This window comes from Papaver somniferum, chromosome 9 (genome assembly GCF_003573695.1).
Source record: "Papaver somniferum cultivar HN1 chromosome 9, ASM357369v1, whole genome shotgun sequence".
Lineage (NCBI taxonomy): Eukaryota > Viridiplantae > Streptophyta > Magnoliopsida > Ranunculales > Papaveraceae > Papaver > Papaver somniferum.
This window is the reverse complement of record NC_039366.1, coordinates 116,911,464-116,983,552: the sequence shown is the minus strand read 5'-3', so window position 1 is coordinate 116,983,552 and position 72,089 is coordinate 116,911,464.

The following is a 72,089-nucleotide window of genomic DNA, read 5'->3' as shown; positions in this document are numbered from 1 at the left end:
TTTTTGATGGAGTTGTAATGCTCCCATGTGTAGATGTCGATGTCAAAAACCAGCAGTGCCAGTGTTCACCTAGAGGCCTTTTTGATTTCGCATTAGCACTGTGTGGGTCAGTATTCAAAGGAATGAGCAGCTTTTGGGTTTTTTCAGGCATGCCTCTTATAAACTGATCAATTTCTTCTGTTCTCTTCAGTTCATTGTGTCGTGCAAAAATTGTCTGAAAAACAAAAAGAGAAATGAATTAGATAAGCAGTTCATTCTATGCATGCTATATTATACAGTTCATTATACAGTTCAAATAGATAAAAATCAAATAACCTTCATAGGCATGCATTTTTCTCTAAATCAGACAAACTGCAAGCAAACAGTTTATAAGAGGACATTTTATAACCTTATAATGAAGTCTAGAAATGAAGCCCAACAAACTGCAAGCAAACAGTTTGCAAGCAAATAACCTTCTTTCTAGAAATGAAGTCCAGCAAACTCATTGAAAAAGCGTGGGTCTAACAACACCACCCAATATTTTGCTTAGCAATCTGTATGGACTAACTCCGAAATACTTTGCTAGAGAATCAACTAGACAGTCAGACTCAATCTATATAAAAGTATCTCAAGGAATTAATATCTCTCTCTTGATTTGATTTTTACTCAAGCTAAAATCAATAGCGAGTCTTTATCAAATACAAGGAATAACTTGGACGGTACCAAAGACCAATGTCCAAGGATCAATCAATATCAATCAACAACCAAAGGTTGGATTTCCAACTGATGATCACGAACGCACAACCTGTATTATTTCAATTATATAAAATATAATGCGGAAAAGAAATAACACAGACACCAGAAATTTTGTTAACGAGGAAACCGCAAATGCAGAAAAAAAACCCGGGACCTAGTCCAGATTGAATACACACTGTATTAAGCCGCTACATACACTAGCCTACTCCAAGCTAACTTCGGATTGGACTATAGTTGAACCTAAATCAGTCTCCCGCCGATCCAAGGTACAGTTGTACTCCTACGCCTCTGATCCCAGCAGGATACTGGGCACTTGATTCCCTTAGCTGATCTCACCCACAACCAAGAGTTGCTGCAACCCAAAATCGCAGACTTGATAATAAACAAATTTGTCTCACACAGAAAAGTCTATCAAAAGATAAATCTGTCTCCCACAGATAAACCCTAGGTTTTGTTCCGTCTTAAGATATGAAATCAAGGTGAACATGAACCAATTGATAATCCGGTATTATATTCCCGAAGAACAGCCTAGAGTAATCAATCACCTCTCTACAATCCTTCATGACTACACAGACGGTTTGTCGAGGAATCACAAACAGTGAGACGAAGATGTTTTTGACTTCTTTATCTTGCCTATCGGAGAACTCTCACGATCTCAAGCCAATCAAAGATTGTACTCGTACGATAGAAGATGCAAGATCAGATCACACAACTACGATAAAAGTAGTATCGGTCTGGCTTCACAATCCCAATGAAAGATTTAAGTCGTTAACCTGGTGTTTATGGGTGAAAACTATTTCTGCTGGTTTTGGTAATTTGGGGTGTGTGGATGAGAAATGAATCTAAACCCTAAACAAATGCACTGCACGGGAGTGCTTTTGATTCGAGAGATCAATCTGTACAATTCTGGCCTAAACCAAGAAATGGTCGTTCCAGACTTGCTTCGGTCACAAAGTGAAGGAGATGGGGTTGATCTTAGGGAGGGCAGCGAAGAAGATGTTGAGATCGTGAAGGTGTTGGTTGTTTATGGATTGTATCAGAATACCGAACTGGCTTGCAATAATTTAAGCAAAGCTCTGTGTGTTTGAATACGTTGTATCAACACTTGGTTTTTGTCTTGTCTTTCTTTGTGGAAATAGGGAGGAGAACCTATTTATACAAGTCATAAAGCACAACCCTGATCTCGTAGGAAGTGGAGGAAGTGGAGTGATGGAGTAGTGGGGTCGTGCTGGTGATTGTCACACGATCAGGTCTAAGCCCACTTCTCCCATCATTACTAATCGTCCATGTCTTCCTGACACGTTCTTGTGATGGCGCATTGCACGCTGCACGTTGTAAACCGCCAGACCAATACCCCAGTATGTATTCCCCAGTTTGTGACATGCTTGATTCTCGATTGTGTGGATCGTGGGACCCACAGAAGGTAGCATACGATGCTAGATTAAATAACTAAGTTATTTTGGAAATCGATATTTATGAAATATCGTGTGTATTCTATGCATGTAATGCATGGAATACGTTCAGCATGTATGAAGCATCGCTATTTTAAGGCTTAACGAAGTAAGTCACGATCAAGTGTCTTAAAATAGCATCACGTCCAACCATCTTTAAGTGATCGTTTGGAGACTGCATGGGACGAGCCTTGCTTTGGACGATTACTCTATGTGGAAGAGTGGCGGACGGTGATCATGGGGATGCTTCTTTGGTCGTTTAACTCCTAGCCAGGGCTGCCTAACCAAGTTGGTAGAGTTGGACGAACGAGATGATATATCACGCTCATCTGCGACCACTGATGAAGTTTTAGGGTTTTAAAGAGGTGCGCAAGCATCAATCTTCAGCTTGGTCGAATCCAAGCATGGGTGACGTTTTTGGCAGGACCGGCCGGGCATGCGTGTAGACGGCTTGCCGGTGTACACGTCCGTACCTCACTGTCCCATGAAGATGTGATCTAAGCCACTCAATTTGTCCGGCAAAGTTGAGTGGTTGAGATCGGTTTGCGGCAGAAATCCGTTTCCGCAAAGGAGTTGGAAGTCGCGCGACATGCCTACTTCAGGCGCGCGTTTCGAGACGTTCAGCCATGATTGGCCTTGGTCGATTGGTCATGCGTGTATATGGGGCCCATGGTGATCATGTTGACATGCTCAAGACCTTTTAAGTCTACATCTACACCCTCTTTCCAAGCTTGCGAAGATGGACGCTCGTGATCGATTAGCGACACATGTAACATGCCGCAAACCCTAATTAGGGTTTTGGATCGGTTGTGTTTACACGACTTCAACCTAACGGTTTGGCAAGCTATGCTCCTCCTTTGGGGAGGCCGACCATGTGGGACCCACATTGAGCCGGTGGTGAGCATGTGTGTAGTTATCCCACGGTCATAGGCCTGATCTAAGCCATCCAAACATGCCGGTGAAGTTGGATGGTTGTGATCAATTTAAGACACTAGTGGACTTTCTTGTGACCATTAAAGCATCACGCCAGCCGAACTTCGAGCAAGCGTTTGCTCCTCCCTTGCGAGGTCGTGAGAAGGTCGGTCAAGTAAGTAGAAAGGGGGCCCGCCGGTGTGCAGGACAACACTTGTCCAACCGGTCATGGGACTATCTATGCCGTCTAACCATGCGGGCGAAGTTGGACGACCACGATCTGTTTTGAGACCGACATTGGCAGTCTTGTGCGTACAAGCTTTTCTAAGCTGCTCCACACCATCCCAACCATCCTACTTTAGGCTGGCGTTCGGTGGTTGTTTGGGAGGCGTGGTATGTATTCGACCGACCAGGGAAAAAACGGGCCCGCTGGTGGTCATCAAGGTGGTTGCCTGCTCCTGCTGAGGACCGTCTAGGTTGTTTAAATCATGCGGCCAACTTGCATGGTCGTGATTGTTTCTGAGACTGACATGGATAACCCAGATGCTCAATCGGGCTAGTATAACACACTGAGAGTTTTGGCCTATACGGGTATTTCGTGCATGCCTCATTATTGACACTTGGAGATTCGTGTTACTCTGTTGAGAGCAACACTCAGTCGTCATGTCGCACCAATAATAAGAGTTCTGCGGGAACAACACAGGAAATACAAGGCTAATTCGCGCATTAATTAATAATGTTATAAATTCACAGGGTATATGGGATTGTTGCTACATGCTCCAACCTGGATGAATTTTGTGTATTTAATTCACAAAATACTGGGATTGTTGCCACATGCTCCATTCTAGGTGAATTAGTAAAGTGAAGAAGTATTCATCACTTATCAGTAACTTTATCATTTGCAGGATGTCAGCGCATAAATTTGGTTTTACAATTTTAGCCCTGAACTAAAATCCACCATCAACATTAAGTCCCCTGCCTAGCACATAATGGTTGCACTATTGTGGGGTAGGCATTAGATGGTGACATACACATGTGAGAAAAACAAGATAAAGGAGGCTTACCCGGAAGAACTTTGACCGACCGCTAGCAATTGTCCATGTAAACGCGCCGGTGCAAGCATGGAAATTTTAGGTGGGACCGGTTTCCCTTCTTGGGCGTTCGAATCAAAATAGGAATCCTTTTTCTATTGGGATTCTCCAATTATTTGTTTATAAAAGGGAACGAACCTGTTTCTTTTCTCACATATTATTTTTTTTCCAGCTCCCGTCCGCGACATCCACTGCCGCTGATCACGCCGCTGCCAACACCGCCGGAGCTTTCCGTCGCCGTCGCCGTCCGTCTATCCGCAGCAAGGTAAGCATCCTGTTTTTTTTTTATTGTAGAATGAACAAAAAGGCTCCTGTTTTGATGTCTTCTGGGGATAATGCTGATGCCAAGTCAGGGAGTGTTTATAGTTTCAAAGATATGCCAAACATAGATTATGAGTTGTTCACCGTGCCTTTTCCGAACATTAGAAAACATCCTTCTCACAAGATAGTCCTGCTCTCAGGTTCGGAAAATATGGAAGCTGATCCATCCTCTTCTTCAGCACTTGTGATGAGATTCTGTTTTCGGAGAAATGAATATCCACCTTCACCTATTCACTTCAAGATTTGTCATACTCCGCTGGGTCCTTATGAAGGGTGGATGGGACACATGCTGAATAATAAGAGTATTAAAACTAATTTGATCAAAGCGCAAATCCTTGATGCGGTCATGGCATTCGCCACTCTTCAAATTAAGAAAGATGCCGCAGGCTTGATCACTTTCATTTCTCGGTGGCATCCTTCTACTCATACATCCATATGTAGATGGGGAGAGATGACCATTACTCTGGAAAGTGTAGCTGCGTTGATGAACCTGCATGTTGCCGGAAGCTTCTTTTACAAACTTTCTGATGCAGAACGTCGTGATTATGACGCTATACTTCGAAAGTCGGAAGAATTCGATGACATGGAGAAGAAAGATACAAAATGCTTTTATACTTGGTGGGTGTCGGAGTGGTCTCCTGCAAATCCGAAACCAGGTCAGGAGTTGGAAGACGAGCTCAGTGTGATTGCATTCATGTCTTTGTGGCTATCTAGGGACATATTTGATGACGACTCTGGAAGGAAGACCATAAGAGGTGATCTCATTATGTTTGCTATAAGGCTGGAAAAAGGTGAGGTCCTTCCTCTAGGTGCCTTGTTTCTTGGATCACTGTATTCTCATCTGGACGCCTTAGCAACGGACATGCATGCTTCCAACGGGTATAAGAAGGTGGAGTCGCATATCCACATCGCTTTTCTTCAGGCGTGTTTGTGGGAGCATTTCAAAAGCTATGCTCCTGCCCCTGCAACTTCACTCAAAAATTTGTATGGTGGTTCGAGGATACTCCATTGGCAGAAGAGATACCCCAAGACCGGTGTGAAGCTCGTGGATGTCTTCGACAATGTGCACTCCATAGATTTCTGTCCATGGGGACCGATCCATCCTTCCATTGTTCAACCAAAGACTTTTGTTATTGCTCCTGATGTTGTGCTGCATACTGATGCTGAAACCGCGAGTCTTGGAGAACTCATTTACTTGTGAAGCTGCATTCTGGGATCCCATCTTTATTCGATGAAGCATTTACCGTGACTCCCTACAACATTGACAGGGCTGCTCGACAAACGGGATTTGATCAGGGTGTTCCATTTCTTCGTCTGCTGATTCCTTCAAAAGAACTTTTCCCGGACATCCTTAATGATGACACGTTTACGTCAGTGCAGAGCCTTCCTTTCTTGCATATCGGAAGAAATCCAGTGGAAATTGACAGGTATAAGGAATTTTGGAGAGAACAACTGTTAATTTTTCAGAAATTCTCAGAGGAGGTTGTAACAGTTTCCCGCGGCGAACCATCTTCTGAAACTTTGAAGAAGCATTTCCGGTTGAAGGCACTCCCAGGTAAACGAACCAGAGCTGATGACTGCAGTCCCCAGGCAAGAGTGAGGTCTAAGAAGCAGGCATGTGGTTCTGTAGCTTTCAATTCTTCAAATATGCAGGTACTTTTAAATCCCTTTTTTGTCGACTCCTTTACTTTTCCAGAGTAATCTCTTCTAAAGGTGATTCTTGTTTGAAATCAGGGGATCCCGAAAGAAAACGTTTTTCATAAGATTGGCACGTATTTATAATGAGAAGCCTAGCAACGCTGATCTTCGTAATGAGGAATCTGGCAATACTGATCCTCTTGGCGATGATGAAAAGGATGATGCAGGCTCAGTGGTTGATGCAAGAAGCGTTTCCCAGGACGGAAATGTGTCAGAGTGTTTCGTTGAACTTGTAGATGAAGTTGTGGCGGATATCAGGCTTCAGAGTGAAACGACCCACGTGGGGAATGACGGAGAGACTACACCCGTGACTGTTGAGGCGGTTTTTCCTCCTGCGATCTAACAAGCTCCTCCAAATGATAAGATAGCCACGGTGACTCCTCCCTCTGAAAAATCCCAACAAGATACTGTGACTGATGGGGCAACTCCTTCTGAAGAATCCTCCGCAGCTGGCAAGGCTTCTGTGACTGACGAAGCCTTGGTAGTGCAACCTGTTGTCCCTAAGGCCATCTTCGATCCTAAAAGGTGTCTAAAACACCTAATTTTATATCTAGTATTTATACTTTCTTTGCTATTTTTCTTGTGAATTATGTATCTTATGTTTGCTTTTGAGTTATTAGGTACTCTGGAGTCATACGGAGAAAAAGAAGAAGAAATCACCCAATTGGAGTAAAAGGGAAAAAGCGTCAGTTCATATGCAATTACTAGGCGAGTTGTATTTGGAGCAGGCTAAGGTTGCGCAGCAATGGAGCGTAGAAGGGCAGAAATGTCATTTCAGGGCGAACACTATCTGAAGCCCAGTCAAGGTTAAGGGGAAACTCTATTTGGAGGAGTTCTAAATACAGTCAAGATAAGGTTAAGGGGTTGCCAGATAGGGTGACCCTTATCTCAAGTGTTGGGGTGGCTATATCCAGCCCCATTCCTACACCCTAAATCAGAAGATATCTTCTCAATCATTTTCAGCACTCTTAAATTGAAAGAAAGAGGAAGAACAACAGCCATGAATTCAGGGGCTGAGAACAGATCGAGAAGATTGAGATGGTGAATTGCTGGTGATGAAACGGAAATGGAAGGAATGATTATGCTGTAGAGATTCAGAGTGATGCTGTTGAATTTGGTTCGAAGTTATGGCAAAGAAAGGTTCGTTATGGATATGAGATGGAGACGATGGTATGGGTAGCAGGAGAGATGAAATTGATGAAGCTTAGAAGGAAGAATTAGTGTTGGGTTCGTCTTTCTCGTCGGTAATGAAGAAGAAGGTTGTTGTTCGATTCTGTTGATTGATAAGATATAAAAACTAGGGTTTCTGGTTTGTTTGAAATAGAATATGGGGTTTCTGAAATGAGGGTTTGCTGTTGAGTCAGAGAAGAACAAAGAAGAACAGAGTTTGATGATGCTGTCTTGGGTCTGCTACAATTTGTGGTCGAGTTATTCATCCAAGAAAGAAGAATGGATCATATGACTGAATGTTTCCATGAACAAGGTGGTTATGAATCTGCAAATGCTTGAGATTAAATGGGATTCGTCTTGATTTTTGGGTGATTGATGAGGCTTGAAACCAACACACTGTTGCAATTGATTGATTTCCATAGATGTATGCTTAGGACTCTTAACAGGAGAAGACCACAAAGACATGTTGCAGCTACAATGAGCAATGAAATGGAACTGGTGCTTTGGTGTTTGCTAGGCAGTGCAGGTGCAGATATGAATTTGTGGCGTTGCTGTTGATTTGATATGAGATTCATGGGGTATGATTGGATTAATTAATGCAAGAAATAATACAGTGGTGTTGTTGAGTTGGAACAGGTACTGGCAATGCAGTTGCTGAGCTGCAATGAATTGTAATGAGATGCAGATGGAGCTGAAGTAATGCTTGTGTGCATTGAAGTATGACATGAGCATAAGAGGGTCTGGTGCTGTTGAGAAATGGGTTACAGAAAGTGTTGGCCTGACAGGGGACTGGTGCAGCTGAATTGGAATGAATTGAGGTAAGCATGGAAGCTGAGAAGGGATAGCAGTGATGGCTGTGTAGAATGAGCCTTGCAGCTGAATTGCAAGTAAATGAGCAAGGCATGCTAGACTTAGAAGCTGATGGTGGTGCTGTGAAGAGATGAGAATTGAGTTAATGGGTTTGTGAGGAGCTGTGTAGCAGATGGTTGAGTACAGTTTGATTGTGAAGTTGCAGTGGCAGTGGTGCAGGTGCAAGGTCCAAAGGTTGAAGTTGAGTTGTGTTTTGAAGTTATGATGCAGGCATGAATTTGAGCTGCAGAGTAATTGGTTGAGATGAATTGCAGGGAAATGGAAGTGGTGTTTGAGTTAAAGATTATGGAATCTGTGATTAGTTACCAGTTCATTGCTTGGATTGCAAATGGGTGATGCATAGGTGCAGTTCAGCTGGTGTTGGTTAATGAGAAGAATGGTTGTGGTTTGAGTTTGGCTTGAACGAGAGAGTCTGCAGCTGAGAAATAACATGGAAGAGCATGATTGAGAACTGGTGAAGGCGAGAAAGAGGATTTAATGAAGTAAAGCTGCAGATATTGTTGTGAACTGAAGCTGGTGATGGAGAGTGCTTCTGTTGATTGCATAAGGCTGAGCTGTAATGGCAGATAGAGCATAGGTGGAGTTTGGCAGTTCTACGAGTTGTTGAAGAAGATGCAAAGAAATAGAGTTGGAGCTTATGGCAGAATTTGCAACAGAGTTGTGTTATATTGGAATAGCCATCAGGGTTGAGTGAGCCGCACCATGATGATGCAACAGTGGTTAGCCTGGCAAGATGGCTTGCAATGGCCTTGGCCAAAACCTACTCATCCCAGTTAGACCCTGACTCAGCTGACACATACATCTGACTCATATGACCTGGTTTGACTCGGTGGTTTGACCGAGTCGAATCATTGACCCGACTGAGTTGGACCGTTGACCGTTGACCGGGCGGACTTTGCCGGTCACCTGAGCTGTTTTCCGGTGACCCTCCGGCCAACTTTCGCGACTTTATGGCAGAGTTTCTACACGGTTTTTATGACTTTTGGGCCAAGCGGATTTTCATCTAATGGACTTTGGAGACTAGACCTAATTTTGGAAAGCAAGGACTATAAAAGGAAGACTCCTACAACTTTTGGGATAACACGTATTATTCTTGGAGATTTGGAGATAGCTACAACTAGGGTTTGCTTTCGTTTTATTTTTCATCTTCTTCAATTATTTTATGATTATGATGAACTCCATTATTATTAACTAAACTCAATTATTGGTTATGGGATAAAAGTTGATTTCTCAAGCATGTTATTTAAATCAATCAATTAGTTTTGTCTCAAAACTTTATTGTTTATGATTCATGGTTGATATTGTTTTATGATTTGAATGCTAGTTTGGTTGAGTCCGGAATCAATTAGATTAGTCTTCATCTCTATTGCTAGATTAGGGTTTTCAATACGGAATAGTTGTTTATCCCTGATTCTAAGTAGCATAGTGCCATTATTACTTGTAGTGATACATCTTTTTAATTGTATATGAATCATAACTTTTGTTAAAACGAACTAGTGCTTTTACACGTTTGTTTGCATTGATTGGTCTTATTTCATAGAACTTATTGCTCTTAAGGAGTTAAACTTAATTGTGCTTTTACACTTTAGGTTGCTTTCTAGGTAGATTTCACAATAGCATCTTTTAATGTTGTTTCTGATAAAATCGGGAAATAAACGGGATACTCTTGTGATCAAGATATCCTAGGACTTTTAGTAAATGAGAGATTAAAATTCCAATTCTAGTCATTGATGAAAATACATGTTTGTGAATGATACTATCCCGTGACCAATATCTTCTCCTTATTGATTATTCAAATTATTTTATTGCTTTTGATTACTTTTATTGCTTTGTTTATTTAGATAAAACAAAATCCCCCCCCCCCTTTGGTTACTTAAGAATCTGAAAATTTGATAACAACAAAAGCCTCTCTGTGGGAACGAACTCTTTCTTATCACGTACTATATTTATATCTAGTTGAGTGAGAAAGTGAATTATTTTTGACGCATACGACTGCGACCAAATTTTGGCGCCGCTGCCGGGGAGGCATACGGCTTGTTATTAAGTTTTTAGTTTCTTATCATCATTTCTGCTTTCATATTTTCTTTTTGTTTTCTTGTCTTGTTTCTCACTTGTTTGCGAGAATTGTTTTCAGGTACCTAATCCCTGGCTTCTAAAGATTGGAACTACCCAATGTGCAGGATAGCTACTCGAAGAGGCACAATACTCCAACCAAGTCAAGACACGGCGAAAGAACAAGAGTTAGAAGTGGAAGAAGAATTACAACTAGAAGAAGAACAAGAGGTTTCATTTGTAGAAGAACCACTAGTTGAAGAAGAAGAAGAAGAAGCAACGGGTGATACAACGGTGGTGTATTGAGACAAACTCAACCTTCGAGATCAATCCGGGGTTGACTAGAGAGTTACCGAAGTTTCATGGCATGGCGAATGAAGATCCAAACAAGCATCTCATGGATTTCCACAACGTTATCATGGCTATGCTTCTACCGGAGACTAATGCGGATGGAGCAATGTTGAAAGCTTTTTATTCTCTTTGGCAGACAATGTTAAGGAATGGTTGTATTATTTACCATCCGGAAGTGTCACTACATGGAATGGGTTGAAGAAACTCTTTATAGGGAGGTATTTTTCCGCGTCAAAGGCTACTCAAATTCGCAAAGACATTTGTGGGATAAAGCAACACGTAGGAGAATCTTTGTATGAATGTTGGGAGCGATACAAGAGATTGGTGGCAAGCTGTCCACACCACAAATTTAGTGACGTGATGATAATACAATACTTCTACGAAGGTATCCAATCAAGTGATAGATATCTTTTTGATGCAGCGGGTTTTGGTGCACTAGTGAACAAGACGGTGGCCCAAGCTACCGAGTTGATTCAAAGCATGGCTGCAAACTCGCAACAATTCTACACAAGAGGTGAACCAATGGTTAGGCGAGTGAATGAAGTTACGGAGTCATCATCACACCGTGATCAAAGGATGGATAACATGGAGCAAATGATGCAAAAGATGGCTGCGGTTATTTTACCTTCATATGGTGAAGAGTTGGAGCAAGCTAGTGCGGTATTTCCAAATCAACAAAGACGGTATGATCCCTACTCCAACACTTACAATCCGGGATAGAGAGATCACCCCAACTTTAGCTATGCAAACAAGCAAGGCGCGGTTCAACAACCTACATTCAACCGTTCAGGTGGATTTCAACCACCACAACAACAATTCCAGCCGCAGCAACAACAATTTCAGCAACCACAACAATCGATGCAAAATCAAGGTTCTGATATCGATGCAAAGCTTCAAAATTTTATGCAAGGCATTTCTACCATGTTTAAGGAAAGTCAACAAGAAACTAAGAGTGCTATCAAGGAGTTGCATACTCAAATGGGCTCCATGGCGGTTGATATAAACAAATTGAAGGCACAAAATAGTGGGAAACTCCCTTCTCAACCTATTAACCCAAAAGAGGGTGTCAATGCTATTACGTTGAGAAGTGGTACACAACTTGTGCAACCCGAAGTTACTGATTCGGGCAAGGTGGAAACACCAAAGGAACCTGTTTTGGAGGAGAAGAGTGATGATTCTCCCCAAACTTCTGAGGTACCTATTCCTAACTCTAAAACTCCGGTTTCTACTTATGTTCCTCCTTTACCTTTCCCTCGCAGATTTGCAAGTTCCAAGAAGGCGGAACTAGAAAAGGAGATTTTAGACGTTTTAAAGAAGATTCATGTGAACATACCACTCATTGATGCGATCAAGCAAGTTCCCAAGTATGCAAAGTGTTGAAGGACTTGTGTACCAATAAGCGAAGGCTCAAAGATAATGAAGTGCTAAGTGTGGGGGAGAATGCTTCGGCAATCTTACAACACAAACTCCCACTGAAATGTAAGGATCCCGGTAGCTTTGACATTCCAGTCACAATTGGTAACACCACATTTAACAAAGCTATGTTGGATTTAGGTGCATCCGTTAATGTTATGCCTGCATCTATGTACAATTCACTTGAGTTAGGTCCTCTTAAAAAGGCTGGAATTGTATTGCAATTAGCCGATCGCTCTAATGTTTACCCAATGGGTATTGTTGAGGATGTTCTTGTGCAGGTTAATCAACTTGTATTTCCAGCTGACTTTTGCGTGTTAGAGATGAATGAAGGGTCACCGGACTCGTCTCTTCCATTGCTACTTGGGCGTCCCTTCATGAAAACGGCGAAAACCATTATTGATGTGGACAAGGGAACGCTAACTATGGAGTTTGATGGAGAAACAATACGTTTCAACATTTTCGAGACGATGAGATATCCTAGTGATGTCCACTCTTGTTTCTCCATTGATGTTATGGATACATTGGCACAACAAGTGTTTGAATTGAATGGTGATGATGCTTTGGAAACCGTTTTGACTACATCCATGGATAATGGTGTAGAGTGTGGTAATGAAGTCAAGGAAGCCCTTGGTGATCTTAATTCACTACAAGGATGCCCGGAAACTCATAATATCTCTTTTATTTCTTTACCATGCAGTGATGAAAAGCTTGTACCTTCATTGTTAAATCTCCAAAGTTAGAATTGAAACCTCTTCCCGATCACCTAAAGTACTTGTACTTGGGTGACAAGGAAGATTTACCTGTGATTGTTTCTAACAAGCTTAGTGAATTACAGGAGCAAAAACTTCTAAGGGTGCTAAGGAAGTACAAGACGGCCATAGGATGGACAATTGCCGATATCAAGGGTATAAGCCCTGCCGTATGTATGCACAAAATTCGTTTGGAGGACGATGCAAAGCCTACAAGGGATGCGCAACGTCGTTTGAACCCTCCCATGATGGAAGTTGTGAAAAAGGAGATACTAAAGCTTTTGGACGTGGGTGTTATCTACCCATATCCGATAGCAAGTGGGTGAGCCCGGTACAAGTAGTACCAAAGAAATCAGGTGTGACGGTGGTGGAGAATGATAAGAATGAACTTGTCCCAACTCGTGTGCAAACCGGTTGGAGGGTTTGTATTGATTACAGAAATTGAATGCCACTACTAGAAGGATCATTTCCTTTACCTTTTATTGATCAAATGCTTGAACGTTTAGCTGGACACTCTTATTATTGCTTCCTTGATGGCTATTCAGGTTACAATCAGATTATGATAGCGCCGGAGGATCAAGAGAAAACCACTTTCACTTGTCCTTTCGGTACTTTTGCTTATAGAAGGATGCCTTTTGGCTTGTGCAATGCTCCAGCTACCTTTCAAAGGTGTATGGTAAGTATCTTCTCAGAATATGTTGAAAACATAATCGAAGTGTTTATGGATGACTTTAGTGTCTTTGGTGATTCATTTGACCTTTGCTTGCACAACTTGTCATTAATCCTTGAACGATGTGTTGAAACAAACTTGTGCTAAATTGGGAGAAGTGCCATTTCATGGTAACTCATGGCATAGTTTTAGGCCATATAATATCTTCTAAAGGCTTGGAAGTCGATAAATCTAAATAGACCTTATTCGTGCTTAACCCCTCCCACTAGGGAGATACGCTCTTTTCTTGGTCATGCAGGTTTTTCGTAGATTTATCAAGGATTTTTCCAAGATAGCATCACCACTTTGCAATTATTGCAAAAATATGTGGTTTTTAACTTTGATGAAAAGTGTATGGCGGCATTCAATCGTTTGAAAGAACTTTTGATTTCAGCCCCTATCATTAAACCACCGGATTGGAGCAAGCCTTTTGAGCTCATGTGTGATGCAAGTGACTATGCGGTTGGTGCGGTGCTTGGGAACGTGTGGGGAAGATACCTCATGCTATTTATTATGCTTCTAGAACGTTAAATGAGGCCCAACAAAACTACACAACCACTGAAAAAGAGTTATTAGCTATTGTTTTTGCTTTGGAAAAGTTTCGCTCTTATCTAATTGGTACAAAAGTTGTTGTCTTTTCTGATCATGCAGCACTTAGGTACTTGCTAATGAAGAAAGAAGCGAAACCGAGGCTCATACGATGGATTTTGCTCTTGCAAGAGTTTGATATTGAAATCAAAGACAAGAAAGGAATTGAGAACACCGTTGCGGATCATTGAGCCGTCTTGTGGACAAGGAAGCTCCCCATTGCGTGAAAGTTTCCCGGATGAGCAACTATTCTCAATTGCCTTGGAGAACCATGGTATGCGATATTGTTAATTACTTGTTTAAACAAATCCCAAAGAACTTGTCTCGTGCTGAGAGGGACAAACTTAAAGGTTAGGGAACCAATACATATGGGATGATCCATTATTTGGAAACAAGGTAGTGACCAAGTATTACGAGGTGCGTTCCCGAATCTGAATTTAACTATATTGTCTTTTTGTCACTCTATGCTTGCGGGACATTTTGGGTGTAAGAGAACCGCTCACAAGGTGCTTGAAAGCGGTTTCTATTGGCCAACCTTGTTTAAGGATGCACATAATTTTGCGTAACTTGTAAGGTGCCAAAGAACAGGAATCTAGGTGCTCGAAATCAAATGCCACAAACTTTTATTCAATTTATTGAAGTCTTTGATGCATGGGGTATTGATTTTATGGGTCCTTTTGTAAACTCTCATGGAAATTTTTACATCTTACTTGTTGTTGATTATGTGTCGAAATGGGTGGAAGCTAAGGCCACCCCAACTAATGATTCTAAAGTGGTTTCATATTTTTTGCAAGCAAATATTTTGCAAGGTTTGGAATTCCAAGGGCCATAATTAGCGGTGGAGGTTCACACTTCAAAAACAGGTTCTTGCAAGGCTTGTTAAGGAAGTACAATGTGTCGCATAAGATTGCAACACCTTATCATCCACAAACGAATGGACAAGCCGAGGTTTCCAACCGAGAGGTGAAGTCCATACTTGAAAAGACAGTTACCAATCAGGAAGGATTGGAGCATGCGACTTAATGATGCTTTGTGGGCTTATAGAACCGCATACAAGACACCTATTGGGATGTCTCCTTTTAGGCTTGTGTATGGTAAACCTTGTCACTTACCCGTGGAGATTGAGCATAAGGCGTTTTGGGCTATCAAGCAATGAAATATGGAGATGGATGGGGATGGAAAGCAAAGGAAGTTACAACTCCAAAAGCTAGAGGAGCTTCGCAATGATGCATTTTAAAGTTCACGCATTTACAAGGAGAAAACTAAGGCATTTCATGATACTATGATTTCTAGAAAACAATTTTGTGTTGGACAGAAAGTACTTTTGTTTAATTCTCGCTTGCAATTATTTCCGGGTAAATTAAGGTCACGTTGGATTGGACCTTTTATTGTTACTAATGTGTTTTCTCATGGTGCAGTCGAAATCCGTAGTATTGCTATAGGCAAGGAGTTTAAAGTTAATGGGCACCGGTTGAAACCATACTATGAGAACTTCTCTTCCGAAGTGGTGGAATGAGTTAATTTTGTGGATGCACTCCCTCTGGAGGAGTCATAGAAAGCAAGGAGATAGTCGGGCTGACGACTTTAAACCAAGCGCTAAGTGATGAGTGCTAAAAAGTGCATATTTCTATATATTTTTGTTGGCATTTAACTCATCTTTTGTGCATTAATTCTACATTTTATCCCATATTCTGTATTTTCATTGTTTTCAAGAATAAATATTTTTATTAATTAATTTTGCATTTTTAGGTTGTAAATAAAGTTTGGATGAATTGCGGAACGAAAAGAGCAGAAAAGTAGTGAAAAGCCGGGAGGAATTACACAAGGAAGCCGCGAAGAATGTTGTGCACAAGACCAAAAGGATAGAAGTGGGCTCGAAGAGGAAGAATTGTTCTTAAAAAGATATGGGCTTGGCATACCCAAGGCCCAAAACCCTCACCCAAATCCATTTCATATATCCATACCCGTTTCCCTTTCTAGCCGTCAGATTGGATCATCTCAGCATCCTACGGTCGCAGTATCGCCAGTACATCAAAGTCTGAAGCTCCTGTCTAACACTACAGCACCTAACTCCATCTTGAGCCGTCAGTTTCGTTGTATCAGAAATCCGACGGTCGATACCAGTCTCTTCACTTGTAGCCGTTAGATCAATCTATCATTTCCGCATCCCACGGCTCATCTTTGCGAATCATCGAGACTTGATGAAACCGCTCAACACTAGTACCCTATACCTATAACCTAACCAAACGCCCCCTCCTTCTCCATCGACTTCTTCTCTTCCCCCCTCTCTGCAACAGAACCACCTTCTCCATCATCACCACTACCCACTCCACTGCCACCGCCACCAACTCCTCTACCACCACCACACCTCCACCATCATCACCCCTACCTTCCTACAGCTATTACCCATCTTTATACCCCCCTAATTCGTCAATTTCTCCCCTGCCGAAACCCTAGGTGAGTGGTTGACGAATTAGTGAAGCTAGAAAAGCAATTGAAGGCATGGGAATGGAGCTGGTGAACGATGAGAGGAATGGGTTGAAGAGGGAAGCGTCAAATCGCGGGTTTGGTAAGAAAAATCCCTAACCCTAATTTTTCTGTCCATTTAGGGTTTGTTTGAGAAAACCCTAATTACTGATAGGGAGAGCATGAGGAAGAACAGTGGCAACATGGGTATGATTAAATTAGTCGAATTAGGTGAGAAACCCTAATTTTGTCAATGTTCAATTTGGGGATTTGGGGGAATTTTTTTTGTAAACCCTAATTTGGGTGTCTGGGTATAAAAAGGGGACTGTGGTGTGTGTAATGGATATGCCTGGATTAACCAGAGCATCAGTAGAATAGTTTAGTTTTGTTATGAACTGTAGCTTTGAGGGTTTCAATCTTTTCAATTCCATGATTCTCAATTCAAATGCATTGTTAATTTTAGCTTTTCTGAACTCCACCATGTATTTAATTTGAGTGTGTGATTGTTACATTTTATATCAAGCTCCTGTTCATGTTTATCTAGATGCTGGAATAGCCAGTGTCATTTGGTCTGATTTTGGGAGAGCTGGATTAGCCCGTCTCTCCAATCTTTGTGCTGTTCATATTTTGCTCTTGTTTTATCCACTGTTAACTGTTACTGTGAGGTTATTGTTGTTGTTTTCTTTTAATTTCAGTTTTACCATGTTTTAGTTTGTCACCTTGCTGAGGAAAAAGATGTAGCTTCATGTGAATGCTAGTTAACTGATATGTAGAGAAGAGTTTTGTGGTCTGAAATTGTGCAGGATAATCATAATTTAAGCACTTAGTTAGGCTAGCCTTGTGACTAATGGTGCTGCAGCTCATGCACAGTTGTTGCTAAGCCCTTTGACTAGTTGTACTTTAATCAGACAATTAGTACTTTGGTAAGTATTTTAGCTGTAATTAGGATATCCCATAGGAAGAACAAGAGGCAGAAATTTGAGTCACATTGAAGATTGATTAGCATAAGTTTGAGGTGAAATCAAAAACCTCAGTGCCACTGCCCTATTACCATTTTGTCTCACTGTTTCTACTTCACTATTAACTTAATTTCTCATCTCCACTGCCCTTGGCTTAGGCCTTGGTTTATCTCTTTGTCATTCTTTGTGTCATTGTCACTTTTCCAGTCACTGTCATCACCTAGTAGTTTCTTTGCTGTTTTAGTTTACTTGTTCATTGTTTCACATTTTATCACTTTCACTGTCACCTTCTCACTTTCACTTTGTTCCATTTTGTTTTGCTTTTGTTCTTTGTTTAGTTTCATTGTTCTGTCACCTTCTCATAATACTTTTGTTCTGTTTGCTTTTGTTCATTGTTTTGCTTTTGATGTGTTCACTGTCACCTTCTCACAACACTTTTGTTACTTCAGTTTCAAGTTCTGTCACTTAAAAGCCCATTTGTTCTCTTGCTTGGCTAAAGCCTAGTCCATAGCTCAGAAGCCTAGCTCAAGCTAAGGCCCAGATTCATTACAAAGCCCAGTTCAGTCTTGGGTTAATCTAGAAGCCCATTGACACTCAAGGCTAGTGCACTTCAAGACCAACTGAGCCCAAGCTCAGTTCACTTCATTGTCAAACAAGCCTATAATCCAAAGGTACCCAAAGCCCAAAAGGCTTCATAGTTAACCAACAACAATTTAGGAGCCCAAAATAGCGAGAAAACTCCAAAACACTCCCAGTCTCTGTGGATCGACCCGTACTTGCACGAGCTACAACTGACGACCGTGCACTTGCGGTTATAATTTGTAGGACCTTTTAGAAGCCTACCACTAAGTGGGAGGCAACCCACCGGTTTTGTATCTTTACCTTTATCTTTTTATTCTTAAGTATTTTTGTATTGTTTTTAGCTTTTTATTGTCGTGTATTTCCCACCTTAACTTACTTTGGATGATTCAATTTACATTGAGGACAATGTAAAGTTTAAGTGTGGGGGAGTGGTTAATCTTTTGCTTTGTACCTTTTTCATGCAATTTTTTCAACTTTTTTGTAAATTAGTGAATAAGAAACTCCAACTTGTAGTTAGTTTAGAGTCACATAGTATACATGTCGCTAAGATTACATCGAGAATCTCATAATAGTGACTGAACTTAGAGATGACAGAGAACATGATCGGGTTTCTTACTTGTATAAGAGTTAAAGTTGGATTTAACCATCCCAGTGGTAAATGAGGTGCAGATTAAATTCGGTATTAGATTTGTGATCCCCTATAGTGGAGACTACCTATTGTTACATCATGTGAGGCACCGACCTTCAATTTTTGTACCTGTCTAAATATGTGCTTTTAGAGTGTGTGTCACCGTACGTAAATTCCGGGTAGAATGGTGAGCTGCCCAACTTCACACCAATTTTCAGCACTATTTTGATTTCTTGAGTGCTACTTTTATCAATCATGAATGGTGACATCGAATTGCTAACTTACATACCACTTGTATTCTTGTTCGCAGTTAGCACCATCCACTTTATCTCTCTCTACACCAACGGGTCCATAGAAACACCATCATCATCAACAAGAGGAGCACCACAAATTCGAAGGAAAGTTGAAAACGTTCAAGGTTTGCAACCAACTATGTACAAATGAGCAGATTTCAGATTTGAGTAAAGCAACAATACAAAGAGCATATTTCCGATTACAAGTTGAAGACTACTGTGCAAGAGTGAATATTATCAAGATGAGAATTCAAGAAGTTTATGATATCGAGGCATACAAGTTGTGAAAAATTGAGTGGTAAATTACTTACACCGTGGCCTTTGTTTTGCAATTTTATTATTTTTATTTGTTAGTTTGTATTTTATTTTCTCTTGTCTAAAAAAAAAAGAAAAGAAAAAAAGAAAAGACAAGAGAAAATTTATTAGGTTCAATTTGTTTTTGTTTTATGATTCAAAAAAAAATAAAAAATTATTACATATATATAAAAAAAAAACGAAAAAAAAAAGAAAAAAAAAGAAGTTTTTGCCAGGCTTCCATCCAATAATTGTAAACTCCTTGTGGTTGATGATGATTAATAAACTTGTTTTCTTTAAAAAAAAGAAAAAAAAATCCATTTGTTTTATATTTTTGGTTTGTTTAGTTCATTTTTGGTTTTGTATTTATTCAATAAAGCCAATGGAAGAAGAAATATCCATAATGAAGTTTCAAGCGACAAGGAATTTGAGGAAAGAATCATATTGTCAAGATTCTACGAGGTTCAAGAATTAACATCAAGTATCGAAGACCGAAGACGAAAATGAAGACAAGGATCGAAGACGTTTCTATGGATGTTGTGAGAGTGGTGCTAACTGCACGCCGAACGGATAACGAGGTAAGTAAGCATATTCCCACCTTCGTTAAGTGGTTGATTTCCTTTCTAAGAGATCGTCAGAAAAAAATGGTTTTCAAAATGATAAAAGATGTGGGTTTTTAAAACATTTCGGAGGGTTTTGACCTTCCTACCATTCAAAGTGTCGCAGGATTCTCTCTTCATTCCTACCTGGACACATGTGTGACCCATAAAGAGATATTTATTGAGAGCAATATCATAAAACCCTTTCTTGTGAGGCAGAGTCGATACTTTTGATCACTCCGAACCTGATTGTCTCTCGAGAAGGGATGGTTACTTCTCTCTCAACATTTAAGGATGAGATTGTGTTCATTTATGTGTCTAACTTCTTATTGCTAGTGTGCAGAATTTCTATGTCTTCTTAGCGCGTTGGATGATATTATTACGGAGAACTAGTAAGTTGGAAAAGTAAGTTTTGTAGGCAAACCTCTTGTAAACCTTCACGAGACTATAACTCGTCCACTAGGGACACCTAGGGGTTCAAAGGCTTGTTATTTATGCTAAAAGTGACCGTAAGCTCGACGAGACAGAGTTGTATGTATTTTTGTTTTATAATTATTTTTGTTTGATTTGCTCGAGGACTAGAAAAGTCTAAGTGTGGGGGAATCTGATAGGTGTCTAAAACACCTAATTTTATATCTAGTATTTATACTTTCTTTGCTATTTTTCTTGTGAATTATGTATCTTATGTTTGCTTTTGAGTTATTAGGTACTCTGGAGTCATACGGAAAAAAAGAAGAAGAAATCACCCAATTGGAGTAAAAGGGCAAAAGCGTCAGTTCATATGCAATTACTAGGCGAGTTGTACTTGGAGCAGGCTAAGGTTGCGCAACAATGGAGCGTAGAAGGGTAGAAATGTCATTTCATGGCGAACACTATCTGAAGCCCAGTCAAGGTTAAGGGGAAACTCTATTTGGAGGAGTTCTAAATACAGTCAAGATAAGGTTAAGGGGTTGCCAGATAGGGTGACCCTTATCTCAAGTGTTGGGGTGGCTATATCCATCCCCATTCCTACACCCTAAATCAGAAGATATCTTCTCAATCATTTTCAGCACTCTTAAAGTGAAAGAAAGAGGAAGAACAACAGCCATGAATTCAGGGGCTGAGAACAGATCGAAAAGATTGAGATGGTGAATTGCTGGTGATGAAACGGAAATGGAAGGAATGATTATGCTGTAGAGATTCAGAGTGATGCTGTTGAATTTGGTTCGAAGTTATGGCAAAGAAAGGTTCGTTATGGATATGAGATGGAGACGATGGTATGGGTAGCAGGAGAGATGAAATTGATGAAGCTTAGAAGGAAGAATTAGTGTTGGGTTCGTCTTTCTCGTCGGTAATGAAGAAGAAGGTTGTTGTTCGATTCTGTTGATTGATAAATGGGTTACAAGAAGTGTTGGCCTGACAGGGGACTGGTGCAGCTGAATTGGAATGAATTGAGGTAAGCATGGAAGCTGAGAAGGGATAGCAGTGATGGATGTGTAGAATGAGTCTTGCAGCTGAATTGCAAGTAAATGAGCAAGGCAGGCTAGACTTAGAAGCTGATGGTGGTGCTGTGAAGAGATGAGAATTGAGTTAATGGGTTTGTGAGGAGCTGTGTGGCAGATGGTTGAGTACAGTTTGATTGTGTAGTTGCAGTGGCAGTGGTGCAGGTGCAAGGTGCAGAGGTTGAAGTTGAGTTGTGTGTTGAAGTTATGATGCAGGCATGAATTTGAGTTGCAGAGTAATTGATTGAGCTGAATTGCAGGGAAATGGAAGTGGTGTTTGAGTTGAAGATTATGGAATCTGTGATTAGTTACCAGTTCATTGCTTGGATTGCAAATGGGTGTTGCATAGGTGCAGTTCAGCTGGTGTTGGTTAATGAGAAGAATGGTTGTGGTTTGAGTTTGGCTTGAACGAGAGAGTCTGCAGCTGAGAAATAACATGGAAGAGCATGATTGAGAACTGGTGAAGGCGAGAAAGAGGATTTAATGAAGTAAAGCTGCAGATATTGTTGTGAACTGAAGCTGGTGATGGAGAGTGCTTGTGTTGATTGCATAAGGCTGAGCTGTAATGGAAGATAGAGCATAGGTGGAGTTTGGCAGTTCTACGAGTTGTTGAAGAAGGTGCAAAGAAATAGAGTTGGAGATGATGGCAGAATTTGCAACAGAGTTGTGTTATATTGGAACAGCCATCAGGGTTGAGTGAGCCGCACCATGATGATGCAACAGTGGTTAGCCTGGCAAGATGGCCTGCAATGGCCTTGGCCAAAACCTACTCATCCCAGTTAGACCCTGACTCAGCTGACACATACATCTGACTCATATGACCTGGTTTGACTCGGTGGTTTGACCGAGTCGAATCATTGACCCGACTGAGTTGGACCGGTGACTGGGCGGACTTTGCCGGTCACCTGAGCTGTTTTCCGGCGACCCTCCGGCCAACTTTCGGCAACTTTTTGGCAGAGTTTCTACACGGGTTTTTATGACTTTTGGGCCAAGCGGATTTTCATCTAATGGACTTTGGAGACTAGACCTAATTTTGGAAAGCAAGTCTATAAAAGGAAGACTCTTGCAACTTTTGGGATAACACGTATTATTCTTGGAGCTTTGGAGATAGCTACAACTAGGGTTTGCTTTTGTTTTATTTTTCATCTTCTTCAATTATTTTATGATTATGATTATGATGAACTCCATTATTATGAGTAACTAAACTCAATTATTGGTTATGGGATAAAAGTTGATTTCTCAAGCATGTTATTTAAATCAATGAATTAGTTTTGTCTCAAAACTTTATTGTTTATGATTCATGGTTGATATTGTTTTATGATTTGAATGCTAGTTTGGTTGAGTCCGGAATCAATTAGATTAGTCTTCATCTCTATTGCTAGATTAGGGTTTTCAATACGAAATAGTTGTTTATCCCTGATTCTAAGTAGCATAGTGCCATTATTACTTGTAGTGATACATCTTTTTAATTGCATATGAATCATAACCTTTGTTAAAACGAATTAGTGCTTTTACACGTTTGTTTGCATTGATTGGTCTTATTTCATAGAACTTATTGCTCTTAGGGAGTTAAACTTAATTGTGCTTTTACACTTTAGGTTGCTTTCTAGGTAGATTTCACAATAGCATTTTTTAATGTTGTTTGTGATAAAATCGGGAAATAAACGGGATACTCTTGCGATCAAGATATCCTAGGAATTTTAGTAAATGAGAGATTAAAATTCCAATTCTAGTCATTGATGAAAATACATGTTTGTGAATGATACTATCTCGTGACCAATATCTCTCCTTATTGATTATTCAAATTATTTTATTGCTTTTGATTACTTTTATTGCTTTGTTTATTTAGATAAAACAAAAATCCCCCCCCCCCTTTGGTTACTTAAGAATCTGAAAATTTGATAACAACAAAAGCCTCTCTGTGGGAACGAACTCTTTCTTATCACGTACTATATTTATATCTATTTGAGTGAGAAAGTGAATTATTTTTGACGCATGCGACTGCTACCAGATCCTCCCTTTGATATCCCCCATGCAGGTCATGTGTTGGTTGGGGGATTCAGTGTTCCGGCTCGGTTCGAGGAGTTATACACGGTGATATGGAAGAAGCACGGCCACATTGCTACCACCACGAAGCTCAAAAGTCGACTGACATTGGTCAATCGCGTCCAAGAATCTTTATTTTCCATTTACGGGATGAGTGTCACGACTGGTCGTACCGTTTCTGAGGAGATGATTGAAGACTGGAAGTGCCACCGAGACGTGTTTGTGCAGTACGATTTCAATGCTCCTTGGTTCTTCAAAGGGTTTTCTGAAATCCAGGAGCTTCAAAAACTGCAAGGCGAACTTCCCTCCACGGAATGCGTTACTCGCCAGGAAGAAGAGATTGAAAGGTTGTCTAAGGAGTTGAAGCTAAAACAGTCCGCATTCCAAAGGATGAAAGTTGCTCTTGCTCGGAAGGACGAGTTGTTGTTGAAGGACTTTCCTTGAAGGATTCGTGTCGCCTACTTGTGTTCTTTATTTAGATGTTTTTTTGAGTGATTGTGAGGATTTCCTTTCACAATTCTATTTTAGGTTTTGAACTCATAGGTGGTTGAATTTTGAATTGGTTTATTTTGAGATAGTTTTGTGAATGATTTTTCCGAAAGAGTTTATTCTAAAATGGAATTTGCATCTTGGTTATAAATGATTGCACATGTCATATGAAATTGCAAATATCGTGTGAAAAAGGAAACATGAAGGGAAACAAGCATGGCGTTTGATCATTGAATTTCTTTCTCCACATGTGGGATGTCAAGTCCCCAGTAAATTCTAAAACTATCTTTCTTGTAAAATCGTTTGATAGAACTTACTTGCTCTTTGGAACCTCGTTTGCATGAAACTGAATCTTCCCGAGCAATCTCTTCAAGAAATCCGTACACATTAATTTCTAGAGAGGGAAAGCAACTCTTCTGAATTAAGCTTCTCCTGAACAATGTGCTTCAAGGCGTTGCATTCACTGGTAGGGTGATGAAGGAATCGATGATAATGGCAATATCTCGGATCTATCACTTCTTGATCAGTCGGTTGACGCCATACATGAGGCAGCTGTACCTCTCCGTCTCGCACCCATGCCTCCAACAGCTCCAATATCTTCTTCATTGGGAACGGGAAATGAGGATACCTTGAGTCCAGCCTTTCTTGCATTAGTGGACGTCGTAAGTCTCTCCGTGGCTTTGATGTGGGACACGCTTCAGAGACGGAGTTGGAAAACCAGTGTGTGTCATCATATCCGCGGATCGATTGACTGGATGACGGAATGCGGAAGGCGTCATAATATCATTGATGGGTGAATGAGTTGAACGCTCCCATCCTCTGCAGTCACGTGTTCCTTGATTGATTTCTCCCTCCTCGAGCATTTCTTCACTTGGCTGAAAGGTCGTTGCGGATTGGGTAGTCTTTTGAGCTTCGGAAAGAGTCTTGAGATATAAATCTTCCAATAAGGCTCCGTAAGCTGCAGGTTCTTTTTCTTTATCCGGCAAACGTTGTGCCATCCCGGATAAGTCTTTTCTTCTGTGGAGTTGTCTCGTGTCTTCGTTTCCAGCTGAACCATGTTGCTCGTCTCCCCTGAGTCCCATGTGGCTACGCGCTCTCTCTACATCTCCGCTGGTAAAGGCATGACTTCTAGATAAGGATTCAGCGTTTCTTGTATCGTCTGGGTAAATGCATGTCGATCCTTCTTGTAATTGGGATGCTATATCGTTCAAAAGGAGGAATGTTTTGCTCTGCCTTCTAGCGATACCAGCTTGATTTTCCAGGACATCCTCCATCATCCTAGCCACACTTCCCATGATACCTGAATGATCTATGGTTTCCGAAGAATCTACCGGGCGAGGATACATCGTGGGATGAAAACCGAGATGAAAACCGATAAGGAATAGGTTAATGATCGAATCAGACCCAAGGCCTATCCCAAAATTGAGAAGGTTGGAATGAATGTTGAGGATCCAATTTTGCAACAGAAAGATTAATCTCCCGCTGTGGTCGCCAATTGTTTATGGGTGAAAACTATTTCTGCTGGTTTTGGTAATTTGGGGTGTGTGGATGAGAAATGAATCTAAACCCTAAACAAATGCACTGCATGGGAGTGCTTTTTATTCGAGAGATCAATCTGTACAATTCTGGCCTAAACCAAAAAATGGCCGTTCCAGACTTGTTTCGGTCACAAAGTGAAGGAGATGGGGTTGATCTTAGGGAGGGAAGCGAAGAAGATGTTGAGATCGTGAAGGTGTTGGTTGTTTATGACTTGTATCAGAATACCGAACTGGCTTGCAATAATGTAAGCAAAGCTCTGTGTGTTTGAATACGTTGTATCAACACTTGGTTTCTGTCTTGTCTTTCTTTGTGGAAATAGGGAGGAGAACCTATTTATACAAGTCATAAAGCACAACCCTCGTCTCGTAGGAAGTGGAGTGATGGAGTAGTGGGGTCGTGCTGGTGATTGTCACACGATCAGATCTAAGCCCACTTCTCCCATCATTACTAACCGTTCATGTCTTCCTGACACGTTCTTATGATGGCGCGTTGCACGCTGCACGCTGTAAACCGCCAGACCAATACCCCAGTATGTATCCCCCAGTTTGTGACATGCTTGATGTCTCGATTGTGTGGATCGTGGGACCCACAGAAGGTAGCATACGATGCTAGATTAAATAACTAAGTTATTTGGGAAATCGATATTTATGAAATATCGTGTGTATTCTATGCATGTAATGCATCAAATATATTCAGCATGTATGAAGCATCGTTATTTTAAGGCTTAACGGAGTAAGTCATGACCAAGTGTCTTAAAATAGCATCACGTCCAACCATCTTCAAGTGATCGTTTGGAGACTGCATGGGCGAGCCTTGCTTTGGCCGATCACTCTATGTGGAAGAGTGGAAGACGGTGATCATGGGGATGCTTCTTTGGTAGTTTAACTCCTAGCCAGAGCTGCCTAACCAAGCTGGTAGAGTTGGACGAACAAAATGATATATGACGCTCATCTGTGACCGCTGATGAAGTTGTACGGTTTTGAAGAGGTGCGCAAGCATTACTCTTCAGCTTGGTCAAATCCAAGCATGGGAGATGTTTTTGGAAGGACCGACCGGGCATGCGTGTAGACGGCTTGCCGGTGTACACGTCCGTACCTCACTATCCCATGAAGATGTGATCTAAGCCACTCAATTTTTCCGGCAAAGTTGAGTGGTTTAGATCGGTTTGCGGCATAAATCCGTTGCCGCAAAGGAGTTGAAAGCCGCGCGACATGCCTACTTCGGGCGCGCGTTTCGAGACATTCATCCATGATTGGCCTTGGTCGATTGGTCAGGCGTGTATATGGGCCCACAGTGATCATGTTGACATGCTCGGGACCTTTTAAGTCCATATCTACACCCTCTGTCCAATCTTGCAAAGATGGACGCTCGTGATCGATTAACGACACAAGTAACATGCCGCAAACCCTAATTATGGTTTTGGATCAGTTGTGTGTACACGACTTCAACCTAACGGTTTGGCAAGCTATGCTCCTCCTTTGGGGAGGCCGACCATGTGGGACCCACATTGATCCGGTGGTGAGCATGTGTGTAGTTGTCCCACGGTCATAGGCCTGATCTAAGCCATCCAAACATGTCGGTGAAGTTGGATGGTTGTGATCAATTTAAGACACTAGTGGACTTTCCTGTGACCCTTAAAGTATCACGCCGGACGAACTTTGAGCAAGTGTTTGCTCCTCCCTGGCTAGGTCGTGAGAAGGTCGGTCAAGTAAGTAGAAAGGGGGCCCGTCGGTGTGCAGGACAACGCTTGTCCAACCGGTCATGGGACGATCTATGCCGTCCAACCATGCGGGCGAAGTTGGACGGCCGCGATCTGTTTTGAGACCGACATTGGCAGTCTTGTGCGTACAATCTTTTCCAAGCTGCTCCACACCAGCCCAACCATCCTACTTTAGGCCGGCGTTCGGTGGTTGTTTGGGAGGCGTGGTATGTATTCGATCACCATGGCAAAAACGGGACCGCTGGTGGTCATCAAGGTGGTAGCCTGCTCCTGCTGAGGACCGTCTAGGCTGGTTAAATCATGCGGCCAACTTGCGTGGTCGTGATTGTTTCTGAGACTGACATGGACAGCCAGATGCTCAATCGGGCTAGTATAACACACCGATAGTTGTGGACTATACGGGTATTTCGTGCATGCCTCATTATTGACACTTGGAGATTCGTGTTACTCTGTTGAGAGCAACACTCAGTCGTCATGCCGCACCAATAATGAGAGTTCTGCGGGAACAACACAGGAAATACAAGGCTATTTCGCGCATTAATTAATAATGCTATAAATTCACATGGTATATGGGATTGTTGCTACATGCTCCAACCTGGATGAATTTTGTGTATTTAATTCACAGAATACTGGGATTTTTGCCACATGCTCCATTCTAGGTGAATTAGTAAAGTGAAGAAGTATTCATCACTTATCAGTGGCTTTATCTTTTGCATGATGTCAGCGCATAAATTTGGTTTTACAATTTTAGCCCTGAACTAAAATCCACCATCAACATTAAGTCCCCTGCCTAGCACATAATGGTTGCACTATTGTGGGGTAGGCATTAGATGGTGACATACACATGTGAGAAAAACAAGATAAAGGAGGCTTACCCGGAAGAACTTTGACCGACCGCTAGCAATTGTCCATGTTTTTGCCCTGAACTAAAATCCACCATTAGCACCTGGTTTTAGAGAAGAAAACCAAAGGTTAAAGGAGAATCGACTCTAGAGAGCGCACTAGTATCACACAGACGTGTGGGGATTAGTTTTGCATAATGCTAGATGTCTCCTTTATATAGTCTTCAAATCAGGGTTTTGCCTTAGTTACCAAGCAATCCATATTCACCGTTAGATGAAAACCTGATTTAGATTCAAGCTAATATTTCTCAACCGTTAGTCGAAAACTTAGCTTGTCACACACACTTGGGTAGACGTTTACTGGGTTTGTGAAAACCATGCCCAAACGTGTACGTGTATGTTGGTTCAACATAGTAACCCAAAAGGTTAACCATATGAGAATTTCATATTAACCTTGTTCTTCTTCACCATAACTAGTTCAATTGACTCAAATGAACTAGCTAGAGAGTTGTTCAATTGCTATGAGATCTTATGTAACTACATAAGACACAATTGAAACAAAGATGATTCGATTCGATTGAATCGAATCATGAACTTTATATCCACGGTTTGCATAAAGCATTCCTTAGTAATTTAAGTTTCATGTTCATAGCACATCTTTAGATCATAACCTCTTAAGCTCACAAACAAGTTCGCGGACTTAAGACAACCGGTGGAGTTTTCCAAACTCAGCAGAAAATCTCGGCAAAGAGACTTTCGCCAGTTCGCAGACTAGGTTCGCGGACTGAGTTCGCGGACTTACACGCAAACGAGTTTTTGGAAAATCCCAGCAGAAATTCTCGGTACAAGAACTTCCGTCAGTTCGCGGACTGAGTTCGCGGACTGGTTTCGCGGACTTGGCAAAGCGAATTCCTCCGATTTATCTCAATCAACAAAGTTCAAAAACTTCGGATTAAGGAATACATGGTTATGTAATCTAAACTCTCCTTCCAATCATTGAGACATTCTCAGAGGACGTTATATAGCCCTTATTCAAGGACCGTTTCGCGTCAGAGCAATTCTCAAAGTAATTGAAACTTTTCATGACTTTCGTCACTAGGTGAAGATAAACTTGATCAAAGCGAAACGCTTTACCAACAAATGATTTCGATATATATATAAGCGAGATATACTCGGCTCGAAATATCAAATGTGTATGATCCAGTCTATATAGCATACGACTTTTGTCTCATAAGAAGTAGGAGATAGAAGAGATAGACTTTTGAGTGATAGATAAGTTCAAGTCTCCACATACCTTTTTGTTGATGAAGTTCCACGGTTCCTTGAGTAGATCTTCGTCGTTGTATGATGAATCGCCATGATGTCCTTGATCTCAACTACACTTTTCTATCCTAGTCCGAGACTTAGCTATGTAGGCTAGAAATCAAGACTCATAATTTTGATCACTAACATTGACAAACATGCTTGAGATAGCAACGCATGCGAGGTCGACCGAGCTATGCTCTAACAATCTCCCCCTTTGTCAATTTTAGTGACAAAACTATTAATACATATGGAATACAAAAAAGATAAACTTTAGTGGCTCCTATTCCATAGTCTAATCTTCAACGTTTCCTGAAATCTTCGTCTTTCCAAGTACTCCAATGATCCCAAAGGTTGTAAGTTTAGCATCACCGTTGTTGAAGATCCATAGCTATAACAATGAGAGAAATCGAGATTCTCGATCATTATTATACAGTGTCATAGTATTATTATGTAACATCAAAGTCCAATTGTATCACGACTTTAACAATAATACTATGGTGATATGTAACACTCCCCCTTAGTCAATACTCCATCTCGATCATGGAAACCACTCCCTCTTACACAATGATCCAAAAACCATATGTATTTGTAGTGTGAACTACAATATTTCTCCCCCTTTTTTTCAATAAAATTGGCAAAGGTACAAGAATGGGATCATATTGAAATTTCCACAAGAGACATTTCATAGAATAAAAGAAAAATACATACCAACTTAATTTAGATGCAATCATAAAGCCGAAGCTAAATGCATTCATCAAGGAGTTTTAAGATACAAGATAACCCCTATAAAATTCCATAGCCGCACACCCCGCAAGATATTAACATTAAGCACAAGTTCAAAAGAACTCTCCCCCATTTGATGTCATTCCCGAAAGAACAACAAGAACGACCTTACTTTCGAAAGAAAATAAGGATTTTTAAATTGGACACCAAAAAACCATAGAAATGATTTTCTATATCCAAAACTCAACCAAATTAATCACAAGAAAACCCATGATTAATTTAATTGGAATATGCAACTAAATCAAACCACAAAAGTGATCAATTTAATTGAAGGTGCTCAACATAAGTAAACTTACGGAGCTACGACTAAGGTAATCATACGGAGACGACTAACTTAATCGTTCACATACTCAACATAAGGAAAAACCTTACGAAATATATGACTATATCAACCAATAGAACATGATTAGTATATCCGTTCATATATTCAACACGAGAACTTGTGGAATATATGAAAAACTCAACTAGATTAATTACAAGAGAACCTATAATTAATCTAATTGGAATACACAACCAAACTAATCACCGAAGCAATCAATTTAATTGTCAAAAGATTTTGCTCGACAAAAGAAGACTTTCAGAGCAAATAACTAAATAACCAATCAAGATGATTAATTTAGTTCAAGAATGCTCAACATATAGCATCTCATGGAACAACCAACAAGGCCAATATTAATCGACATAGTTGTAAGGTGCTCAACATAAGACACACAATGGAGCCTTCACGGTAATACAAAAAGAATAGATCAATGAAGATCAATACCGTGGAATACATACAAGGATCTATTTTATATTTCCATCACTATATGCATAATGACATAATAGACTTTATCCTTGTCACACAAAAGATTTTATCCTATTTTCCATCAAATAAATGACTACATAGGCATAACTTTTGTATTTGTCAAAAGTCCATTCGTCCTTTCATCAATACGAAAACCAATTCATGAACGACTTTACTTTTGACAAAATATGGGACAACATAGTTCACGGACGTAAACACCAATATCCCATAACAAGTTGCAATATAACAAATCAAAAAGATTAAATATTGCAAAACATCATCCTCCAAAAAGTTTTAGAATTTTAAACCAAAAAATATAAAAACATGAAGATGAAAAACGTTGGACATAGCTATGTTTAATTACAATAATGGCTATTCCAAACTCTAGTAGTCCTTCTCAAAAATAAGAATAAATTCTCATAAGAAGTTTCCTAGGCAACAAGACAAACTCGTAATGCACATACAAGATGATTTGTCCTTATAGGGTATAATCAATCTTTTTCGCATGGATTTACACCAATAATAGCTACCAAAGGCGTATAAAAAAAATTCTTAACAAATAAGAATAGACAAAGTCAATAACGACTATGCACAATAATTCACAAAGGATGATTGTGAATATTCAAGAATTCCATAGCACTGCGTACTACTTTCCATTCTTGAACTCCGTCTTTGTGATTCACCAACAACATTCTTGTAAAATCTGCAAATTAGATTAGAAGAGTAGTACTCCAAGAATCCAAGTTCCCAAGTTCAAGAGAAGTGGAACAAGTGCAACGAAACGGAGCAAAATACTCAAAAACAAGAGACATGACAAATACCAATCTTAACTCATCCAGTTCAAGGTTTCTCATCTCCATTTTGAAGATAATTCAAAGAAAAAGAGAGTGCAAAAAGAATGAGGACAATCCGAGTTCGGACGAAGAAATTACGGCCAAAACAAGTTTACCGAATATCGACGTCTACATGCAAGTATGCATACGGGTTTGCAAACGAATTTTCATGACTTTGAGCAGTTTGCAAACTGGGTTTGCGAACTTAAACCCCTGGATTTTGATTTTAAAAGTTGTTATGCATACTTGGTATGTCTACCATGAAGTCCAAACATCCCGAACTATTATTTTCAAACCTACACATATAAGAACCTTAAACACAGATCAAGTTAGGTAGAAATGAACGATAAGCAAGGTACATGGTTCATTATAATTACTCTAAGCAAATAAAAATACAAATATTTCTCAAGTTCATAGACATACCTTATTAGAAGAATCCAATCGAATTCTACAGCGTTACCAAACATTCAAAATCATCATACCCAACTTAATATGCATGCCCCAGTTCTTGTGCTTCCCTCACCGTATACATAACAAGGCATTTCTTAGTGAGGATGCACCTTTCAACACAATCAAGTTGTATTGAGGTGAACAATGTCTTGCTCACCATGGCACCAAGAAAGAGTTTCTTTCCAACAACTCTTAAATCTTGTAGTGTTGAGAAACACCCAAGGAACTGTTTTTATAAGTCTAACAAAGAACTTCAAGAGAACCAAAAAAGATTTATGTTTCTGATTTCTTGTTTTCCAACTTATAAAAAACAGTTTCTGCAGATAGTTTTTAGTACTGCGAAGGGAAACTCTTTTGATAAAAAGAGAGCTCCTATATTCTTCATAAAAGAAGACAATACTACTATCTTAATAGGAAGTATCAGGAATTGAGCAATGAATCAATTCATGCTTTGAGGTGATACACTCAGATAACTGAGATTTAAACTCTTCTTGTAATTTGTTTAGTTTATCACAACTAATTGGATTACATAGAGGAGGAGCATTGCTCCCACTGATTAGTAAATCAATATCAACCTCAACATGAATATTATTCATCATAACTTGATTTAGCCTGTCAAGAGATTCTTGCTCTTTTTGGAGGTATAACTCAACATCAAGAGATAAGCTCTCAAGCTTCTTTTCAAGCCCCGAAAAAGCTTCAAGGGATTTTAAACCTGGTGGAGGTTTAGATAGAATTTCTTCTACAGATTTTATTAAATCAGTCATGGAAGAGAATTCTGAAATCCCAGGATCTGGTGGTGCATTTATTGAGATAACACTTCTGTCCATAGAGTCATATCGCTACAAACACAGACTTGTAAGGTCTTAAATGTGTTTGCCTGCTCTGATACCCATTGAAAAAGCGGGGGTCTAACAACACCACCCAATATTTCGCTTAGAAATCTGTATGGACTAACTCTGAAATATTTTGCTAGAGAATCAACTAGACAGTCAGACTCAATCTAGATAAAAGAATCTAAAGGAGTTAATATCTCTCTCTTGATTTGATTTTTACTCGAGCTAAAATCAATAGTGAGTCTTTATCAAATACAAGGAATAACTTGGACGGTACTAAAGACCAATGTCCAAGGATCAATCAATATCAATCAACAACCAAAGGTTGGATTTCCAATTGATGATCACGAACGCACAACCTGTATTATTTCAATTATATAACATATAGTGCGGAAACTAAATAACACAGACACCATAAATTTTGTTAACGAGGAAACTGCAAATGCAGAAAAAACCCCGGCACCTAGTCCAGATTGAATACACACTGTATTAAGCCGCTACAAACACTAGCCTACTCCAAGCTAACTTCGGACTGGACTATAGTTGAACCCCAATCAGTCTTCCACTGATCCAAGGTACAGTTGTACTCCTACGCCTCTGATCCCAGCAGGATACTGCACTTGATTCCCTTAGATGATCTCACTCACAACCAAGAGTTGCTGCAACCCAAAATCGCAAACTTGGTAATAAACAAATCTGTCTCACACAGAAAAGTCTATCAAAGGATAAATTTTTCCCCCACAGATAAACCCTAGGTTTTTTTTCGTCTTAAGATATGAAATCAAGGAGAACAGGAACCAATTGATAATACGGTCTTTTATTCCCGAAGAACAACCTAGATTAATCAATCACCTCTCTACAATCCTTCCTGGCTACACAGGCGGTTTGTCGAGGAATCACAAACAGTGATACGAAGATGTTTGTGACTTCTTTATCTTGCCTATCGGAGAACTCTCACGATCTCAAGCCAATCAAAGATTGTACTCGTACGATAGAAGATGCAAGATCAGATCACACAACTACGATAAAAGTAGTATCGGTCTGGCTTCACAATCCCAATGAAGTCTTTAAGTCGTTAACCTGATTTTAGAGAAGAAAACCAAAGGTTAAAGGAGAATCGACTCTAACGAGGGCACTAGTATCACACAGACGTGTGGGGATTAATTTTGCACAATGCTAGATGTCTCCTTTTTATAGTCTTCAAATTAGGGTTTTGCCTTAGTTACAAAGCAATCCATATTCACCGTTAGATGAAAACCTGATTTAGATTCAAGCTAATATTTCTCAACCGTTAGATCGAAAACTTAGCTTGTCACACACACTTGGGTAGACGTTTACTGGTTTTTTAAAACCATGCCCAAACGTGTACGTATATGTCGGTTCAACATAGTAACCCAAAAGGTTAACCGTATGAGCATTTCATATTAACCTTGTTCTTCTTCACCATAACTAGTTCAATTGACTCAAATGAACTAGTTAGAGAGTTATTCAATTTCTATGAGATCTTATGTAACTACACAAGACACAATTGAAACAAAGATGATTCGATTCGATTGAATCGACTCATGAACTTTATAGCCACGGTTTGCATAAAGCATTCCTTAGTAATTTAAGTTTCATGTTCAGAGCACATCTTTAGATCATAACCTCTTAAGCTCACAAACAAGTTCGCGGACTTAAGACAACCAGTGGAGTTTTCCAAACTCAACATAAAATCTCGGCAAAGAGAATTTTGTCAGTTCGCGGACTAAGTTCGCGGACTTACACGCAAACGAGTTTTTGGAAAATCCCAGCATAAATTCTCGGTACAAGAACTTTCGTCAGCTCGCGGACTGGGTTCGCGGACTTGGCAAAGCCAATTCCTCCGGTTTCTCTCAAACAAAAAAGTTCGAAAACTTCGGATTAAGGAATACATGGTTATGTAATCTAAACTCTCATTCCAATCATTGAGACATTCCCAGAGGACGTTATATAGCCGTTATTCACAGACTGTTTCGCGTCAGAGCAATTCTCAAAGTAATTGAAACTTTTCATGACTTTCGTCACTAGGTGAAGATAAACTAGATCAAAGTGAAACTCTTTACCAACACATGATTTCGAGATATAGATAGGCGAGATATACTCGGCTCGAAATATCAAATGTGTATGATCCAGTCTATATAGCATACGACTTTTGTCTCATAAGAAGTAGGAGATAGAAGAGATAGACTTTTGAGTGATAGATAAGTTCAAGTCTCCACATACCTTTTTGTTGATGAAGTTCCACGGTTCCTTGAGTAGATCTTCGTCGTTGTATGATGAATTTCCATGAAGTTCTTGAGCTCAACTACACTTTTCTATCCTAGTCCGAGACTTAGTTATGTAGGCTAGAAATCAAGACTCATAGTTTTGATCACTAACATTGACAAACATGCTTGAGATAGCAACGCATGCGAGGTCGACCGAGCTATGCTCTAACACTCATAAAACATGGTATATTTCTAGACTTCATTATAGAAATGAAGTCCAGCAAACTCATAAAACATGGTATTTTTCAGAGGACATTGTATTTTTCTATACTTCATTCTAGAAATGAAGTACAACAAACTCATAAAAATCTAATAACCTTCATACGCATGCATTTTTCTCTACATCAGACAAACTGCAAGCAAACAGTTCACTTTTATTAATGAAAAGGAAGAAACACAGTTACGAATGTTTTTGAATTCATAATCTCGAAGTTAATATACTTTCTTGGAGTCTCACTGTCCTCGCTATCATTGAGGATTCTATCGTTGTTTGCAGCTTTAGACTTTATGTATATATAGTAGTCCAACAAGGTGGTGTCCAACTATTTATTGAACAATAGTGAAACGATTTCACTCCCTTGAAATGAAATTGGAATTTGCTTGTGATTCTCTGCTTTCCAAGCTACTTGACTGCAAAAATACAAAGAAAAATGAACTGTCAAAATTTTATACCAAAAAAGAATTGTTGAAGAGAAATATATAAAGAGTTAGTAAGAGAAACATACCTAGTCATAGCTTTGCGGAAGAAATCACCAAATACCGCCAGCGCAGCATTATCAAATCTGTGGTACAAAGGAGATTCTCTCAGTTCTGGTAGATTTGGATTGATTTCTTGTCTTACTCTTCGAGGAGCCTGTGATGCTGCTTCTTGAATCCGATCTTCTTGCTGAACATTTGCAGGCTCGGATCCTCTTTTCCTCTTACCAACTGGGTTCTGTACTTTCTTCATCTCTTCTTTATCTCTATCAGCATCAGGTGATTTCTTTGACACTACGTTCCCTTCTTTGTTGAATGTCAGTATGATTCTTGTTTTCTTTAAACTGTAATCTGAACCTGATATGAATTCTTTCCCTATTCCTTTCACTGGTTTGTTTGATCTAGTAGCCATTATACTACTTTCTTCCGGTACTTTTTTCACAGGTGTCTTCTAAGTCTGCTCCATCGATGAACCAAAGCCTGTTTCATTCAGTTCTGCAACTATTTGCGAAGCTGTCTCAACATCTGCAGCAGTTGTCTTTGCTTTCTTTGACCTAGTAACCACTCCAGTTGCTTCTGGTGACACAGGGGTGGACTGATACTGTGTCATCCCAATCGAGAAACTAGGAGGACTACAGTCGTTGTTGATCGCCTTTACTGTAGCTTTGATGACGGCCTCAGCTTCTTCATCATTCAAATCTTCATTCTTCTCATTCTTGTCATCAATAAGCTGCAGACTCTCATGCTCTTCTCTCATGAATTTATCATCTTTGTTACTTGCTGTTAAAAATAATTCAAGAAGCATAAATGAAACAAATATACACCTTCATTCTAAAGAATGAACTCATAAATATATCTAATTTCATTCTACAACTTCATCATATAGATCTACTAACTTCATTCTACAAAATGAAGTCCAGCAAACATCAAAGGAGACACATGGTTCACTGTAGGAATGAGCTCTTTACAATTTTTCTAGACTTCATTCTATAAATGAAGTCCAGCAAAAATCAAAAGAGGTAACTTAGTATACACCTTCACTCTAAAGAAGGAACTCAAAAAACATGGTATACACCATCATGGTATTATTCATCAAACTCAGTACAATTTTTCTAGACTTCATTCTAGAAATGAAGTCAAGCAAACATGGTATTATTCAGTACAATTATTCATCAGAAGAATGAACTCCAACTTCTATATTTGTAGCCAGAGTTCATCCATGAGAATGAACTCCAGCCTCTGCTTGAAAAGTCAAAGTTCATTTACAGAGTAACTCCAACTTCTATATTTGTAGCCAGAGTTCATCCATGAGAATGAAACTCCAACCTCTGCTTGAAAAGTCAGAGTTCATTTCACACAATGAAATCCAACCTGTAAAACTAAAATATTTGCAGAAAGAAGAAAAAAACTTAGAATTCTTACTCAGGTTCATACATTCATCAATACTCAAAGGAGCTGTGGTGTTGTTTATTGGAATTGAAGGAAGCTCTACTTCAGTCATCTCATCAAGGGGTTGTCGCTGAATATCACTTGCATCAACTTCTACAGAAGGATCTCCAACAGATAAGACGGGAAAGAGATGATCAGAACCTCCAGCAGCTTCGTTTAGAGTATCTGGTATTGCTTGCATTCCATCATCCACAACGACATCTGGGTTCGGAATTCCAATATTATCATTCACATTTCCAACACCAGCTTCCAAGTCTTCATCCACACTAACATCTGGTACTGATTGCATATCTTTAGCAGCACTGTGCATTCCAACATCTTCATTTCCAACACAAGCTTCCTCTGGTTCATTCAACAATGCACTCTTATGCTCATCAGTGAAAAGCTTAGTACGCAGATACTGTGATACTAGGTCTTCCATGAATTTCGCCACATTCCATCCTCGATCTAGCAATGCATCAACTTCAGGTTGCTTTGAAGCCAAGTATATTTCAAGGCATTCCATATTTACATCAAAGAGTGTCTTCTTAGTAGTGGCTTTTGCAAGTGATTTGTCAAGGTCTTCGCTCCTTAACAAAAGATCCCACATCTCCTCGGTATGCTTCTTAGTCAACTGTTGTGTCTCTTGAGCATGTTTACCTCTCAGGTCCTCTATTTCTTGAACATGTGTAGCTTTCATATTTTCTATCTGGGCATTCATTTGATTGAATTCTTCCTCAAGCAACTCTATTTTTGTCTTGGCTTTTTGCTTTTGCAGGAGCTTGTTTTCAACATCAATATATTCTTCCAAGAATGTATCTGACAGCTGCACACACAAAAAAAAATTGAGTTCATTCCACACAATGAACACACAACTGCATATTCATTAAGTCCAACAAACTCATAAAACATGGTATTATTCATCAAATAAGACATCATTCTAGACTTCATTCTAGAAATGAAGTTCAGCAAACTCATAAAACATGATATTTCTCTAGAAATGAAGTCCAGCAAACTCATAAAACTCAGTACAATTCTTCTGTTACTTGGTTCACTGTAGAAATGAAGTCAGTACAATTTTTTTAGACTTAAGTACAAGGACAATGAACCAGAACGTCAGAGGAATCGACATTAACAGTCAGAGTTCATTTTTGTGGAATGAATTCCTAGTTTTATCTTAAAGTAGCATAGTTCATTATGTGAAATTGAATACAATATAATGGTACCATGTTAAACTAGATGTTTACCTCTCCAAAATCATTAATATTCATCTTGGATGTTAAGTGTTTGCAAATGGTATCTATTTTCCACCTTGCAAATCTTGGACGGCAGTCTACTTTTTCCTTCACCTGCCACTTGGATTCTAATTTCTTTGAATGCTCATCAAACCAAGGCTGTAAAAAGAAGAATTATACTGGTCAGTTATCAGCAACAATTCATTTCAACATCAAAACTCAAAATGACAAAATGAAGAAACATAATTATGAACAACCTTTCATCTCACCAAGAAGTAAAGGTAACACCCTTCAGAAGAACCTCTTCTCAAGCTTTCCATCAAATTATTATGTATGAGATGCGGCAGAGATACTCTATCAATTGACTCTAGGCAAGCTAAGTACTTGGTGTGGATGGAACCTCCATTACCAGTAGTAAGAAAAATAGTAGACAATAAAAAGAGCTCAAACATGGTTACAAGATCTTCAATATATCCTCTAGTCTTAATCAACTCAACGATTTTTTCTTTCAGTTCTGTGTTCTTTATATCACAAAGTTTCTTTTTTGGTGGAAAAAATTTGTAGGTTTGATAGAACCTTCCAGTAGTGTAGTTAGCTACGTTTCTAGAGTCTAAGAAAGAATCCTCTATTCTACCTCCAGGAATACATGGTATTCCAAACACTAACGGAAACTTTTCAGGTGATGATCTTAGCACATATGTTTCTTCCCCTACTTTGAAAACGAACGTATGATCATTTGTTTCAGAAATGAATTGGTGTGCATTGCAGACAACTTGGACAGCAGGTAATGACTTATTCCATTCAGTAGCAACAATCTCATCTTCTAGAAATACTTTGGCTACACTCCCCAACGCACTTCTATACAAAGCATTTCTTTGTTCTTCATTCAAAGCCTCATTTTCTGGAAGAGCTTTAATCCTAGCAACAAGAGCAATGGCTCCAGCAAAGCTACACTTTATCTTCTTATCTACAATTTTTTTAAAAGACAAAAGAAAAGAAGATTAATGGTTAATTTTTATAAAAAAAAAGTAGCTTATAAAAGAAGATAAAGTGTGGCTTGAGAAGGACCAATACTCCAGTTCATTCTACTTGGTGAACTCTCAAGCATTTCGAAGTTCATTTCAATAAAATGAGGCTTTGAAAGAAGAACCAACACAAGAATGAATCTAGATAATGGACTTCATTCTCCAAAATGAAGTGCATTCTATGTAATGAACTGTAAAATCTAAATTAACAATTTTTCAAGACTTCATTCTAGAAATGAAGTCCAGCAAACTCATAAAACATGGTATTATTCATCAAATAAGACTTCATTCAAGACTTCATTCTAGAAATGAAGTCCAGCAAACTCATAAAATATGGTATTTTTCTAGACTTCATTTTAGAAATGAAGTCCACCAAACTCATAAAACATGGTATTTTTCTAGACTTTATTATAGAAATGAAGTCCAGAAAACTCATAAAACATGGTATTTTTCAGAGGACATTGTATTTTTCTAGACTTCATTCTAGAAATGAAGTCCAGCAAACTCATAAAACATAGTAGTATTCATCAAATAAGATTTCATTCTAGACTTCATTCTAGAAATGAAGTCCAGCAAACTCATAAAACATGGTATACAAATTAATTCATAAGAATGAACTCAAAAACATCATGGTATTATTCATCAAACATCAAACAGATATACACCTTTATTCAGAAGAATGAACTATAACTTCATTCTAGTACTTCATCATATAGATCTACTAACTTCATTCTACAAAATGAACTCCGACAAGATATACCCTACTTATACACTTGATGCATACAACAGAAAAATTGGAATACAAACTGAATCAACAACAAACAGATCAAAAATCAACCTCAGAAGATCAAAAATCAACTTTGAATTAGGTTTTTTGTACCTTTTGGTGGTTTCTTTACTGTTGATTTCTTTGTCACTGGTTCTTTTTCTTCTTGATTATCTCCTTCAAAAACAACTAACTGGCTGTCTCTTTCTTCAACTTCTTCGTCTGAAGATGAATCTACTACTACTTTCTTCTTCGATTTACCCATTTAGTGTTTTGATTTCTTCAATTTTTCTAGGGTTTTTCGATTTTCTGGGTTTGGTTTTCTGATTTTGAAGATTGTTTTTGATTTTGATTTGCGAAGTTTGAAATGACTTCGACTGATTTTGTGGATTCTTGGTTTGATGATGTTCGTTCTCTGGGTTTTGGAGAGAAAAAGACGAAGAAGTTGTGGTTATCTGCAAATAAAACTGAAAATGAAATAAAGAAGGAGAGAGACAGTTGACGCGTTTTAAGGAGATCGTGGGTTGAAGGCGGTAACAGTTAGGTAAGGGTATTATTGTCTATTTGGTATTTTTTTTAATTATGGACCAAATGGAAAAGGTGAATTCTAAAAGGACCAAACTGTTATGGGCCCAGACATAAAAGGACCAAACGATATTTTTCCCTTTCAAAAATAGGGATGTATGACACGATCCTTTTGAGGCTTAGTTGTACCATTGTCTGAGCTTTTTCTTTTTCTTCTTCGAACTCAGGTATTTCTTCATACGGCTGGGAGACAAGGTTAAGGCTTGTTCTACACAACTGTCAAATCTTATGAACAATAGCAGTATGTTGACCATCTTCAATCTGTTCTCGTTGCCGATTCTCGGAATCGTACTTCAGTATGACCGGAAAAGCATTGGTATGATTCTAAAGAGAAGAATCCGAAACACAGAACCATGTATACCACTAATACTGGAAATAATAACATTATTGGTTACTAAATTTTCCATGTGAAAACAACAACAAATAGTGTGAAAAATATTGGTTCTTACCTCCAGAATTCCCCAAAAAGCATTAAAAGTATCTTTGACACATGTCGAGCAATCACCGAGGAATATGTAAATCTCTGATAAAATCGGAGACCCCCAATCATATGTTGGTGCTTGCTCTAAATCTTCTAATGCTTCGAGAAATCCAATTAACACCACTGAGCTAGCATTTGGAAATAGACATTGGCCTAGTGTCCACAATACAAACAGACGTTCGACCTCCTCATAATGGTCAGGGAACAAATATTGATTACCAACTACCCTGTTTTCATCCATATTCCTAGCATAACGCTTCAAAAAACTTTTCAACCCAACCATTTTAACCCATGCGCTTTTATTTGTTAAATGGAAGTAAGTTTCTAACACATGGAATTCCCGTTAACATGTACAAATCTATCGGTGTAACTCCTATTAACAAAAATTATTCATAATTAGAGTTTTTTGATTTTTATAAACAAAATACATAATTTAAAAATTAAATTACTAAAAAAAACTGACTTACCGCATTCAAAGTCCTTGCAAAAGAACGTGTTTGTAGTCTTCCACCATCGTTCTAATATAACTTGAACTCCTTGAGCCCTGTGGTTTCTAGGTTGTATATGATATAAATGTCTCCAAGGATATCTTCTAACTCTCTCTTGAACAACAGGGAGAAGTAACTGAAAAATCATATGGAACTCAGACCATCCATCTCTTAGATTTACTGAATTAACTCGCTCCAGATGGTCAGATAGGTGATTAGAGAACATACCTTCACCGGCTACTTGTCTAACATTATCAAACTCAGAATTTTTATCCACAACAAAACTTAATCCACTTGCTGGGGTACTAGTAGATCCTTTGACTCTTTTGTTTCTTTTTTTTCTCCATATTTGTTTAAGAAGTAAAACGAAAGATAATTTCTTTAGAACAGAAGAGAACAGAAGAGTAGAGAAAAGTTGAGAAGGGAAATGTGAAGGAGAGATGAACAAGGTGCGGCATTTATAGGCGTTAGAAAATCAAAAGTTGGTGATATTGATTATAACGCCAACGCTGGAGTCAATATCGAGGGTTATTAACAATATCGCCAGCGATAAAGACTTTATTGCTGGCGTTATTGTCAATAACGCTCGTTAGAAACTCGGTCGCTCCGTGGTTTTCCCATAGTGGCACAATTGGTTTGCCATGCCAGCTAGTATGCCAAACAACTTTTTTTTTGCATGTGCATGGGAATAGGCCTACCAACTGCTTCTTCTAATAGATATACTCTATTAAAATTATGGCTAATTAATTCGGAAAAAGAGACAAAAAAGACATGAAATAAATAGAACCAAAGTTACAGGCAAAGTAAACCATGCCGACGAAGAAAAGTACCGATATGAAATCATGGAAGGGTTCGTTTGCTCGGTTTATTGTTTCTTAATCTTGTTAGAGCATAGCTCGGTCGACCTCGCTTGCGTTGCTATATCAAGCATGTTTGTCAATGTTAGTGATCAAAACTATGGGTCTTGATTTCTAGTCTATTATAGCTAAGTCTCGGACTAGGATAGAAAAGTGTAGTTGTGCTCAAGGACTTCATGGCGATTCATCATACAACGACGAAGATCTACACAAGGAACCGTGGAACTTCATCAACAAAAAGGTATGTGGAGACTTAAACTTATCTATCACTCAAAAGTCTATCTATTCTATCTCCTACTTTTTATGAGACAAAAAGTCGTATGTTATATAGAATGGATCATATACATTTGACATTTCGAGCTGAGTATTCACTACTTATCTTTTTCTCGAAATAGTGTGTTGGTAAAGTGTTTCGCTTTGATCAAGTTTATCTTCACCTAGTGACGAAAGTCATGAAAATTTTCAATTACTTTGAGAATTGCTCTGACGTGAACCGGTCTGTGAATAACGGCTATATCACGTCCTCTGAGAATGTCTCAATGATTGGAATGAGAGTTTAGATTACATAACCATGTATTCCTTAATCCGAAGTTTTCGAACTTTGTTGATTGAGAGAAACCGGAGGAATTGGCTTTGCCAAGTCCGCGAACCCAGTCCGTAAACTGACGTAAGTTCTCTTGCCGAGAATTTCTGTTGGGATTTTCTAAAAACTCGTTTGTGTGTTTAGTCCGCGAACTGGCGGAAGTCTCTTTGCCGAGATTTTCTGCTGAGTTTGGAAAACTCTTCCGGTTGCCTTAAGTCCGCTAACTTGTTTGTGAGCTTAAGTGGTTATGATCTAAAGATGTGCACTGAACATGAAACTTAAATTACTAAGGAATGCTTAATGCAAACCGTGGCTATAAAGTTCATGAGACGATTCATCGGACCGAATCATCTTTGTTTCAATTGTGTCCTGTATAGTTACATAAGATCTCATAGGAATTGAACAACTCTCTAACTAGTTCATTTGAGTCAATTAAACTAGTTATGGTGAAGAAGAACTATGTTAATATGAAATGCTCATATGGTTAACCTTTTGGGTTACTATGTTGAAACCAACATACACGTACACGTTTGGGCATGGTTTTCACAAACCCAATAAACGTCTATCCAAGTGTGTGTGACAAGATAAGTTTTCAATATAACGGTTGAGAAATATTAGCTTGAATCTAAATCAGGTTTTCATCTAACGGTGAATATGGATTGTTTTGTAACTAAGGCAAAACACTGATTTGAAGACTATATATAGGAGACATATAGCATTGGGAAAAACTAATCCCCACACGTCTGTGTGATACTAGTGCGCTCGCTAGAATCGATTCTCCTTTAACCTTTGGTTTTCTTCTCTAAAACCAGGTTAACGACTTAAAGACTTCATTGGTATTGTGAAGCCATACTGATACTACTTTTATCGTAGTTGTGTGATCTGATCTTGCATCTTCTATCATACGAGTACAATCTTTGATTGGCTTGAGATCGTGAGAGTTCTCTGATAGGCAAGATAAAGAAGTCACAAACATCTTTGTCTCACTGTTTGTGATTCCTCGACAAACCGCTTGTTTAGTCAAGAAGGATTGTTGAGAGGTGATTGATTAATCTAGACTGTTCTTCGGGAATATAAGACCGGATTATCAATTGGTTCATGTTCACCTTGATTTTATATCTTAAGACGGAACAAAACCTAGGGTTTTTCTGTGGGAGACAGATTTATCCTTTGATAGACTTTTCTGTGTGAGACAGATTTGTTTATTATCAAGTCTGGGATTTTGGTTTGCAACAACTCTTAGTTGTGGGTGAGATCATCTAAGGAAATCAAGTGCGCAGTATCATGCTGGGATCAGAGGCGTAGGAGTACAACTGTACCTTGAATTAGTGGGAGACTGATTGGGGTTCAACTATAGTCCAGTCCGAAGTTAGCTTGTAGTAGGCTAGTGTCTGTAGCGGCTTAATACAATGTGTATTCATTCTGGACTAGGTCGCGGGGTTTTTCTGCATTTGCGGTTTCCTCGTTAACAAAACTTCTGGTGTCTGTGTTATTTCTTTTCGGCATTATATTTTATATAATTGAAATAATACAGGTTTTGCGTTAAGATCATCAATTGGAAATCCAACCTTTGGTTGTTGATTGATATTTATTGATCCTTGGATATTGGTCTTTGGTACCGTCCAAGTTATTCCTTGTGTTTGATTAAAGACTCGCTATTGTTTTAGCTTGAGTAAATCAAAACAAGTGAGAGATATTGACTCCTTGAGATACTTTAATCTAGATTGAGTCTGACTGTCTAGTTGATTCTCTAGAAAAGTATTTCGGAGTTAGTCCATACAGATTGCTAAGCGAAATATTGGGTGGTGTTGTTAGAACCCCTCTTTTTCAATTGGTATCAGAGCAGGCAAACACGTTTAAGACCTCATCAGTCTGTGTTTGTAGCGATCTGACTCTATGGACAGAAGTGCTATCTCTATTAACGTACCACCAGTCTTTGATGGCTCAAACTACTCAGCATGGAAAGTTGTAATGTGTGCTTATCTTCAAGCATGTGATTTTCAAACCTGGGTATGTATTATTAAAGGATATAATCCTCCGGTTAATACAAAAGACGATGTATCCATACCAAAGGAGGTTGGTAGTTATAGTCCTGAAGAATCTCTTGCTGCAATGCAAAACTCTTTTGGATTAAATGCTATCAGACATGCCGTTACCCCAGATCTTCAGTACTATGTGGCTACTTGCACTAAGTATAAAGAAGCCTGGGATATCTTAGAAACTGTATTTGAAGACAAGAGATACGTTTCTAAGAAACATGTCATCAATGGAGGAAACAACCTCAACACTCCTTCCACGAATACCTCCTGTGGACAGGTGACAATTCGTGATCCAAATTCTGTACAAACCTTTGCATTCAACGCTGTTTCCGAGGCAAGTAAATCTTCTAACTTATCTTGGGATGATGAGTGTTGTTCATCTGGTTATGGGTTCAATAAATCGTTGTTAACAGAAAGGATCAAGGATTTTATAAAGATGAGCGTTAGATGTGATAAACATCCCCTGTCAGCTATTGCTTTTAAAGATTCTATGGAAGATAAATCTCTTTGTGTCGACGTCTTGAATACGTCTGTTGGACGTGAATCTACATCTCTCGCGGCAGAAACCTCCATACACTCAAAATCTGATTCATAAATTGAGTCTGACACAGAGATTTTCGATTTCTTGAACAAAGAGGTCCTTCAAGAAAATGTTCAATTAAAAGCTTTATTAAAGAAACTAGAATCTTTAATCCAAGTGAAAGATCTTGAGATAGATTGTCTTAATGATCAACTCACCAGGACCATTTTTCTAAAGGAAAAAGAGATTAATACTCTCAAAGGTGATCTTCAACGATTATCTGGAAGTTCTGATAAAATCTCAGCAATGTTATTTGGTCAGAAATCCTTTGGAAACACTAATGGTTTAGGATTTAAGAGCAAGACTGCAGGTATCGTCAACTATGTACCTAAGTGTCATGGGAAAACAAAGTCTGGCGGTTGTGATAAACAGAAGGCACTTCAACAAGACAAAAGATCACCGGTTTGTTCGTTTTGTGGAAATGCAAATCATGTTCAAAACACGTGTTGGAGGTTCAAGCTGAGGAACAAAAGAATTTTTAAACTACAAGAGAACATGCTAAAGTTGAATCTGGATAATCAAAGGTCGTGCAAAACCAATGCTTCCAGAATCAGAAGGAGGAGGAAACTTGTTTATACAACAAGCCTTGACAAGCAAGGGGAGCATCTGGCTCACTTTATCTCTGGTTGAGCTCGGAGACGCCTGCATCCTCATTCTTAGCTTGAGAGGTTGAGGCTCTGCATCTTGTGGCTCAAGTATGTATCTATGTTTGTTAAGAAAATATACTGCTAACGATATTGATTGTGGATCCTTAAACTGTGGAAGACTGTGTCAAGAATTAGGGTTTGACACTTATAAATATTCTTATCTTCTTCTTTATTCTCATACGTTTTCATGGCTCTTGTAACTAGAGGCTCTTCCAAAAGACTTGAGGAGAAAATGGATAGTCTTGAATCCAGGATTGACCTAATCGAAGATGAGCTTGAAGAATATAGAGAATACAAGAAGATTATTCAAGGTGAGTGAAATGATTGTTAAGAGGTATAGATACCTAGTAAGTCTTCTTTTTGGATTTGTTGGAAGAATAACTAGCGTTTTGAATAACGAAGATTGTGACTACACATAGCTAATTTTGTTTTCATCTTCTTATGTTATTTTTTTAGGTTTATTGGTTTTTAAATTCTAAAAATATTTGGAGGATGATATGATTGCAGTATAAATCTGTTTTGAAGGATTGCAATATTTTTATGGGATATGTATTGTTTGCGTCCGTGAAATTGAAGGTCCCATATTGTGTCAAAAGTAAAGTCGTTCATAAATTGGTATTCGTATTGATGAAAGGACGAATAGACTTTTGACAATTACAAAAGTTATGCCTATGCAGTCATTTATTTGATGGAAAATAGGATGAAATCTTTTTTTTGACAAGGATAAAGTCTATTATGTCGTTATGCAAATAGTAATGGAAAATAGAATAGATCCTTGTACGTTATCCACAGTATTGATCTTCATTGATCCATTTTGTTATGTTTTACCGTGAAGGCTCCATTGTGTATCTTATGTTGAGCACCTTACAACTATGTCGATTAAATATTGGCCTTGTTGGTTGTTCCATGAGATGCTATATGTTGAGCATTCTTGAACTAAATTAATCATCTTGATTGGTTATTTAGTTATTTGCTCCGAAAGTCTTCTTTTGTCGAGCAAAATCATTTGACAGTTAAATTGATTGCTTAGGTGATTAGTTTGGTTGTGTATTCCAATTAGATTAATTATAGGTTCTCTTGTAATTAATCTAGTTGAGTTTGTCATATATTCCACAAGTTCTTGTGTTGAGTATATGAACGGCTATACTAATCATGTTCGATTGGTTGATGTAGTCGTATATTCCATAAGGATTTCCTTATGTTGAGTATTTGAACGATTAAGGTAGTCATCTCCGTGTGGTTATCTTAGTCGTAGCTCCGTGAGTTTTCTTATGTTGAGCATAATCAATTAAATTGGTCACTTTTGTGGTTTGATTTAGTTGCGTATTCCGATTAAATTAATCATGGGTTTACTTGTGATTAATTTGGTTGAGTTTTAGATATAGAAAATCATTTCCATGGTTTTTGGTGTCCAATTAAAAATCCTTCTTTTCTTTCGAAATTAAGGTCGCTCTTGTTGTTCTTTCGGGAATGACATCAAATGGGGGAGAGTTCTTTTAAACTTGTGCTTAATGGTAATATATCGCGGGGTGTGCGGCTGTGGAATTTTATAGGGGTTATCTTGTATCTTAAAACTCCTTGATGAATGCATTTAGCTTAGGCTTTATGATTGCATCTAAATTAAGTTGGTATGTATTTTTCTTTTAGTCTATGAAATGTCTCTTGTGGAAATTTCATTATGATCCCGTTCTTTTACCTTTGCCAATTTTATTGACAAAAAGGGGGATAAATAATTTAGTTCACACTACAAATACATATGGTTTTCGGATCATTGTGTAAGTGGGAGTGGTTTCCATGATAGAGATGGAGTACTGACTAAGGGGGAGTGATACATATCACCATAGTATTGTTGTTAAAGTCGTGATGCAATTGGACTTTGATGTTACATAATGATACTATGAAATTGTATAATAATGATCGAGAATCTCGATTTCTCTCATTGTTATTGCTACGGATCTTCAACAACGGTGTTGCTAAACTTACAACCTTTGGGATCATTGGAGTACTTGGAAGGACGAAGATTTCAAGGAACGTTGAAGATTATACTATGGAATAGGAGCCACTAAAGTTTATCTTTTTTGTATTCCATATGTATTAATAGTTTTGTCACTAAAATTGACAAAGGGGGAGATTGTCAGAGCATAGCTCGGTCGACCTCGCATGTGTTTCTATATCAAGCATGTTTGTTAATGTTAGTGACCAAAACTATGAGTCTTGATTTCTAGTCTATTATAGCTAAGTCTCGGACTAGGATAGAAAAGTGTAGTTGAGCTCAAGGACTTCATGGCGATTCATCATACAACGACGAAGATCTACATAAGGAACCGTTGAACTTCATCAACAAAAAGGTATGTGGAGACTTGAACTTATCTATCACTCAAAATTCTATCTATTCTATCTCCTACTTATTATGAGACAAAAATTCATATGCTATATAGACTGGATCATACACATTTGACGTTTCGAGCTGAGTATTCACTACTTATCTTTTTCTAGAAATAGTGTGTTGGTAAAGCGTTTCGCTTTGATCAAGTTTATCTTCACCTAGAGACGAAAGTCATGAAAAGTTTCAATTACTTTAAGAATTTCTCTGACGTGAAACGGTCTGTGAATAACGTCTATATAACGTCCTCTGAGAATGTCTCAATGATTGGAATGAGAGTTTAGATTACATAACCTTGTATTCCTTAAACCGAAGTTTTCGAACTTTGTTGATTGAGAGAAACCGGAGGAATTGGCTTTGCCAAGTCCGCGAACTCAGTCCGCGAACTGACCAAAGTTCTCTTGCCGAGAATTTATGTTGGGATTTTCTAAAAACTTATTTGCGTGTTTAGTCCGCGAACTGGCGGGAGTCTCTTTGCCGAGATTTTCTGCTAAGTTTGGAAAATTCTGCCGGTTGCCTTAAGTCCACGAATTTGTCTGTGAGCTTAAGTGGTTATGATCTAAAGATGTGCTCTGAACATGAAACTTAAATTACTAAGGAATGCTTTATGCAAACCGTGGCTATAAATTTCATGAGACGATTTATCGAATCAAATCATTTTTGTTTCAATTGTGTCTTGTGTAGTTACATAAGATCTCATAGCAATTGAATAACTCTCTAGCTAGTTCATTTGAGTCAATTGAACTAGTTATGGTAAAGAAGAACTAGGTTAATATGAAATGCTCATATGGTTAACCTTTTGGGTTACTATGTTGAACCAACAAACACGTACACGTTTGGGCATGGTTTTCACAAACCCAGTAAACGTCTACCCAAGTGTGTGTGACAAGCTAAGTTTTCGATCTAACGGTTGAGAAATATTAGCTTGAATCTAAATCAGGTTTTCATCTAACGGTGAATATGGATTGCTTTGTAACTAAGGAAAAATCCTGATTTGAAGACTATATATAGGAGACATCTAGCATTGGGAAAAACTAATCCCCACACGTCTATGTGATACTAGTGCACTCGCTAGAGTCGATTCTCCTTTAACCTTTGGTTTTCTTCTCTAAAACCAGGTTAACGACTTAAAGACTTCATTGGGATTGTGAAGCCAGACCGATACTACTTTTATTGTAGTTGTGTGATCTGATCTTGCATCTTCTATCGCACGAGTACAATCTTTGATTGGCTTGAGATTGTGAGAGTTCTCCGATAGGCAAGATAAAGAAGTCACAAACATCTTCGTTTCACTGTTTGTGATTCCTCGACAAACCGCTTGTGTAGTCAAGAAGGATTGTTGAGAGGTGATTGATTAATCTAGGTTGTTCTTCGGGAATATAAGACCGGATTATCAATTGGTTCCTGTTCACCTTGATTTTATATCTTGAGACTGAATAAAACCTAGGGTTTTTCTGTGGGAGATAGATTTATCCTTTGATAAACTTTTCTGTGTGAGACAGATTTGTTTATTATCAAGTCTGCGATTTTGGGCTGCAGCAACTCTTAGTTGTGGGTGAGATCAGCTAAGGGAATCAAGTGCGCAGTATCCTGCTGGGATCAGAGGCGTATGAGTACAACTGTACCTTGAATTAGTGGGAGACTGATTGGGGTTGAACTATAGTCCAATCCGAAGTTAGCTTGTAGTAGGCTAGTGTCCGTAGCGGCTTAATACAGTGTGTATTCAATCTGGACTAGGTCTCAGGGTTTTTCTGCATTTGCGGTTTCTTCGTTAACAAAACTTCTGGTGTCTGTGTTATTTCTTTTCGGCATTATATTTTATATAATTGAAATAATACAGGTTGTGTGTTAAGATCATCAATTGGAAATCCAACCTTTGGTTGTTGATTGATATTGATTGATCCTTGGATATTGGTCTTTGGTACCGTCCAAGTTATTCCTTGTGTTTGATTAAAGACTCGCTATTGTTTTAGCTTGAGTAAATCAAAACAAGTGAGAGATATTGACTCCTTGAGATACTTTAATCTAGATTGATTCTGACTGTCTAGTTGATTCTCTAGCAAAGTATTTCGGATTTAGTCCATACAGATTGCTAAACGAAAAATTGGGTGGTGTTGTTAGACTCCCGCTTTTTCAAATCTTACATGGTACAAACTGGAAACATGTTACTTTAAGGATCTATTAGCCTAATGCTTCGATGTTTGATGACAAAAAATAACATACATTCTATGTAACACCATTACGTCATTTGGACAACAATACATTTGTACATGCAACAATATAAGATAATCATCAAGTATATATATGTATGTGTAGTGCATATAAGTGGAGAAGATAGTGATGAGGCAACAATACTTACAAGGTTGGAGTGGTTCTCGATGTTCAAAACACAAAGTTCTGAAGGTAGAAGTGGAAATTGTTACCATTGTTAGGAGAAAGTAAAAGATTTGCAGAATTAGTAGGTGAACATATTAAAATCTTAAGCAATATGTTGTTGTTGTCCATGTAGGCTTATGATCAGTTTAGTAATACTGTTCATAAATAAGTTACTTGAGTCTAGCATGGATATATAGCCTTGAAGAATAAAAAGATCGAAAAGAATTGGTATCTATTGGTAACCACAGATGTCATTGTGGTTCTGATGAAACTATTGCTTAATTTCATCTACCGAATGTTGTTCAAAATGATGATAGTACTTAATGGGGTGATGAGGAGAATAAGTTAACAAGTGTTTGATTAGTAGGAATAAATCTGGTACTGTTATGTTATTTGTTGGTTAATAATTCAATATTTGGAACTTAAAATGGGGAGAATAATCTATATTATTACTGGGTTTTGGAGAAGTCAATCTCGTTATCATGATTCGTGACCAGACACGTACTAATGAAGACAAATAAGATCTTGGTGTTTAACAATGAAACATTAATAATTTGGTATTGATGGAGGAAACCACGAGACACGGTTAGTTATTAGAATTCCAAACGTTTTATTTCTAATAAAACATCCTAAAATCTAATTGGATATCTATGTACTACACAGAACTGGAAGATTTTCAATCATTCTCATTCTCCTTTCCGATATACTTCAAGTTCAAATAATGATCAGTGATTTGTCTTTGGCAAGTCTGAAATTATATTATTTAGCAAAAATACATACAAATAAAGAAATACACAATTTCCGAATATTTTTTTTTATTAATGAGCCACATTTCTTATATTTACATAATTACAAGCTATATTCTGGTATGTATGCACCGGGTTAGGGGATTGTTATTGTTATTATTGGATAAAGAGTATTACAGGAAACTATTTGGAAGCCCAATAAGCTGAGCTCCAACAGCGTATTGATACATTAGTTGAACAGGTTGTCGTGCTAGCCTACCAGCAAGCCTCATGAGGAACCAACCAATGGATCCAAAGCGGATAGGGGGGATGATTATGTCTCAAGGGGGGAAAGCTACCTCTACCTTCCATGTCAAATTTTGCAGTATTGTGTCATCAGGGACTCGAACCTGTGACCTCCTGGAAATCACATTTCAATTCATTTAAACCAAAATAATGATTACATTATTGCTTACAATCAAAAACACCAAAATACAAGATAATCAAAACCCCATATGATACAAATTGCAAATACGTCGCGAAGAGAAAGATCCATAAACCGCAAAAATATTCAAATTTTGTACCATTAGTATTGACTAATGATGGTAAATTTGAATTACATTGATAAATCCGATTTAAAATCAGGACGATTACAGAGAATATTACATATCATATAACAAGCATCAAATATTTTACTACTCAACCAATTCTTGACAGATTCAAGAGTTTCATCCACCATTTTAACTATTCCAAGTGGCATCAAGGACAGTAACAATATCAGATCTAAACTAAAAGTCCAAATATGTTTGAAACAAAGCATATATGCACCACTACAGGCTTGCAGTAATAGGATCTTAAAAATATACAACCAAGGGTTTTCAAACCCGGATTTTTTAACATGTAAATAAAGGAAGAAGGAATAACATCGGTCTTTTGGGTAACAGGAGTAACACGATTAACATCAGTCTTTAGAAACGGTCGAAAACTGTCAGAGTCTTAGTGAATCGGTCTGAATTGGAAGTTGAGTCTTGATAAGTTTTGCTATTACTGTTGAAGAAGTCACCGATGATGTTGTTGATGATATTCTTGATGGGGTTGGAGATGATATTGCTAACTTTGTTTTTGTTGATGTTGTTTCCATCAAAGCTAAAGAAGTTCTTTTAGTGAAAAAAACCCACAACCCTCGACTGGAATCTTCACTATTTCAAACAATAACTAGCAAGAAAAAGATTTCAGCAAACAAATCAAAAACAAACACCCAATCTGAAAAAACCTTAAATCTAAAACTGAAAAACAAAAATACAATAGGCTAAGATGCATATAACTAAATCTAGTTCTAATAGATATAGAGAAGCAAGAAGAAATAAGTTAAAGGTGGTTGTGATCAGATCCGCTTCAAAGGAGCCGATCTGAGCAATTGTGTTCAAGATGTATTTGTTTTCGTTTCTCTGGTTTCTTTAGATGAAAGAGAAAGAGCGAGGAAAGAAGAAGTTCACATGTCACTTCAGTATGATGATTTAACGTTTATCTTATTTATATATATGTATAACAAATGAAGATCAAATAAACACTTGTGGTTCAGTGGATAGGGTGTTGTTGCACCAAAACGCATTATAATATAACATCATGCTACCTTGCTTCAGTTTTGCTCCCACGTCTCTAGGTTTTGTGATCTTACACACTTGATTGCTTCAGATTGTGTCTTTTATATGCTTAGCGGTTGCTCCATAGTCCTTCATGAAGACAAGAGCTACGTTGCGCCCAATATGACGCAAAATTGATTTTATTTTATATGTAAAAGCAAGGGGTTATAAATCTCCCTTCGACTTAAAATGAGGTTTCCACTCTTTAAAACTTATAGAGGTACCTAATAAAATTTATCTCACTAGAATATCAATCCTAGAAGAAATCTTGGATGAATTGTCTAGAATCTTTAAATATGGATTTCAATAAATAAGGATTGTTATTCAATCAAGATTGAAGTTCCATCAAATCTTGCATATTTTTCAATAATTCTCGAACGGCCTTCTAGATGAAGAAAAGGAACTTGGAGACAAGAAATGATCAAATCGAGTTAAGATACATGTTACGAGACTATCAAGATGATAGTTCAGTCTGTGTTTTACGATCCCAAAAACAAGTCTTTAAAGTCTCACCATTTGTTCTCAAAGAACCTTTTGTGATCGAGGACAACCTTTGTACAACAAGTACATCAAGTGCAAGGGATTGAGTTCTTGTGTTGCTAGGTGTCTCCAATTTACAATGGATGGTTAAGGCTAGGTTTCTTAAGATATAAGTAACAAATTTCTTGCGACCTAAGCAATCGCAATCCTACTAAGTTTAAGTTCCTTCATTGGATATATAATAAATATGTTTTCTTGGTTAAAACTGAACTTGCATCGAGTTTCTTTCCTTAGTACAAAATATGCAAATAGTTGTGCATCGAATAATTCCCATAAGTAATTTAGTTTTAAACATTATTTCGAACTGTTATAGTTAGGCGTGTGCATATAAAGTTGCACTGCTTGAATTAGGATCCAAACTTGCATCAAGTCGAATCAATACTTCGAAAGAACATATAACTTTTATTCAAAAAAAAATGCTAAGAATGCTAAAAATGCTAAGCGTGTGAAAAGTTTACCTTGAAAGAAGGAAAAAAAAACGCAAAAGTTACCGATAATAAGCTTTGGTTGATTTGTCATTTAAGTTCACAAACTCAACAGAAAAAAATAAATCAAGCAAAAATCATGTTAACTTAGGTTTGCGAACTCAACATGTTAGATTGGAAAACTCAAGTGATAGAAAGTTATCAGGATTAATCATGTTAACTTAGGCTGGCGAACTTGACATGTTAGGTTTATGATTATCAATTGTTCTCCTTGATAATTTTTAAGTATACAACCAGTTTAGACGAGAAAAGAGTTATGAGAATTTTTATAAGTTTTCATTATTAAATTGTTAGTATTAATGCACATAGTAAATATATTAAAATAATATATATTTGTTATCGAGTGGTGTCATGATATTATAAAATTTATTCATTAATACTTTAATCAATAGTATATCACTATCTTGATTATTGTATATGTTAAATTAGTTCGAAACTCGTTAACACCAAATTCTTTACTAATAGCAAAAAAGATTAATTTTTATTAACAAAAAATTAATCGTGTAATATAAAAGAGTCACCTGAAGTTTATTTATATTTCACTTACTAATGTATTATGCGAGTGGCTGAGAACGTTCTTGTACGCGTATCCTTAAGTGAGGCTACTTTTATGTTTGTTAGGAAAATATTTATATGATATTTTACGAAAAAATACTAAGTGTTGGGATATGAATAATTTTCCTAACACGTTAGAAATTCAAACGGTGGTGATCTACATTGTTAATCAAATTTTCAAAGTATGTGAGATGTCTTTGAAAAATCCGAGTAGTAAGATAGTGTTGTGCCTTAGTTTATGCAACCATTAATATGAAGATGAACATGTGTTTGTTTCTCTTGTTCCTCTGTTGTTCCCCATATTGAATCTCAGAACCTTAGCGATTCTAACATGTGTTTGTTCCTCTCATATCCCCTCAAATATTGATAGTTATCTAATACACCATTATATTTTTATTTTTAAGCCGAAGTACCCGAGATTATCCATTATCTGGATTTTATGTGTTTTACAGTTTCTGAAAAGAACATATAACGAGAGCATAAATCGATAGTCAAATTAATTAACATGTTAATATTAGCTTGGCCCAGTTGTTGAAGCTAGATATAAAACATGAACCAAAAAGTAAATTCATTATACTAGTGTACTAGGTACTACTATTGCATTAATCCATAATCCGGTGCCAAATGTTCAGTCATGGGTACTACTGATATCCACCACCAAATAATAAGTACGCACCCACAAAGAAACACACCACAGGAGAGTCTACTGATTTCCACTGCCATCAATACCAGCAACACCATCAGGTGCACCAAGTACGACAGGTGTCCTTATAACACTTCTCATATTGATTTACAACCTTCGAAAACTCAAATAACATGTTCAGTGAAGAATTCTTATCTTTCGATGGCTTATTCAAGGCCTTCGTGAGGATTCTTGAGAATTCATCATATTGTAACTCCTCAACACCAAAGTCAAAATCAGCATTAGCACCTCTGCAGATCATCATAACAACATCAAACCTGTCACACAAATCCTTCTTAGGCTGCGTGTTTGCAGATGCATATGTGTGAAATTTCTTCATAAGCTCTCGACACTCCTTGTGAGAGTTAAGGAGTGCTTCAAGCCGTACTCTGTTATCCATCTGTTTGTAATGTTAAAAAGAAGACAGAGATCACAAATCGACACTGATGATTTTATCCCGAAGGATCTAATCGAAGTTAAAGATGAAAAGTACCAGATTAGCAATATCAATCTGTATCTTGAATGGATCTCCTAAGAAGACTCTGAGAAACCCTCTCTAATACGCTATTATCCAAAAAAAAAATGAAGAAAAATATATTTCATTTATTTCTTACAAATGCCTTACCATTTCATTAACATTCATATGAATCAACTTATGGATGAAAATTAATATATATATCCTTCTTGATGAAGAGAGAGAGATAGAGATAGAGTTATGGATCGAGATGAATTTGTGGATTTGACGGAAAAATTTAAAGAAATGGTAGAGGAAGCTATGGAAGAGTTTAAAGAATTTTAAGAGAGACAACTATGATCTGATGATGGCTTCAAAAGGACCACGAAGGTTTTATTCTCTTCCTGATCCATTTAAATAAATTATAGGTATACAATCTTACTTCAATTTTATCTGGAAAGTAAAGGATTTCAGTAAGTTGGGATCTGAAAGAATTTCTTCTCTAGTTCATGTTGGTGATACTAATTGGTATGAATTTTATTTTACCGTTTTTTTTCTAGAACACAATTTTGATTTCGATTTTGAAATTGCTTGTACTAATTGTTGAGTTTTTTTTTTTTTTTTGCGTATTTTTAGGTAATTAGAGGTACACGTAACATGAGGGGAAGAAATGTTTTTGAGGATTTATCTTTGTATGCATTTTCTCTCGCACTTATTGAAAAGGTGAAGACTGAAATATCAATGTCAATTATGATCAAAAGGATATACGAAGATCACTGAGAAAAGGTATATTTAGTTTTGTCGGTATTTGTTATTATGAATGAATTTGTATTCGATTTTTTAATCTTTATGGCTGAGGTTACCTCTCGTTGTTACTCCGAAAAAATATAAAAGTAAAAAAAATAAAAAAAACAATACTAGGATTAGATACCCTCAAAATATTATTTCGCAAAGTATTGGTTAATGATGAGAACTCAGTGCAACACATTATCATATTTGTTGGAGTAGTATTTTCCTCAACCCACATAATACATGCATAAGGAATATAGATGCCAACTTGGAACGCCTAGCTAACAATTAGCAATCCCTTTTCTTTTTTTTTAAGAAAACAATTAGCAATCATTTGTTGTCTTATGAGTGATACAACTTTATCCCTATTTTATATGGTGAAACGCAACACAATATCAAACCTTGAGTTTTATCATGGACAATTGGGTCCAGATAATAGGAAGCGCAAGCTAATTTGGTTATGGATGGACTCATAAACAAGTATAAGAACTTATTCCAAGTCTCCGAGGCTTGTATTTTTGGTTTTCAATGTTGTCGTCCGGTGTTGTTTTGGATGACACTCGTAACCTAGAAGTACAGGGATGCTTTATGGCAACTACTATTAAAAACTGTAGATTAAATTTTGTGTTCTCTTATAGATAGTGAGTTTAGATTCATCATGAGAAAAATTATCTTATACCAAGTTTGTTGCACTCAGAGCATCATGTGTTTGTATCTTTGTCTTTCTAGTTAATCTTTTATGTTCATAAGAATCTTCTTTTTAGAATACAATATTATTTTAGGAGGAAATGTTTACAAATGACATTTTTTTCTAGGGGAATCTAAATACTATCTTAACCATTAACCTTCATTTCAGATCGCCACAATAGTATGGTTAATGGTATTCATGTTGCTTTTTCTTAGTCACACCACGGTTTTTGTTATCACCACTTGAATAATAATGTTCCTACTCAGAATAAATAGAAAAAAAAAAACAAAAATACGGAAAAATAATAGATTTTTTACCCAATGCTTTTATTCATCACCCCAGAAAGGCATCGTGATGATATATATGGATAAGTTTATGAAAAATGGTTGCCTTGTTCTCCATCATTACTTGAGTAATCTTCAAGTGGAAACACATCGCACAGGTTGCCGATATTGAGACACATGCTCTAATATTTTTGAATCATTTAATTCTTGGACACGGGATGCGAAGAGTTTTCATATTGTATCTTTAGTCAACGATATTCGAGTGAAGATAGTAGACAAATGAGAGGCGGTTGAGAAGTGGTTGAAGTATCCATGATTTTGTGTCCCAAGCTCAATGAACTAGTTCGAAAGTTAATTCGAACAACAAGTGTTCTACATTTTGTTGGAAAAAGCCATTTGAATTTATGAATTCGTAAGTATATGCTCTTTGTAAGTGCACTGACATAGATATTAACAAAATAAGTACAAGATAAAAATATACTAATGTTGCTAGAGCAATGCTCGGTTGAACCCAAAAGTTTTGCTATCTCAAGCTTGTTGTCAATGTTAGATGTACATAATTATATCTTGATTTCTAGTCTACTAAAGTCAAATTGCGTACTAGGATTAGAAGTGTGTAGTTGAGTACAGAAATCACTGAATAACCCTCGAAGATTGAAGATCAAGCGAAGACATCAATGAGGACTTCATCAAAAAAGGTATTTGGTGACTGATTTCATTTGTAACTCTTGTTTAATTCTACCTTTCTTATATATCGAAACAAGTGCTCGTTCTATGGAACAATTTCTATGATGGTAAATATACATTTATGTATAACTCGAGGATATTTGAGCCAAAAATTCAGTGAGGATGTCCTTTATCCATGGAAAGGTTCTCATGTTGTAGTGAATGAGCATACGAATTCAACGAGCCAAGAATCACTCAATTCCGAGTTATAACAAAGAATTTATGAGTGATTTATTAAAGCAACACTTAATAAGTGTTGCAGTTCGTGAATAGAAGACAATCGACGAACTGTTTGTAACGGTTCACGGACTTGAGCGCAAAAACATGATTAATTGCCTTTTTCAGTCAAGTTTTTGACGTTTCCTCATCTAGGAAAGATGTGTTAGAGCACTGCTCGTTCGAACTCGCATGCGTTGCTATCTCAAGCATGTTTCTCAATGTTAGTGATCAAAACTATAAGTCTTGATTTCTAGTCTACTATAGCCAAGTCTCGAACTAGGATAAAAAGTGTAGTTGAGCTCAAGAACTCCATGGCGATCATCATACAAGACGAAGATCTACTCAAGGAACTTGTGGAACTTCATCGACTAAAAGGTATGTAGAGACTTGAACTTAGCTATCACTCAAAAGTCTATCTACTCTATCTCCTATCTTATATAGACTTTGATTATATACATTTTCTATTTTGAGCCGAGTTTATCTCGCTTATCTATTTATCGAAATATGTGTTGGTAAGCTTTCTCTTTGGCCAAGTTTATCTTTACCTAGTGACGAAAGTCATGTTATGTTCCAATCACTTGAAAATGGCTTTGACGAAAAATGGTTTGTGAATAACAACTATATAACGTCCTCTAAGAATGTTTCAATGATTGAAATGAGAGTTTAGATTATATAACCATTGTTGGATATAATCATTGTGTGGAAACGCATACATGCATAAGTTCTTATTCCTTGAACCAAAGTATGCTTACTTTGCTGCTCAGGAAAACCGAAACAAGTGTCCACGAACCCAGTCCGCAAACCCAGTCAGCATACTGTCGGAGGTTCTCTTCCTGAGAAAATCTGCTGGAGTTTGTAAACTTGTTACAAGCTTATTCCGGGTACTTATGTCCTCGTACCAAGTCCGCGTACTTAGGTTGGTTATATCTAAAAACGATTATTCGTGAACTTATACTTATATTAACTAAGGAATGCAAGTTTGCAAACCGTTGCTATAAATTTCATGAATCGATTCGAGTGAATCAAATCGTTTTTGCTTCGATTGTGTCTTGTATACTTCTATAAGATCTAATCAATTTAAAAACTCTCTAACTAGTTCATTTGAGTCATTTGAACTAGTTATGGTGAAGAAGAACATGGTTGACATGAAAGTGCTCGTATGGCTAACCATTTGGTTAACTATTGTTGAACCAACAAACGTACATGTTTGGGTACGGTTACACAAACCTAAAAACGTGCATTCCATTTGTGTGTAACAAGCTAAGTTTTCGATCTAACGGTTGAAAGATATTAGCTTAAATCTAATCAGATTTTCATATAACAGTGAATATTGAATGCTTTGTTACTAAGCTAACATTGATTGCAAACCCTGATTTGAAAGACTATATAAGGGAGAACTCTAGCAACTGGGAAACCTAATCCCCACACCTCATATGTGATACTAATTGTATTAGCTAGAGTCGATTCTCCTTTAACCTTAGGTTTCTACCGAGACCATGTAGGTTAACGACTTGAAGACGTCATTGGGATTGTGAAGCCAGACCGATACTACTTTCTTGTAGTTGTGATATGATCTTTTTGTTTCTATCGTATTGAGTACAATCGTAACGATTGGCTTGAGATTGATATCTCCGATAGGAAAGATATAAAAGTAATCACAAACATCTTCGTCTCATCATTTGTGATTCCACAATATCTTCTTTCGTCGCGTCGATTAAGATTATTGTGAGGTGATTGATAATACTAGGTTGTTCTTCGGGAATATAAGTCCGGGTAATCAATTGGTTCATGTTCACCTTGGTTTATCAAAAGACGGAACAAAACTCGTAGGTATTTCTGTGGGAGACAGATTTATCTATTACCGTAGACTTTTCTGTGTGATACAAATTTGTTTATTAAAGTCTTCGACTTTGGGTCGTAGCAACTCTTAGTTGTGGGTGAGATCAGCTAAGGGAATCAAGTGTGTAGTATCCTGCTGGGATCAGAGACGTAGGAGCATAATTGTACCTTGGATCAGTGTGAGATTGATTAAGGTTCAACTACAGTCCAGACCGAAGTTAATTTGTAGTAGGCTAGTGTCTGTAGCGGCTTTATACAATGTGTGTTCAATCTGGACTAGGTCCCGGGGTTTTTCTGCATTTGCGGTTTTCTCGTTAACAAAACTTCTGGTGTCTGTGCTATTTCTTTTCCGCATTATATTTTGTTATATAATTGAAATATCACATGTTGTGCGTTAAGTTGAATCAATTAGAATATCCAACCTTTGCTTGTTTATTTACATTGATTGACACTTGGATATTGGTCTTTGGTACCATCCAAGTTATCTCTCTTGTATTTAATTAGACTCGCAAATTTCTTTTTTCTTGAGTAAGAATTAAATCAAGAGATCGGGATATTATAACTCCTAGATACTTTATTAATATTGAGTCTAGTTGATTCTCTTGAAAGTATATTGGAGTTAGTCCATACAGATTGCTAATTGAAATATTGGGTGTGGTTGTTGTACCCCGCTTTTTCAAGATGAATATTCCACATACAATTGATTACCATATTATTATTTATTTTTATTGAAGAAAAGATTTCTTCTTAATTCATGAATATAGTAAAAATTCATACATCATGTCCAAATACATCCCTGATGAAAAACATGAAAAGATACAAGTTTTATGTATCACTTTTACAAAGGAATTGCAAAACATCATAAGTATTGAATGCATGTATCTCAAAGAGGAGACTGGTGATAAGAGAGGGATGGCTTGAGATTTAGAAATCTACCATTTTGAATTGTTTTCTTCATTAAGATTTAAATATCCCCATAGGGAGTAATATGTGCAAATCATTGTTACCACAATCGATTCCGTTAGTCTTTGATCTTTAGGTAGATGTAGAGGCCAGTCTTATCGAAATAGATTTCCGGTGATACTTCTGAGACGATTGGTGCAATACGATTGAAACACCATGAAGCCTATGAGAATCCGCTTTAAAAGTGTACAAGAAGTAATCTAATAGGCATATAAAAGCCATTACATAATAAAATTTTGATTGTCGTATTAAAGTGTGTATAAAGTTTTAAACTCATCCCTAAGTTAAATTGTAATATATTTTACAAAAATACAATTTACGCTAAAGTAATTATTTATGCAAGAGTTGTATCTTAGAAAAGACTCTCAAAATAAGGAGAGTCTTGAATAGCTCAAGAACTTGCTTGTATTCAAGCTAACCATTCACCATAAATAAAGGTTTCATGCAAGCTACATAATTCATCCCTTGGAAAATTGGTGTAAGCTTCATAAGGTTGTTTTCCACTACTTCTGTTCTCCATGAACAAGAGTGAGACAAAAAAGTCTCTACCTTGGGGATCGCAAAGCCGAGTTGGTAATAATATCTTTGATACTTACACAACTTGTAATCCAGGTTAATCAATAATTCTTGTCTATTTTACGGTCTTTCTCTTCTGATATAAGGCTATTCCATATTTTTTGATCATAAACCCTAAGTTTGATTGATTTCAATCTACGATTGTATACCGACACTAGTTGGTCGAAATCTGGGTTAGAAATAAAATTTCAATTAAGGTGTCTCATAAATTCCTTAAGAAGTTTTAACAATATATCTATAGATTTATGCAAGTTGTTCTTATTGTAGAATAATTAGGTATCTCTACAACTTTTGAAGAGTATCGACCCTAATTCTATAAGTTTGTTTTGATATCTACTTTTACATGGTAGTTGTTTGAAACAAATACAAGATTTCCAAAACCTTGGTTCACACCTAAAGAGAAATCAAAATCGGTGTTTTGTGGATTCAAAATACCAAAAAGTCTTCACCACGACTGAATCAACTCTTAGGCTGTAAAGGACGTCAACTAAGAAAATTAAGTGATTAGAGTCTTGCAAGGTTCAAAAGACGTAAGGAGCGCAACTGTAGCTGAATTGCTTGGAGGGTGGATTCAATCTCAACTACATTCCAGTCTGATAGAAGGTTAGTGTCTGTAGCGGCTTAATACAACTCGGTGTTCAAACTGGACGAGGTCCCGATGTTTTTTTTTTTTTGCACATGTAATTTTCCTTATTAACAAAATTTCTCCGTGTCTTTCTTTGCTTTTTACCTCCGCATTATATTTGTGCTTGATATAATTAAAGTAAAAGCAAGTGATTCCATAAACCACTTAGACGAACCTAGAAGACTTGTTATTGAAAATTTGTATCTTGAAATATAGATTACAAGATTTGTTCATGAAGGATTTCGGTTTTATACTGTTCCGGTACATACTGGGTTGATCTTGGATGTTGATTTTGAGATCGTCAAGAGTTCTTGTATACAATAAAGTTCACAGATCTTTGATCTAAAATATTGAATGAACAAGAAGATAAGTCGTATATATACATATTTTCCAAGGATCATTAAGTTGGCCTACTTGCAATTGTATTATGTTTTGTTTATAGCTCCAGACGAAAAAGTTGATGGTGTACTTGGTACCCTCTCCTTATAAAGATAAACAATATAATGCTGAAAAGAAATAACATAAGACACCAGAAATTTTGTTAACGAGGAAAACTGCAATGCGTAGATAAACCCTGGACCTAGTCGAGTTTTTAAGTCGCTATAGATACTAGTCTACTATCATACTTATGACTTGAATGTATTTGAGATCGATCGAATCATCCTTACGAACAATTCAACTTCAGACGTGCTCCTTAAGCCTCTTGTCTCGCAAGACCCTTCGCACTTGATTCCCCTAGCCGACGTCCTCCACATCCGTATAAGTTGCTTCAACCTAAGTATAGACTTTTTAACTAATCTGCCTCTAACGGATAACATATTGATTTTCTTTTGGAAGACATACAATACAGGTAATGGAAATCTGTTTGCTTATGAGGAATCTTCAAGGTATAAAAGATATCAACCAAACCTCAACAATTAGGATATCTTACTTTCTTTAAATGGTTATAGAGATTCCTAATCGATTATACCTCATAAGTTTAGTCTAAACAAATCAAAGAAGAGTTTAAATATCTATCTTGCGAAATCAAAAAAGTATGAGACAAAGAGTACTCGGTGATTTATATTTATCTTGTTCCTGATTTATAGTTCGAGAACTGCAATAAACAATAAGAACAAGATTCGGATATCAAGAACTATCATGTAAAAGATAGTCTAACCGGGTTCAATTAGTGAAGAGTTTAAAATTCATAACCTAATACAGTTTCACGAAGAAAACTGGGTCTTTATTGGACAACTTTAGCGGCAACTAGGACAAAAAAATATGCAGAGAGTCCTTTATTTATAATAATAAAAATGCTAGGTAGATTACAAACAAATCTGAGCTCATACACTTGTTTTCTTCTTCACGAATTATGTTGTTATCAAGTAAGCTTAACTTCTGCATATAAATCATGTAACCATATAAGAAGTTTGTGTTGAATTGCAAAGAAGAATGTGCAACCGCATATTAGTCGACATAAATGTTGTGCACCAAGTGGTTTTACCAAGAACAATGGTTAAGTTTTTCATAAAATTCCAAGCATAATCTAGGAGTATAATAACTCTCAAGACCAAAGGGTTTCGTGAACTATCCAAATTAGTTTGTGAACATTTTGTCGTTTGGAAGTTCGTGAACCTTTTGTATTGATAAGTTCAATAAATGTCAAAAATATTTTGTGTACTCATTTAGAAAAAATTTCAAGGAACCTATTAAAATTAACCAATTCGTGAACAGATCAAATAAATTTGTGTTCTTTAGAATTAAAAAGTATCTAGTAACATCTCAAAATCAATCAGTACGTAAACTGATCGAATTAGTCCGTGTATGCGAGTTAATTAGAGAATAATTCATGAAGTCTGATTATTTATAAGTTCCAAGTTTGCATACTGATCAGATCAGTTCGTGAACATAAAAACTAACTTGATGACTCCTTATAAACTTAATACGCAATTAAGATATGTCGAATAATAAATTGCTCTGAACTTATTATGCAATAAGTTGTATATTGCTTGCATTTAGAATTCGAGTTTTACTAAGTAAGAGCTTGTACTCGAGACTATTTTTTTGCAAAGTTCATGATAATGTTAAAGTCATACGACATGTCTCCATAGATAGAATGATAGATAATTTCAGTAAATAGGATATTCAGTCTTCACATGCCTTTGTTGATGAAGTTCCCGTAGATATCTTTGTTGTTCTTTAGTCTTCAATATTCAAGGTCGATTGGTGAATTCTGATACTCAACTACCATGCTCTTTTCCATATCCGAGATTGACCTTATTAGACTATAAATCAGGATGTAGTTTTCAATCAACTAAATTTGATAACAAGTTTGACATACCAAAATTGGTGAGTTTGACCAAGCAATGTTATAATGTTCTCCTCGTTAACAACACTTTGTGTATCTGCGTAATTTACTTTTATTTCTGTACTATGATTACTGTTATAGTTATAATAATGTAAACATAATCTTACGTTAATCAACTTGGTACAATCCCATAATTAGTCTGATCTCAAACTTTAGTTATATACCAAGTTACACCTTGTTGAACTAATGTTTTGGCAATTATCGTTTCTGTAAAATCATACAAGACATGTCTGTATAGGTTGACATTCAAAATATTGTGGTGTACTCGTTACCCTCGTTATTATTTTAAAAAGGAAAGAGATGTTTACATAAGCGGAGAGGATTAAAGAGATTAAAATCCTCTCAAAGTACATAAAGAAACCGAGATAAAAAAAGAAAACCATCTTTCTCCTAAAAACAATTATTGATTAAATCCAATAAAACTAAAAACTCCATACGCCCAGATTTGTTCCAAAACATCTCAAAGCACTCTTGATCCTTTTTCTTCTCTGTTTAGACCTCTAGTTTTTATTAACCGTAATGCATTTTTATCCTGTTTTTTCTAGGATCCTTATTTGTTCTCAGTTTGGGTTATTATTCATGGATGTCATCATGTTTTTTGGTCTTATTTAGCTTGTTCATTGATGGGTTTTAAAAGTTGGGACATATGTTTCTCCAAAAAAAACTCACCTTCAACTTCGTCTGTAACGACAACCAGTTGTTGCTTTGTTGAATTTGCTTCCTTAATAAGCTCGCGCTTCGACTTTGATCGCTCCATTTCTGAATTTTTAATTGACCAAGATCTCATATCTTCTTGGCAACACATCAATTAAAGAACATCTTCTAAGATCAAAACCAATTTAAGTAAACTGTTGTCAGAGTGAACTTATTTCGCCTCCAATAAATACCACTGCTTCAACAATAATAACAACAAAAGACACTACACGCAACAAAAAAAACACACACAAAGATTTCGATCAAGATTCAGACCGATGCAGACCACCTAAGACCGATTCTTATTGATCAAAAAATCAGATATTACATTAGTTAAGATATTTACTTTCATGTCATTAAAAATCTATGAGAAATGGTTGGATCACTTGATGATCCTAACACATCTACATTTGGTTGAAGTGTTATTACATTTGGTATTGTTCATAAGAATACAAACATGTCAGTTTAAACATGTTATATTACATTGTTCTTGGTTATTGGAAATCTAGGTTTGGCAGAAATGATTGACTCATTGAAACTGTAGAAAAAGGATTGTGTTGATATAATTGCCTTAAGCTCAATTGTTATCTGAACCCTGTTTGGTTAGCAAAACAAATTTCTTTCTAAATACTTTTCAGGGGCTCAAAACACAAGGCGGTGATGTCTTTATAACTCTGTGACTGCTTAAATATGAAATTCGAGTGCCTTTAACAATTGTTGTTGTCTTAGCCTTGGTCTAAGGCAATTGAGGAACAATTATTAGTGAAAATACGGGGGTCTAACAACCACCACACCCAACAATTCGTTTGGCAATCTGAGAGGACTTACTCCAATACACTTTTTAGAGAATCAACTAGACAGTCAGACTCAATCAAGAATAAAGTGTATCAAAGAGTTTAATATATCTAACTCTTAATTCAATCCGCAACCATCAAATACAAATTTGCGATCTTGATTGAATATAAGAGGAGTAACTTGAACGCTACCAAAGACCAATGTTCAAGTGTCAATCAATGTAAATCAACAACCAATGGTTGGATATTCTAATTGATTGATCTTAACGCACAACCTGTGATATTTCAATTGTATAACAAAATATAATGCGAAAAATAAATAACACAGACACCAGAATTTTGTTAACGAGGAAACTGCAAATGCAGAAAAAAACCCTGGGACCTAGTCCAGATTGAACACCACACTGTATTAAGCCGCTACTGTTAGAGCATAGCTCGGTCGACCTCGCATGCGTTGCTATCTCAAGCATGTTTGTCAATGTTAGTGATCAAAACTATAAGTCTTGATTTCTATCCTACATAGCTAAGTCTCAGACTAGGATAGAAAAGTGTAGTTGAGCTCAAGGACTTCATGGAGATTCATCATACAACGACGAAGATCTATACAAGGAACCGTGGAACTTCATCAACAAAAAGGTATGTGGAGACTTGAACTTATCTATCACTCAAAAGTCTATTTATATTATCTCCTACTTCTTATAAGACAAAAGTCGTATGCTATATAGACTAGATCATACACTTTCGAGATGAGCATTCATTGCTTATCTTTTATCTCGAAATCGTGTGTTGGTAAAGCGTTTCTCTTTTATAAAGTTTATCTTCACCTAGTGACGAAAGTCATGAAAAGTTTCAATCACTTTGAGAATTGCTCTGACGTGAATCGGTCTGTGAATACGACAACATAGCGTCCTCTGAGAATGTCTCAATGATTGAAATGAGAGTTTAGATTACATAACAATGTATTCCTTGAACCGAAGTTTTCGAACTTTGTTGATCAACAGAAATCGGGAGGATTGTGGAATTGGCTTGCCAAGTCCGCAAACCTAGTCCGCAGACTCAGTCCACGAACTGTCGGAAGTTCTTGACTGAGAATTTCTGCTGGATTTTCCAAAACTCGTTTGTGTGCTAAGTCCGCGAACCCAGTCCGCGAACTGGCGGAAGTTATCTTTCCGAGAATTTCTGCTGAGTTTGGAAAACTCAACCGATTAACTTAAGTCCGCGAACTTGTTTGTGAACTTAAGAGGTTATGATCTAAAGATGTGCTATGAATATGAAATATTAAATTACTAAGGAATGCTTTATGTAAACCGTGGCTATAATGTTCATGAGCCGATTCAACCGATCGAATCATCTTTGTTTCAATTGTGTCTTGTGCAGTTACATAAGATCTCATAGCAATTGAACAACTCTTTAACTAGTTCATTTGAGTCAATTGAACTAGTTATGGTGAAGAAGAACAAGGTTTATATGAAATGCTCATATGGTTAACCTTTTGGGTTACTATGTTGAACCAACATACACGTACACGTTTGGGCATGGTTTTCACAAACCCAATAAACGTTTACCCAAGTGTGTGTGACAAGCTAAGTTTTCGATCTAACGGTTGAGAAATATTAGCTTGAATCTAAATCAGGTTTTCATCTAACGGTGAATAAGGATTGCTTTGTAACTAAGGCAAAACCCTGATTTGAAGGTTATATAAAGGAGACATCTAGCATTGTGCAAAACTAATCCCCACACGTCTGTGTGCTACTAGTGCTCCCGCTAGAGTCGATCTCCATTAACCTTTGATTTTCTTCTCTAAAATCAGGTTAACGACTTAAAGACTTCATTGGGATTGTGAATCCAGACCGATACTACTTTTATCGTAGTTGTGTGATCTGATCTTGCATCTTCTATCGTACGAGTACAATCGATTGATTGGCTTGAGATCGTGAGAGTTCTCCGATAGGCAAGATAAAGAAGTCACAAACATCTTCGTCTCACTGTTTGTGATTCATCGACAAACCTCCTGTGTAGTCAGGAAGGGTTGTAGAGAGGTGATTGATTAATCTAGGCTGTTCTTCGGGAATATAAGACCGGATTATCAATTGGTTCCTGTTCACCTTGATTTTATATCTTAAGACGGAACAAAACCTAGGGTTTATCTGTGGGAGACAGATTTATCCTTTGATAGACTTTTCTGTGTGAGACAGATCTGTTTATTATCAAGTCTATGATTTTAGGTTGCAACAACTCTTGGTTGTGGGTGAGATCAGCTAAGGGAATCAAGTGTGTAGTATCCTGCTGGGATCAGAGGCGTAGGAGTACAACTGTACCTTGGATCGGTGGGAGACTGATTGGGGTTCAACTATAGTCCAGTCCGAAGTTAGTTTGCAGTAGGCTAGTGTCTGTAGCGGCTTACAGTGTGTATTCAATCTGGACTAGGTCCCGGGTTTTTTCTGAATTTGCGGTTTCCTCGTTAACAAAATTTCTTTCTGCATTATATTTTATATAATTAAAATAATACAGGTTGTCCGTTCGTGATCATCAATTGGAAATCCAACCTTTGGTTGTTGATTGATCCTTGGACATTGGTCTTTGGTACCGTCCAAGTATTCCTTGTATTTGATAAAGACTCGCTATTGTTTTTAGCTTGAGTAACAATCAAATCAAGAGAGAGATATTAAATCCTTGAGATACTTTTATCTAGATTGAGTCTGATTGTCTAGTTGATTCTCTAGCAAAATATTTCGGAGTTAGTCCATACATATTGCTAAGCGAAATATTGGGTGGTGTTATTAGACCCCCCGCTTTTCAATTGGTATCAGATCAGGCAAACACGTTTAAGACCTAACAAGTCCGTGTTTGTAGCGATCTGACTCTATGGACAGAGGTGCTATCTCTATTAACGTACCACCAGTGTTCGATGGCTCCAATTACTTATGGTGGGAAATTGCTATGCGAGCTTTTATTCAATCGCGTGATTTTCAATCATGGGTATATGTGGTGAATGGTTATGATGCGCCCGTTGTTGCAGCTGGAGACGGAACTGTTCCCAAGAATATTGGTGAATATAATGCTGCCGAGATTCTTGCTGCAAAGCAGAATTCTGAAGGGTTAAATGCTATCATACATTCCATTGCCCCAAGTCTTCAACACCATGTGTCTAATTGCACTAGGTCTAAAGATGCTTGGGATATCTTAGAAACCGTATTTGAAGGAAACTCCAGTGAAAAGGAAGCTAGGCTTCAAAACCTTAATTCTGATTGGTAGAACCTTCGTATGGCAGATGAAGAAACATTTGATGAGTTTAATCACAAAGTGTCTGAAATTGTTAATGCATCTTTTGCATTGGGTAAGACTATTCCTGAAAAGGACATTGTGATGAAAATTCTCAGATCGCTGCCATCTAAATACGAGTCTAAGAAGCATGCCATCATTGAGGGTAATAATCTCAATAATATTTCTAGAAACACCTTGGTTGGGAAGCTAAAGATCTTTGGCCATGAGCATACATCCAAAGTCGGTAAGGATGTTTCCTTTAAAGCACAGAAGAGCACTAAATTACTTGCCAAAGGTAAAAGTGTTCATGTCTCTGAGGATGATCGGTCTGAGAATGATTTTTCAGATGAAGACCTTGACAAGTCGGCCTCCTTGATCACAAGACAGTTTAGGGATCTTCTATTGAAGAGAAGTAAACGGTTTTCAAGAGACAAACCTAGGTCATCAGACAAACCTCACGGTCGCGTACCTCCTAAAAACAGGGATGCTGACGAGGCTAATGACGAGGACATGCCTCAGTGCTTTAAGTGTAAGGGTTTTGGCCATTTTGCTAACAAATGTCCAAATCGTAGAAAATACACTGGGAACAAAGGTCTAGCTGTAACACTTGATGAAATGTATGAAACCTATGATTCCTATGAAGATAGGAAATCAAGTGTAGGGATCCTTGGTGAAAACATCGATTTTGATACTTGTAGCAATACATATATCAACCTCAATGGGTTCGGAGAAGAAGGAAACCCAATCAAGCTGGAAGATTCTCTAACTGGAAACCCTGTCAGTAATGTTTCAGGATCTACTGTATGTATAGCTGCTTGCACATCTCAGATGCCTGAATACCATCCAAGTTTGACGTCCTCGTTTTGTTCGATGAAGGGACACGAACTATCAAGGTGTTACAAGTACAAGCACCAAATAAGGCACGCCAACAAACTTCAACGAAGAGCAGATCGATTAGCAAGGAAGCTGAAACTTGCTCAGAAGACCGCCGAGGTATGTAGGATCTTGTCTTCGTCTAAGAAGTTGGTTTCCAGGGATAGAGTAAACCATTTGAAAAGAAAGTATGGTCGAATCGTTTTGATAGACAGAAGTCTAAAGATTCCTCCCTTGAGGAAAAAGATGGACAAATCGTTTTTCATCGCAACACAACTTGATTGTGTTGTTGGGAAAATCTTGTCTCATGTGCATGATCGAAAAGAGACAAGATTGAGTGCTGATTCAGGCTTCAGTAAATTTTTTCCTTCTTTTCTTAGATTTGTTATTTTCTGTCTATCAAATAGAATAAAGGGCTATTATCAAAAATTCTACTCTTTATAGGGTTTTAGAGTTGGGCGTATACGAACCTGTCAATAGGTTTCGAACCCTACATTCCTTTTCCCTTTTTGACATCCTATATAAGATTGCTTCTTGAGTTAAGTGATTCAATCACACAAATCCAGTTGTTTATAACTGTTCTCAAAGCACCATGTCAGATGGAAAGGATGTCAACATGATTGTTAAATCTTCAATCAAGGAAAAAGAAAAATCTTATGTTTTTAAGTCCCTGAAAAGAAAAGAAGGAATACAAGAAATCCCAGGGTTGTGCCTTCTAACTCTCAGAAGTTTTCCGATGTTCTTGATGAGTTGAAGGAAGTAAGAAAGGAGATTCGTGAAATAAAGGCTTTTGTGTCAAAGTCCTTAGAAATTCAGAGATCCC